The sequence below is a fragment of the Mus caroli genome, unplaced genomic scaffold, assembly GCF_978045245.1.
Source record: "Mus caroli unplaced genomic scaffold, Mus_caroli_1 scaffold_5, whole genome shotgun sequence".
NCBI classification, from domain to species: domain Eukaryota; kingdom Metazoa; phylum Chordata; class Mammalia; order Rodentia; family Muridae; genus Mus; species Mus caroli.
Window position 1 is genome coordinate 37,354,643 of NW_028227260.1, and position 64,263 is coordinate 37,418,905.

A 64,263-nucleotide genomic window follows, 5' to 3' on the forward strand; every position below is an offset into this window, starting at 1 on the left:
GTGCATGCATATGGCACTGCCTGTATGGAGGTCAGAGAACTACTTGTGAGATTTGGTTCTTTCTTTTCATAAGGAAGGTTTTGCGGTGGGGGTTGAGTTATGATTGTCAAGCTTTGCAGCAAGTGTCCTTATACACTGAGCTATCTCTCTAGGATTGTTTTGGAAATCATGTTGCACCTTTTTAGAACATGCTGAGGTGAGGTGGGTATGAATTTATTGAGCTTCAAATAGGAAAGATTTGGACAGGCTAGACTCTAAACACCCTTGTTTTTGTTTTTTTGTTTTGTTTTGTTCTGCTAAAAATGTGTGCCACAATTCAACAACTTGCCTGCAGCTTCCCAGTAGTCACTTGCACATCTAATTGAAATGTACTTTTTGTCAAGCTCTATTCTCACATATCTTTGGCAATACAGTAAGAATAGCTTCAACATTGTCAAAAGCTTAGGATGAAAAATAGTGAGATTACATTAATGTGATTTTTAGAGCTGTAGATATAATAGTTTAGTGTTAGAGTGCTTGAAACACACACACATACACACACACACACACACACACACACACACACATGGTATAGATGAAATGCACGGATGCTCATGCACACACATACAGACATTGGGGCCCGGGGGAGGGAGTGATATTGGCTGAGATTTTCTTTGTGAGCTCACTTTATCAGAAATGGAAAGGAAATGAGGCAAGTAGGGAATGTGACCTTGATTATGAACACAAAGCTTGTAACACTGAAGTAGAAACAGAGTAGGTTGTGTTATCCAACAGTCATAACACGCTATATTATCAGCAAGAAGAATTCTTTCCACTGGGTGAAATGATAACTGAAGCACTGTAAGACATCCACACTCTCTTACAAATGGACACCTTTCCTATGGCACTCTACAAGCTGTCAGAAAGCACTCTTCAGTGCACTCTCAGTAACAGCAGAAATGTTGTATAGTCCATGTTTTTCTGATTCTGGCTCATATAATGAGTCACTCCCTTTTAGGGAAGCAGTTTGCTAGTGATGCAACAGATTTCATTAAAAGGACCCCTGTGGTTGTGTTCTGAAGTATTGATAATGTCCTACTATACAGAATGCAGAGGGGAAGAATTAAGGAGCACTCTAAGGGGGTAGAGATGGTGGCAAAAGTTTTGAAAGGAAAGAGATGATGATGTAGTCCCAGAAACTTATATTTACTCCCCCCACGCCTGAGGCAGAGTCTCTTGCAGCTTAGACTGATCTCAAACTCACCATGCAGCTGAACTTAAACTTCTGATCCTCTTGCCTTTACTTCCTGAGTTCTGGAATTACTGGTTATGTGCCACCACTTTCAGTTTCCTAGGGACTTTTGTGTTAAGTAGTAAGTCTGGACCTAAAAGGTGACCTTGAAACTACATATTAAAAAGTTATATCATTAGAATAAATCATACCTCTTATACACTTTGGTTTCCATAATCTAACAGTATTATTTTGCAGATGAGAAACCAAAGCATGATAAAATAATTGCTATAGTCTTATTTTTACGATCACATGATTATTGAATGAACTCACATCTTTTGATTCCCAAACCATATATGATCTTATTGGCATGGAGGGTCCTCAAATGGAAATAGATCAAATGGAGATGAGTCTTATTGAATTGTGAAAAAAAAAAACCCAAAAGGTTGAAGGAACCTTTTGCTCATGCAAAAAAGCGCACTCAGAGTGCATGCCAATGTGTTTTTTGTTTTTTGGTTTTTTTTGTTTCCTATGCTGGGGATTAAACCCAGGTATTCATATATGTTAAGCAGTCACTCTATCCAGCCCCTGTTTCTTCTTGTCTTAAGTTTGTAAAGAATTGTAAGTATGAAGATACCTTTTGCTTTGAGAATTTCAATTTGGTGTACTCTAAAATTAAGTCAACCTAGCTTGGTGTAATAGACTCTGAACTTAAGCTCCTATTTCATCATTTAGCATTAATGTGCTCTGAACTTCTGTGAGTCGTAATTTTACAATGCTCATTTTCTGGAGCTCCTTTGAGTATTAAAAGATGATGCATGTAAAGTCCCTTATATCTGGCCTGGCTTATAGTTTCCTTATCTACTTGTGTAGAACTTGCTCTAGTGCTCTTAGTTTGAGCCAAGAATAGTGGCTCTAAAGTTTTCCATGAAATTAATTAAAGCCATTTGGGCTATTTTTAAATGGTCCATGTCTCTGTGAGTGTTTCCCCAAATATGGGTTTTTACATACATTCAAGTGCTCAATTTTGCTCATCCAGCAAAACCAAATGAAACCCCAGCCCACAAAAACTATCTTTATGACTCCCTTTTCCTCTTCTTCATTATCTTAAACTCCAGAAGACAGGACTGAATTTTACAGGCAGCTATAGAACTCAAAATAAGGAAAGCAAAGCTCAAAAGTGTACAGGAGTTATGTGATGTTTTGCTTGCCACCAGATAGGGTTTCTTAGCTTCAGTACTATGGATGTTTTGGGTTGGAAACTTCTTTGCTATGGTGGGTTATATAGAGCACCAACCCTGGTCTCTATCTGAGATACCAGTAGCAATTTTCCCATGAGTTGTGACAACCATAAATGTTTCTAGAAAACACAAGCTGCCCCTTGGTAATGGTGGCAGCATTATTCCTGGTTGAGAATTAGTCCCTTGAGAAACTTATCAGTGATTTCTTTGGCATACCAAACACAGGAAGACTAAAGTGAAGTTTTGGTAGTGATAGAAAATTCAAATAGAAAGCTGAGGTACTGGGTATGTAACTCGAAGGTACAGTGATTGCCTGGCATGAACAATGCCTTGAGTTCTTCCCCAGCAGCTGCACCACCACCACCACCACAATAAAATAGCCATCAGGAAAGAGTTTGAAATAAAGGTTACTGTAGGATAACAGGAGACCTGAGCATTGACAACCACTATGGAGGAATTCAGGGAAGGCTTTCCAGAGGATGTCACATCTGAGTTGAAGGAAGAGTAGGAATTAGCCTAGAGAAGAATTAATACTGGCAGATGACACTGAGAGAATTTTGTGTTTGGGAGGAAATGCAAATCATTTAGTTTGGCTGGAAGCCAAATGGTCAAGAACAAAGACTAGTAGAAGACATGCAAGATAGGCAGGGGCCATTCTAAGCCATGAAAAGTCTCAGTTCCAAGAGTTATGGAAACAAGGTAAGACTTTGAAGGCTGATGTAGTCTAGATGAGAGATGATTCCAGTCTGAGTTAATTTGTGACATTACAAATGAATTCAGGCTTCATGCAGATGTAAAACAAGATCTAGAGACTACTTAAGTGTGAGAACAATTTCTAGCTTATTCTACTGTGTAGATGATAATGCTGACCACTGGGCTGGAACATATTGGGGACACGGAGGAAGTTGGAATAAAGATGAAGCTCAAGCTTGGAATAGCTGAATTTTAAGTGGCTGGTTGTGATCAGTGAGGTGAGGATAGTAGTCACTAAATATATGTCTGAGGATTGCGACACAATCTAGTATACAGATACAAGGTTAGAGTTATCAGGGGGAATGAAGCTGTAGGAAATGATGCTACCTAAGGCATATATGATAAAAAGAGATCAGGTTGAAAGAAACTCTTATGGCTGTGGTTTTCAACCTTTCTAATGCCGCAACCCTTTAATACAGTTCCCCATGTTCTGGTGGAACAACCGTACAAATATTTCATTGCTATTTAATAACTGTATATTTCTACTCTTATGAATGGTAATATACATATAAATATCTGATATGCAAGATATCTGATATGTGAACCCTGTGAAAGTGTCTTTGAACCCTCAAATGGGTCGTGACCCCCAGGTTGAGAACTGCTGTTTTTATGGCTTCTCCATTTGTGTTAACTCTGCCTGGAATGCCTTAATTCCTTAATTCCTTGGTGATATTAAGAGGTGGTAAAACCTTTAAGAGGTGAGGCCTGGTGGAAGATAATAAGGTCATGGGGCATCCTGAGTTATTTCTTCTGGCAGAGTTTTGAAAGAGAGAGAGAGAGAGAGAGAGAGAGAGAGAGAGAGAGAGAGAGAGAGAGAACGAGAACCTGACTTTTCCCCTCATTCTGGATTCTTCTGTTTGAAAATTATTATTTTTTTATGTCTATGGGTGCTTTGCCTGCATGTCTGTCTGTCTGTCTGTCTGTCTGTCTCTCTCTCTCTCTCTTGCTCGCTCGATCGCTCTTGTTATTGTGATGTTCAACACATGAGCCTTCTGGGTGTGTGGTACTTCAAATCCAAGCCACAACAGTGAAAAACTCAACTGACTAGAGGTGGTATAACTAAATACCAAGGCACTTTGTGAGGTAAGCACCCCCAAATACTGCCCTTTTGGGTCAGGCTTTCAGAGTTGTTCAGAAAGCCCTTTTCCATTCCTTATCACCTTAGCAAACATCTTTGGCCTGTACCATTCTCTTATAGGAACAATGTATAAACTGACAGATTTCCCTTTCAGCTTTTAGCCAGCTATGCATAGAAATACAAACAAACAAACAAACAAACAACAACGACCAGAGAGCAACTGTCTGTCCATTGCAACTCTCCCGCCCTGTCCCCCCACTACTCTGAGTTCCTTCCACTAGGATTCTGCTCCAGGATTCGTCAGATAAAAGTCAAGTAGATAATTTTACTTTTTTCCAAACACCAGATGATACAGATAAGGTTCTTCCAGGAGCTCTCCCTGCTTCAGTAGTAATATAGGTGAGCCTAAAATTGATTTAGTACAGCAACCTTCCACCCTGCAATTGAGATGACACTTTCTGACACGTTCGTTTCTCCTTTGCAAGAATTAATTGTTTCCTCCCCTCCCCTCCCCTCCCCTCCCCTCCCCTCGCCTCCCCTCCCCTCCCCTCCCTTTCCCTTCCCTTGCCTTCCCTTCCCTCTGTTCTCTCTCTCTCTCTCTCTCTCTCTCTCTCTCTCTCTCTCTCTCTCTCTCTCTCTCTCTCTCTCTCTTTGGTTTTTCGAGACAGGGTTTCTCTGTGTAGCCCTGGCTGTCCTGGAACTCACTCTGTAGACCAGCCTGGCCTCGAACTCAGAGATCCACCTGCCTCTGCCTCCCAAGTGCTGGGATTAAAGGTGTGTGCCACCACACCTGGATCCCTCTGTTCTTTCTCTTTCTTTCTTTCTTTCTTTCTTTCTTTCTTTCTTTCTTTCTTTCTTTCTTTCTTTCTTTCTTTCTTTCTTTCTCTCTCTCTCTCTTCCTTCCCCCCTCTCAATCTCTCTATCTCTCTCCCTCTCCCCCTTGCCCCCCCACCTATCTCTCTCACACACAAGTATATACAAGCTGGAATTAAATGGTTGGGATTAATAATGAAGATGCCAGTTTGGCTACTTCTTAGTAACTTACATGAGAATCTACCCAGCATCTTTCTTTAGAATGGAGTGTTATTCTTTAGGTGTGTCCTCAAATCTTGAGGCCTTAGTCAAAACTTGTTCAAAGACAGAAAAAAGTACCACAATTGAACATCATTTTATTTGTATTTATAGCAGCAGACAAACACACACACACACACACACACACGTATTACTGTGCATGCCTATGTATATATCAATATATGACATATTCACTTATTACTGAACTGTAATGCAGATAACTAGTTAAGAACATGGAGTGTGAAGCTATATCTCACTTCTTACCCCGAGTTAACCTTTTTGATCCTCTATGCCTTAGTTCTCTTTATCTGTAAGGATAATAATAGTAGCTCGTCAGGATTTTTGAGTAGTAAGTGTAATGCATGGGTCTCTTAGATTAACACTTTGGAGCTGTGTTGAGAATAGTATTATTTGAACTTAGTATTACTGTTGCTTCTTTTTATTAAACTAACAATGTATGATCCACATGGGCAAGTCTTTGTTGTTTATTGCTAAGTTTCCAGCTCCCCCCCCACAATTGCATATAGCAGGCACCAGTAAATGCTAGTGTCTGCAGACTTCTTATGAATAAACTAATGTGACATTTATGCTTTTAATATTAAGGTAGGAGCAGAAAGAGCAGGTTCTGAGAATATTAAAAAGCACAAGCAGAAGAGATGCATGAACCTGTTGGCCATGGCATTGTTTCAAAAGCCATAGAAGAGAAGGCCTTGGTGAGAAATAATTGGGGAACAATGTCAAACATTGCTTGAGAATCAAAGGAAAATTAATGTAAAAAGAAGTCATTACATTTGATAACAGAGAACCTCTGTTTTCCTTTCATATCTGGGTACATGTTGCTTTTCTTTTCTTGAAAAATGCTTTTATTAAAATGAATGTCCACTCAGAACTAATCTTTGAAAACACATCTTAAAAGTCTTCATCCTAAATTACCAGCTGCCAGAGAACAAATCAATCTAGCACTTACCTAGTCTTGGCCAGAACCACAAAGAACTCATCCTCAATAAAATTTGGTACAGGTTTCTCTGACCCGGACACTCCTCTTGAATCAAACAACAAACCTGCGGTTTATGTCTTCATGTCACTCTCCCTCCTAAGAGTGTCTTTCTCCTTTCCTTCTACCTATTTTAAAAACTATAACTACACCACCCAAAAATACTTATAATTCAATAGCAAAAAGACAGTTCAATTAAAAGTGGAAAATGGTGTGAATGGACATTTTTTTCAAAGAGGAAAATGCTAATGGGTGCTAAACACATGAAAAGATATTCAACATCTTTAGTTTATAGGAAAATGCAAATCAAAGCCACAAAAGACCACTTCTCACTGGGATATCTGTAATAAAAAGACTGATACTAGCAGGTGCTATTAAATCTATCTATCTATCTATCTATCTATCTATCTATCTATCTATCTATCTCAATTAGAGACCTCATGCTTTGCCCTTGGGAAAGTAAAATGGGGAAGTGACTTTGAAAAGCAATCAGGATTCTTCAAAAGACTTAACTGAGTTTTAATAAGCACCAGAAATGCAATACATGGGTATATATACAAGTGCTTTAAAAATAAATATTCATTAAAACTTCATATATGCTTGTTTATGTGAGCATTATTCATAATGGCCAAAATTGGAAACGAATCCAATGGTATCATCTTCTGAATATATAAACAAAGTGCGTTTATCTGTTAAAAAAAAAAGAGTATTATTCATCTAGAAAAGGAGATGAAGACTAGTTAAACGATCAGTGCCACCAAAAGCCCAAAATCTTAAAAAAGCCTCTGAAGTTCTAACTCCTACCCATAGGTTGTGAGTTAAATTTTGTATCTTAAAATTCACGTTGAAATCCTAACCCCCAGCACCTTAGAACGTGTTCTAAATAGGATCATTGCAGATGTAATTAGGTAAGGTAAATTAATTAGGATGGACTCTAATCTATTATGATTGATGCCTTTATACATACAGAAGCTTCTTTTTGCAACAGATGGAGATTATTAGAGAGATACACAACAGGTCAAAATGCAGAGACTATGGGATAATGGAGTGCCTAACTCTAAACGATACATCTGCAATACAACCCATCCACCCAAGGCTTAGGAAAAAAAACATAGAAGAGGAAGCAGAAAGGTTATAAAAGCCAGAGGCCTAGGGCATCTGCTTTTAGATATTGTTCTCTATACGTGACAGAGGAAATGTATGCAACAATATGGTTGCCTGAATGCGACTTGCATGACAAAAGCAGTTGACATGTCAAGTTGAGTAAGGAAAATTCCATTTTGGCTCACTACTACATGAAGAGCTACAGGAGTTAATGTTTGCCTAAAGAGGGAGAATCAGTTTCCTACAGAGATGAACACATGCATAGGATATCCAATCCCAGTGGTCAGCCCTGAACACATGTACATATCAGCATCTTTCTCTCTATGATATACATATATTATATATGTGTTTGTAAAATATGTATATGAAAAGGTCAATAATTGGGCATGGGAAGAATTGGACAGGGAAGGAGTGCTGTAGATACAGTACAAAGTTCTCAAAACATATTTTAAAGGAAAATTGATTGGGGCACAGGTATACATAAAGAGAACACCACATGAAGATGAAGGTAGAGATAAAAGTGATCTTTCTACAAACTGGGAAATCACTAGCTGCTAAGGATGGAAGCAGTAAACATTTTTTCTCACACTACTGAGGAAGAGTAACTCTGTAGACAGCTTCTACTTTTTGGAATTATTAGACAAGTTCCTTTTGCCTAAGGCACTCAGTTTGTGGTACCTAGTTACAGCAGCACTCTGAACCAATATACCATTTTCCACTATTTTCTTTTCTTTTTTTTTTTTTTTTTTTTTTTTTTTTTTTTTTTTTTTTTTTTTTTTGGTTTTTCGAGACAGGGTTTCTCTGTATAGCCCTGGCTGTCCTGGAACTCACTTTGTAGACCAGGCTGGCCTCGAACTCAGAAATCCGCCTGCCTCTGCCTCCCAAGTGCTGGGATTAAAGGCGTGCGCCACCACCGCCCGGCTCCACTATTTTCTAATTATTTGTTTCATGTAATGTATTTTGATCATATTTTACTCTCCTCTGACTCCTTACAAATTATACCCACCTCCCTACTCACCCAACTTTATGTTCCTTCTCTTTCATTTAAAACAACACAACACAAAACAAAAAGTTAAAATGCAAATAAGATCAAAAATATCAAAATGAAATGAGACACACATGAGTGTACACACACACACAGACACAAATTCATGGAGTGCATTTTGTGTTGGGCACGGGGCTTGTGCTGGAGTGTGGTTGACATACAAAGTGACATTCCATTGGAGAAAATTGATTTTTTCCCTTTCCCAGAATGTTTCATTAGCAAATAGTACTTGGCTATTGGTGGATTTTGTGTCCACTTCATCTTCTCTATGGGATTTTGTCTTGTTCTAACCTGTGTAGGTCTTACGTGTGCTGTCATAGTTGCTGTGACTTCATACATGTATCAGTTCTATTGCCAACACACCATCTTTATAACCTCATTCAGCATCATTTTTTTCCTGGCACTTTATGCTGTAATGCTACCTTCCTCACAGTTCCACTGTATGTTACTTAGTGTTTATAGCCCTTTCACTTTGCTGTATGCTATTTTTTCTCCTGTAATACCTTTCAGTCATCTTGATCTAAATCCTACTTAAGCTTTAAGAGTCAAAGAACCTAGCTTTTCCCAGTGATACTGTATTAGTTGCTTTTCTATTGCTGTGATAAAACACCGTAACTAAGGCAACTTGTAAAGGAAAACATTTCATTTGGCTTGTGGTTTCAGAGGGTTCGAATCCATCATGGAGTAATGAAGCCATGGCAGCAGGAAGGGCTGAGAAAACTGACCCTCCTTCTCTCAGTAGTCATTAACTGCCTGTAGCTCTTGATCTAGGTGTGTGATGTGAGGTTTCCCAAATCCATGTTGAAAAGTCAGCTGGTGCTGTCATTGTGCAGATTATTGCTTGGTTGCTGCTCTCTGTTATATAGAGAAGACATTATTTCACAGAAGATGCCCTGGTCCTATGGTTGTTACACTCTGCCATGATGTTCTATGAGTCTTAGATATAGGAGCTGTGTTGCAGATGCCTCAATTATATATGGAATCCTCAGACTCACTTGTTCTCTGTATTTTGACCAGTTATAGGTTTCTGTGATGGTTTCTTCCTGTTACAAACAAAAAGCTTCTTTAACAAGTGATGAGAGATGACTTCTCTGTGGATATAAGAATAGGTATTTAGAATGCAGTTGGGATTATCGTAGTTTAAGAACTGACAATAAAAGTTCTCCTCTATAGAACCAGACATGAGTATTTCCTCTTGAACTGGCCTTAATTACATAGACAATCGTTGGTTACCTCCAATGTATAAGTGCTACTTTTGCACGCATGGGGCTATTTGGGGAGGTCAGTCGCTGTTGTCATTCCCTAGCTTTACAATTGGAAAGATCATTGACTGCTTTTCTCCCCTGGCACCTGGTACATAAATTCAGATACAATGAGAGCTAGTCCTTAGGGAGGGAAATCTCCAGATCAATTCCAGATCAATTCCTCCTAGTTCTGTGTCTGAAGGGTGTGGTATCTTTAGCAAACCTTCAAGTTCTGTGCTACAATCAAGGGCAACAGCAATAGCCTATGCTGTATTGGGAGTCTCTTTGACTCCCCTGACCAACAACCTGCAGGGAGGTTTCTCATGCCTACTACTAGAGTTTTTATTGGTACATGACTTTTGAGGAGCCTGTGATCACCCCAGGGACATAATTTTATTTAAAATATTTAGATTTGTAGTTATATATGCACATATATACTATATATGCATTTATAGTAAGTAAATACAAAATCATAGGTTTCTCTACGGGTTTTTCAGTCATCCTTAGTGTTCTGTATTTCTCTTTCTCCCCCACCCTAGTGCCCTCCCTTCACTCTCAAGTTAAAGCCTCCCCCACTACGTTTCCCCCATGTTTTCCTTCATAGCACTTGTGTCCTACAGCCCCTTTTTTGGAACTCTCCCATGATTATATGTTTTTATAGGTTGTTGTCTGAATTTGTTCGCATTGTTAGTTAGACTCTTCAAAATATTTAGTAGAATTTGAACACAGAAATATTGTAATAGTCAACTAGTGTCCAACCAAAGGTAACAGCAATTTGCAAAGCATAGACTATGTGTTTAAAAAAATGTTAAGAAAAAGTTACTGGCCAGTTTTGTTTTATCCATTGTTGATGTTTGACTTGGCGCATTGACTGCTACGTAGGTAAGACTGTCCTAGAGATAAAGAGTCACATCTTTGTGTCCTTTTAATGAGCTACCTCTTGGTGACTGAGAAATTGCACACTTGGAAGTAAAACCTTAAAGTGTTGCTGAGTCATAATAAAGTTGGAATGAATATTTTTAGGTCAATTCTGTTTGAAGCTATTTTCATCCCTACTAAGGATCATCTGCAAAAACCCACATTTCCAAAACCAGCTTTGCATGCATGTGCACGTGTGTAGCACGAGGTCCATAGACTCTCCCAATCCACCCTAGACCTTAGTTGTCAAAGTTTTACAAAGCAAGAAGACTTCAGTTTTGAAGGGGTTTCTTCACACTTTAGGGTAGATGAGTATATTAAAAAGGCATGTTTCAGAGCCTGGCATCTGGACTTTTAGTGTTTTGTCTACCAAAATTGAAATGATTCTTTTCCTATTACATTTTTTTAAAAAAAGATTTTGGTACTGGGGCTGGAGGGATGGCATGGCAGTGAAGAGCACTGGTTGCTCCTCTGGAGGACCTGAGTTCAATTGCCTGCACCTACATGACAGCTCACATCCATCTGTAACTCTGGTTTCAGTGGATCTGATGCTTCCTTCTGGCCTTTGCAGACATTGTATGCTTGTGGTGTGCACACACATATATGCAGGTAAAACATCTACACACATAAAATTTAAAACACGAAAAAGTAAGAAAAAATTGGTATTATCAAAGCCATATATACTTATAAGAAAGTTGAAAAATAGAGAAAACCGAGAGAACAAAAATTAATTCCATCAGTTTTGTTACAAGCATTCACTAATATTTTTGCATGTTTCCAAACATTTTATTCATATTCCTATAATTATATTTTCTATTAAATGTTGTGTCCTACTTTCAAATATTATATATTACACACAATATAATATATTCAAATAATATATATACACGATATTATACATAGTATAAGCATTTCCTTGTCATAATAAACTGTATATATCAGTTTAATTGACCATAATAATATTCCATTTGTAGGACTATATAATATTTTACTTAGCCATTGAACTATCTTTATCTGTTTCATTTTAGTCTAGTTTATAGTGGAACAGAAACTTTGTGTTCACCTCTATTTCCTTAGGATTCATTCATTAATTGGCCTGTCATGCAATTGTTACTCAGGGCTTACTATGTATCATATACTATTTTAGGTGCCAGGTGTCTGCCTCAATTGGCAGGTTGTCCTTTTACTTAGAATCTTTGTGTGTGGGGGGAAGGAACACATTTAAGAGAAAAGCTTCATGGATTTCAACTTTGGCTGTGTTGAGTTTGAGGTGCTTGCAGGATATCTGATTGGAGAAGCTAAGGAAACAGAGCTCAATATAGCCATCTGGGAAGAATTATAGAATTACAGATGTGGTCATATAGATGAAAGATACCATTTAGAGAGAGCACACTTATCTTCACTCTGAGATTGTCTGACATGACAGCAGAACGTGAACCCTATCAAGGAAATGGAAGAGAAGGCAAAATACTAGGAGGAAAAGCAAGACAGTGTCACAGATACCACAGAATTCATTTCAGGGGTAAAAAAATGGCCAATGGGGTTAAATGTAGGGAAGAGGTCAGGCAAGATAAGAACCAGTAATGCTTTATTTGTTGATTTATCAAGGGATTTATTGATGCAGAGATCATTGGTTTGGTAGCTCATTTAGCTTAGTCTTGGTTAGGGGAAGGAAACTAGATTTTTAATCGTTGAGAAATGGATGAGAGAGAAGAGAGTGAGAAATTGAAGACATGTCTCACCTGTAAAATAGTTTCAATAAATTGACTCCTAAAGGAGGTGTAGAGAGATCTTGCATATGGGTAGGATGCAGATTTTCTTTTAAGATGGTAGAAAGCTTAGTAGGTTTCATTGGTAGCAGTATATAAGAGGGATCTGTCTACTTTTCACCGCTGATGTGAAGCAAAGACAGAGAGGAAGGTGGAGATGTGGGTAAATATAAACATTTTTGTGTGTATTGAAGGACAATGAGCACATGCTTTCAAAAGAGAGTTCTTAAGCAGGATACATTCCTGTGAGAAGTGACAGACGAGCTGACCTGGCGATTCCTCAGCCTTTTACAACCCACTGTTGTTCTCAATTGCTGTCTAGTTTTTAATGAGGTGACTAATTTAACTAGTTGTGTCTTTGAGTGTGAATGCATGAAATTAATCTATATCCTCTCCCTAAAGACGACTTTTACTTGCCTCATAAAAACAAAGAGTCAATCTGAATGGTACATATGTTAATATTCCCCCAAATAAAATTCAGACCATTCCCTCTCCTGTTCCTCTACCACTCGCCCTGTCTTCCTTTCCCCACACCCCCATATAATCATCTGTCTATTCTTTTTAAAGTTTATTTAAGTTATTTATTTCGATGACCCAATCCGTTTCATCAGGGTTGCTTACAGGGTCCTGGGTGATTAATTACAGGCACACGGGCTCCTTACCAATACCTACATCAATGAAGAAGTTATCTTTTTCTCCCCCCCAGTGACTGACTCTTGTTTTCTTTTCTTTTTTTTTATTAGATATTTTCTTCATTTACATTTCAAAAGAAGTACTTGACTATTGGACAACTTTTGGCTCGCTGAACAAAAAGGCAAGTGAACTTTATTCCCATCCCCCCCTCTGACACCCATCATCTAAGAGAGTGAGCAAAGATAGACTAGACGGAAATGGCAGAGGAGGGGCATCCAGTAGGTCCACAAACTCTGCTAACTCAGGAGGAAATTCCTCCAGTGCCTTAAGGCTTTGGTTCCCAGAACTCTCTACTGTACTACTTGGCCCTCTGCTCAAATAGCCCTGAGCTCGGTGCGGTCCCTTTAAGAGTCCAGCTCCTCCCCGCTCCAGGGAAAGTTGCAGCTTTTTCCGCCTCCTGGGAGGGTTGAGTAGGGCCGGCCGCCCGGGTTGCTGGTCTAAGTCTTTTTGGAGCTAGAGACCCTTCCAACCATTTGGCACCTGGACCTTTGGTCACCTAGTAGCACCTGTTGCAGGTGACAGGTAGGTGGCAGCTAGTATCTGAGAGCACCCTCACCCTCTCTCTGTCTGGGACTTCTTGGACTCCCCCAGCCCCGTGTCTCACCCCCACTTCGGGGGCGTGTGTCCTGTTGTACCTTGTGTGAGGTCCCTGTCCTCCCTCCCCAGCTGCCACGCGGGCCCTTCTGCTGTGTCCGCGTCTAGGGACCGCACCCCCACGCGGTGCCTCCCGTCTGCTCCAGGCGGTCCCTCCCTGCCACTTTTCCTTCTCTAGGGCTGCTTCTGCCCCTGTTCCCTTGGACGGAGTTTGTGGGAGCTGCCTCTCCACAGGTATCCTTGGCTCCGCGCGCCCCAACTCCCTCCCCCTCCGCCCCCTCCGCTAGCCTTGGCCCCTCTAAAGAGCTGGCCCCTGGCGCAGGCTTGAACAGGCTTCTAGTGGAGCTGTATCCTCGGACTTGGAGGCTAGTCACCTTTTTGGTGACCTCGCTGGACTTGACTGTCCAGCTCCTTCTATGGCCCCTCGCTGTTTCTGAACTCCAGACTTCTGTTTTCCTAGCTTCACCTTGTCTCTTCACCACAGGTACGGACTTCAGGCAAGTTGACTCTTGAGTTCTACCTCAGTGGGTTGGTTCCCTTTGGGCATGGAGCTGGAGCCCCAGCTGTGTAGGTTAGAGCTCAACTCCTTTATCATGCCCCCTTCAAACAGGCTGGGGGGTTGCTCCTGGCAGAAGGACACCAGTGTTCCTCTAGCCTGGAGAGGATGATGAGCACTGAGAGGACACTGAAGGAGATGGATGGGCTCTAGGAGAAGTTGATGGTAAAATAATTTGGTTTAAAATTCTGATAGCTTGAAAAGTGATGTGTTTGCTTTAACCAACCCCCCCCCCCCCCCGCAATATGCTACAGTTTCAGGACCAAAGGATCTAACATTCTAGAGTATATATATATATATATATATATATATATATATATATATATGTATATCTTCTAGAAGGACTGACCCTAAGCCCTGTATATCTGTGGGAGAAATTAATCTCCTATACCCCTCGACCTCCCTACCCCACTTTCCCTTTCTGTTTTTGTTACTTTGAAACAGGGTCTCACTGTAGCTCAGGATGGTCTCGAATTCATTATGTAGACAAGGCTGGTCTCACACTGGCTGGCAATCCTCCTGCCTCTACCTCCCAAAGTGCTGCTGTTACAGGTCCGCAACATCACATCTGTTCTCTGCTTTTTTTTTTTTTTAAACTGGTTACTCTTCTGCTCTTTCTTAGCCGCACTCTTCATAAATATGTTGACATTAAGGAGTTAATGAACTAAGGTGCAAATTTGCCATGAAGAACTAAAAACAATAATTAGCTCAGAGAGGTCTGGCAATTTTTTTTCTTGGTGTGTGTGTGTGTATGTGTGTGTGTGCTGGAAATCCTAGTAGGAAAAGCCCCCACAAAACTGGTTTGTGAATCTCCCTTTGGGTAGCAGATGGTCGTGATTTCAAAGGCTACACCCTAGGTCAGAGTGGTGAACTTGAACTTGGAGGCTGGTTCTGGGATTATTAGTCTGTGAGTATATGAAGCATTCTGGTTGGTGTTCTCTGAGCACTTTCCCTTCAAGGTTGGAACTATTAAAGTGATGGCATAATGAACGAATGAAGTCAGGTGGCGATGTGATCAGTTCCCATCCTATCTCAGATAAGCCTCACACTAATACTATGCAATTGGTGATACAGTTACAGCCATGATACAACACAGAGGAGGCTGAAAGGTTTAAGTGTGATGCTCTAAATTACACTCTGACGATGGAACAAGCTTGTATGAAGCTAACTTCTGGTCCTTGGTTCCATCTTAGATGCACTGTGGGGAAGTTGAATTACCACATTCATGTCTTAACTGAGTTAACTTCAAACATGAGACCAGTTGCATGTTGCTGTTGTTAAGTACACACCCTGGATGACTGAAACCTCTGAGGCTCTCAGCTCCGTGGTAATTGTCTTGAAGTTAGGAGAACAAATTCCTGGGTTTTAGAGGTGTGTTCCTGAATTCTCTGGATGGGTACCTGATTTAACTTCTTCCTTTCCAGATGGCCAGGGGAGAAAAAATGGCGTAGCAGCTGACAGGTATTTGACAGAAATATGTGTATGTGACAAAGCCACACCAGGCAGACAGAGTGATAGCACACCCTTTTTTATTTGTAGCTTCAGCAGAGACACTCAGGAGAGTATATCTTCCTCAAGCCCACCTCTGGAACTTTGCTTAAACTATTGGTTGTTCCCCTCCCCTCTGGCCAACTTGGTACTCATATCCCCAACCTCTTGTCATTAATTCTTATTGATCTCTCAAGATTTCTCCTAACATCATTGCCTTTGAGGCAAGCTCACTGAATGCATACTTCTTTCTCCCAAGGAGAATGACTACTTATAGTGTCTTGAAGGACTTTATTTAGACTTCAATAAAGGCCTGAATACCATTCAGTTTTTCCATCTGGAAGGTTGTAATCTCGGTAAAGGCAGTAACTGGATCTTGAAGCACAAAAATTTGTGCTAGGGGTTGGGGATGCACTGATGGTGAGATTGGAATAAGAAACAATCTTGAGCTATTTGTTACACAGAATAGGGACAAGCATTGTGCCTCTGTTTCAAGGCTGACACTTGACCAACCCACTGAAAATTGCAACCATGTCCCTAAACATTCTTTTTCTTTTAAAAAAAAGTTTAATTTTATGTGCATTGATGTTTTGCCTGCATGTATGTCTGAATGAGGGTGTTGAAATCCATGGAACAGACACTTGTGAGCTGTCATGTAAGTACTGGGAATTGAACCTGATCCTCTGGAAGAGCAGCCAGTGCTCTGAATGGCTGAGCCATCTCTCCAGCTCCTTAAACACTCTTTCCACCTCTTTCCTACATTTGTTTTGCTATTCATTGATTCACTTCTACCCCATAACACAAATGGATAGGAATTGCTGTCTTTTGTATTCACTGATGGTCAAAGGAACCAGAGTTCTGAGCACATGATAGGCGTCAGACTGATGCTGGTGAGTGAATGAATGAATGGCCTTGCTGTTCTAGGAATTGGAACTCGTATACTTTTCTGAGCCTGAAACTATGCCTTCAGTTTGCCCCCAGCCCAGTACTCATACAGCTTTCCTTCTGTTGAGGTTTTTTGTTTGGCTGTTTGTTATTGTTGTTGTTGTTGTTTTGCTTTGAGACTCTATTTCTGATAACAACTTTGACCTAATTATAAATATTTCCTCTTTGTTTAATTTCTAAGTTGTTGGAGCTAAGAGTCCCAGAATGTATCCTAGGCTAGCCTAGACTTCACTGTGTATCCTGTCTGGCTTCATACTCATGGCTATTTTACTGCCTCAGCTTTCTGAGTGCCAGGATTGAAAATGTGAACCAATATGCTTGACCAGAACCTTCACTTTATGTTTAAGTACAAATCGTGTGGGTGGAGAAAGAAAGAAACCTTTTTCTTTGGTTCATCTTCTTAACAGTGGCAGCACTGGGAAGGGAGGTGCGAATTATCAGCGGTCCCGAGGACATTCAGGTATTTGTCAAGGTCAGTGAGAGAAGGCAACTGTGCAACAGGGAAAAGCCCCAACAAATAAGAGATGCCACAAAAATTAGGTTTTTATTCTCATCACCCTTAATCTTATATGTGAGGTGGTTACGAGTTATGGGCTGTATGGAGAAGGTCCAACTGAGTACTTTTACAACAATTGCCTAGTTGTAGACTAGTTTTGTAGTCTAGCAGCAGCTGTGTAGCAAAATCAAAGTGCTAGTTTGTTAAAATGCAGTTTGAAATATCCAGTCAGAAAAAAAGTCCAGAATCCATTTGATAACAGTAGACTTAGAAGGACCTATGCCCTGGAAAAAACAGTAACTATATACTTCTCACCATTTATTGTCTGTTAACTTCTTTGTAATGTAAGTTTGCATAAATAAACTGCTCAGGCACTTTAAATCTCATCTTCCCAAACACTGAGCAGTGGACTGTCTTAGGACTCAGCCTACAGACTTTTCTCTACCCAAAACTTGCTCAGAAGTTCTTGCTGTGACATCTAGACAGCCACCATTCATGTTTCTGTTCTGGGCCTTTCTTCTGTGCTGAAGCCTCAGGTTCTTAGTGGCCTATTTGACATTTCTACCTGGCATCTGATAGATGCCTCAAGGGTAACATGGCCAAGTATGGATTATTGATTGCCCTAATACCTAATCCTTCCCTTTGCCTTCCCATGACTAAGAAAAGGGTACCATTATATAGTTAGTTAGTTGAACCAAGAATATTGGGTTACCCAGGATTTCTGTCATCTTAGGCCACCACATAACAGTGTTTGAACTCTTGTTGATCTCACTTTCAAACTGTATGGTGAACTCTTCCATGTGTCTCCATTTTCTCTGCCTGCTACCTACCTTTGTCCCAGCCACCATGAAGGTTCACTGAACATTCTTGAACAATGGTAAAATATATACAACTATTTCTGTGGAGCAGCTCTGTATTGGTGTGTGGGATGGTAAACCATGTCAGGAAGCTTGAGGGATAGAGAGGGTTGAGACCCCAGAAACTCACACCTGAGATGGTAGGCGTCCCCTGCTCCCTGACAGATACCTGGCCAATTTGTAGGCACATCCCTGCTCCCTGCCAGATTTCTGGCCTGGAACATGTGCCACATGGGTGTGGGATGTATATGTGTGTACACACATGTGCTTGTAGTCGTGTACACGGAGCAGGGCTTTAGGTGTTTGGCTCTATCACTGTTGCCTTATTCCCTTGAAACAGAATCTCTCACTGAATCTGGAACACACCCTATGCTTGCAGCCAGTGAGCCCCAGCAATCTCTCTATAACAGGCTTTTTTCAAGGGTTCTAGAGATCGAACTCAGGTCATCGTTAGAAGTCTTACCCATTGAATCATCTTCCTAGTGCTGGGAAAAATCATTGTAGTAAGTGACCTTCTGAGTGAGGGGGTATTAATCAATGGATACATAGTTTCCCTTCAACTGGGGAGATAATGCATTCTGATGATAACGCATCATATATTCTTACATTGTTAAAAGAATAAACTGAATCTTTCTATAATATAAACATATATCAAAATTGATTCTCTCCTATAAATACACACAATTAATGTCAATGAAAGATAAACACACATACATACATATATTAAAAATTGAGTAGGCAAGACCCAATTAGCATCTCAGAGAATTTACATATTTACTATCAAGAGCATCTTTTGCTTATGCCCTTCTTAAGGGTGGATGATCTTTTAAAAATATCTTTCTTTTTTCTATGGTGGAGATCAAACCCTTCATCTCATGCATAGTAGGCAAGTAACCTACCAGTCAGTTGCACCCCCCTGTTTGGGACAATGTGGTATTTACATTGAAGAAGCTTGGCTATAATGGGAAGGAGACAAGGCTCTCAGGGGAGTCAGGGTACTAATTTTGTGTTACTTTAAATACAGGATTGAGAGAAAGCTATTTATGAGGCAACCACATAGAATTAGATGATAAAGGGTCCCTGAGGAAGCTGGGGGCTAGTGATTGAACAGAATGAATGTGGAGACTAATACTATACTTAGAGAAAGGCAACTAGCTCTTTGGTTGAGATAACAGAGAAAGGGCAAAACTAGTGATGCTCCCAAGGACAGAGATGTGGAGGGCTGGTCTTCTGAGGGTGGTCCTCTTGACAAGAGTGGTGAAGGGCTCAAGTGGCATTTGAGAAAGATGAAAAGAAGGGTGCTCCATCAAGATACATGTTTCACAGCCTCATATTTACTGCAAATGTATCCATCTTTTGTTAATTTTATCTCCATAAAGCTGCAAAAAATAAAATGGGTTTCGACTATTGTGCTTTGTTTCTTCCTCAAGTCACAGAGGCTGGTTTCAATTCTTTCTGGTCTCACTCACCAGCCAAGATCTTGAAGCACTGTGAACAATGTAGTTTGAGAGATTTGTCCAAATGGCTGGGACAGAAATGAACAAGGTCAGAGATTAGACGGTACCAGCAAATGAGGAGTTGAATTGACAGATCACTCAATTTCATGGCCATGACTATTTAGAACTACCTTGAATCCAAGGTATTTTGAAGATAGGGAAATCTCCTGTGGTATCTGCACTATTTCATGTTTGTAGGTTTTTCAGTTTAGGTCCTAGGAGTGCCTTAGTGTCTGTGCCTTCAAATTATTGCCAGTGATATACCAGAAAGCATGGTTATATCTGCTGAGGGCCCACTATGTGTTGGCTATGAGGTCGTGAAATGTGATAGGCACCTTCATCGGGTCTGGCCATCCAAACATTTGACATCTATTGGAGACAGACACTGCTCTCTTTTTCTGTTAAACATGGATTAAACAATGGATCAGAAAATTTGTTGCTACTGGGAAAAGTTCTATAAAGTTCAACTTTTGAAAAATCAGTTATTCTAACAGATTTTTTTTCTTTCCAGTTTACATTCATCAAGAAAGTATGAAGAATCCCTTTTATATTTCTCTTTTAGAAAGCTGAGCATTGGGGCTAGAGAGATGGCTCAGTAGTTAAGAGAGCTTGCTGCTCTTCCAGAAGTCCTGATGCTGGTTATCAGCACCCAGCACCAGCTTCAGGGACAGGACCCATGTGGCAAATACCCACAAACATGCATAAATAAAAATCAATCTTAAAAAGATCAACAATGTCTGTCTGTAAGAATTGACACCCAAATATTTAAAAAAATATTATTTCCAATATGGGTGGACCATTTTCTTTAGATTTCTCTTGACCATTTGATTGTCCTCCCTTAAGACTTATCTGATTGTATTCTCTTGTCTATTGAGTGTTTTTCTCTCTTCTATGATGCCACTAACCACTCGCTTGTCTTTTCTTCCTCCTCAAGATTTGGAGAGTCCACCCCATCTTTTCTCTGTATTTATAATTATTTCTTCCTATTTCCTTTCAACCTCTTCCTTATATAGCTTGGTGTGCCCAGAGATATGAAGATATTTTTATTACTTGACCCAGTAAGAGTTAAAATATAATTTTATTGCCTCTGCTTATCTTAATTCCCAGAGGGAAATTTTTTTGTTTGCCTTTTTTTCCAGACATTATTTGTATGCCTATATGAGATATTCCAATCTATTCATTCATCCTTCCTATCTCTCTATATTGAGAAATACAAATGGGAGGGTATCTAGAACTAGGTGGAGGTTCACCATGAGCAGGCATAGATGAGCTTAACTATAGCTTTGGCATCAGTAAGTGATCTGATGGCATGTATATTTCTCTATGATAAGAGGTAAGACCAGCCTCTTGGACAGGAGTTAAAGTAGACAGGGTTTGGATTGAATATTAGAGTCACTTGAGCAATAGGTATTGTGGAGAACAGGAAGGCTAGCCAGACCCAGAGAAGCATATTTGTGGTGCCCAGCAGTGTTGAGGTGAGCTTGGTGATGAAGAATTTGTGTGGGTAATAATCTACCAGGCCCATCTTCTTCTTTCACTGTATCCCAGGAGCTCTCAGGAAGGCATAAAAGACACATGAGCTCAGATGGGTTTTAAAAAAAGGAGATATTTGTAATGAAATTAGGAGTTAATGAGGACACTGACAAGAGTGTATTTGAGATAATAGAATCCAAACTGTCTAGGAAAGGAAGTAAAGACAGAAAGGGGCTGACCAGATGAAAGAGGGTTTGTAGAAGACTGTTCAGTGAGGTCTTGGAGTAGGAATGACATGGGAGAGATCACTGAGTGAAAAAGTTGGAAGGATGGGCTGTTAAATTCAGAGAGGAGTATTGAATCAATGATGAAAAAGGTGGAGAAGTTCTGTGAATAAACTCTTGGGTGTGGTTGAATGATAAGTGGTATTTTTGATGCCAGCTAATTCACTCTACAAATATTGATTGAGTGTATTTGTTGGCCAAGCAGCACTCTAGACACTGACGGTACAGAGATGAACAAAATTAAGCTCCATTTCCTTTCCCCTCCAATAATATATTTCGTTCATACAGTTTACAATCCTGTAGTGTATACACACACACACAATTTTCACATTTGTAAAATAAGAGGATAGTTTGCTGAGCAGATTTCTCTCTGTATAATTTTATTTAGAATACTAATAATTACAATACTAAGAGCAAATATTTGTATGTGTGGCAAAGAAAGTCCGTCTAGGTATTTTGAGTGATTTCCTTTTTTAAATTCTACTTATTTCATTATGAGAATTTATATCTTTTTCTCCTGAGAACTTGTAAAGGTACTTTCATGTATCTTGTCAGTTCTGAAAATATAGAAATGTACGAACCTACTTTGAACATTTCAGTGTTTGTAGCTTCTAATTTTTGTTTTTGAACTGTTAGAACAGTGCTTCTGCAGTCCACCAGATGTTGGTAATGCATGTACTAATCTTGTGCTAGGGATTTGAAGTAATGTGTCAAGTAATTATGGTTAAACAGTTTAGGAGGCAAGGAACACTTGCAGTTAGTTTGTATATTACATTTATTTCGTAGTTTGTAATTTCTCTTACCTTTTGTGTAAACATTCGCACATATTTATTAGCATTTTACTTGAATGAAATTTACACTTTAAAATGGTCTGCCACACATGCAGCTCAGTTAAAGTTCAAATGCAGGTTATTTGGTTGTGCTTAAGGTTTCTATGGCCATAGCTAGATCACAGCATCCCTAAAATTAAAAAGAAGTCAAATGCATGAAATTGCAGCTAGGTGTGAACATGGGCTGGATTAGTCATGAGCCGTCATGACTTCTCATTTAAGAGGACGGTGTGGGTGCTTTGTAGGTGACGTGGCCTGAGAGAAACAGATGCCATTTGGAGTTTAGTTTAGAAATCACCACCATCTGTGACCCTGGCAAAAGAACAGGGTCTTCCCTGTGGGGTTTCTGCTTTATCAAAGCTTATAGAACAGGGTATGATAATTGAGTTACAAGGTGATAAGCTTTATTGAAAAATTACAGCCTTATCACACTTAAAATTGATTATAAGTGAATAAGATTTTATAATATTTCTTTATTTGGGGGGAGTAGGTTTAGGGGTGGGTCAGATGGATCAAACCAAACTCAGGGCTTTGTGACTGCTAGTCAATGCTGTCCCACTGAAACTGGCTCTTGAATTTTTGCCACCAGATCTCTTTATATAGACCAGGCTGACTTTAAATCACAGTCCTATTGCCTTGGCCTCCTGTTTGCTGGGATTCCAGGTATGCACCACTATGCTGGGTGGTTTTGATTTTGAAGACTCTTAGACTCTTTAGTATACAAACCTTAAAGTTCTTAAGGTCTTCGATATAGAAGGTAGTGAACTGTTTGGTCTTTTACCATCAACTGTATAGGGCCTTATGGAGTTGCCTGGCTTACACGAGAGGAAGGTTTTCTAGTGCAGACTTTGAAAGTTAGAGATTTAAGTAGGGTTGTCTTAATAGCTATTTCTCCTGTTGCCAAATGGGACATTTGGACCCATGATCTCATTTTTGACCAACACTCTCATTTTTATGATAGTTAATACTTCTGTGAGCCATCTGTATGAAGACTTGCCTCTAGGATTTGTGGTGGGTTTAAGTCTTGAGGAGTAGGTTTTTATGACTATGAAATCATGAAAATAAAGCCACATTCACATGCTTTTGCATGCTGCTCTGTAAGGGCAATGTGTAGAGTTTCATACCTAGCGTCCCCTTAGGACTTCCTGTAGAGATGTATATAGTATATGAAGTGGAAATTTCCTCAAACCACACAGGATCAGTATTTGATGATTTTGAAATGTAACTATGTAGATAGCATGTGGTGAAAGCTGTCCCCACACAGGATTTTAAGAGCTAAGTGAGGACATTCCATCTTGGTTCCTTTGGCTCCCTTCGGTGTGCTCCCACTGTCCATTAGAAGAAATGCCCTAGATAGGGAGAGTGGCTCTTTCCCCGTCTGCAGATGAGAGGTCTGGGCAGACTGAGGGCCTCTCAAACTTCCATCCATTACTACATAATGACTTTAAATATCTACCTCAAGTTCCTAGGCATAAAATGTCCCCTTTTCCAAATGTCACCATGCAGAACACTATTTCTAGAATGTAAAGAGATGGTACAACCAAATGGCTAAGACCTTGGACTCTGGAACCAGACTGCCTAGTCAGAAAATTAGACTGTCTCTTTCAGGGGTGTGTAACCTTGAGCAAGTTATTTGCTCAGTCTGTGTCTCACTTTCTTCCTTTGTGAAATGTACACAATATTTAGTACCTGCCTCATGGCATGATTCTAAGGGCTAAATGACTCCAGGTGTAGAAAAGTGACTGATATATACATAATCCATGCTATAGACGTGTTAGCTGCTCTCACCTTCCACACAGTCCTCATCCTAGTTGGTGTATATCTTAAAAGGAGCTAAAAGTGCCGAGCACCGCAGCACATACAAACCCCTTTCATAGAACCCATTTAGAGAAAAAAAAAAAAACTATTTGAGACCGTAAAGCTTCAGGTAGAACTGTGAGCTAGCTGCAAATTTCTCGCTATCAAGGAAAGAAGAGAAAACCCCCTTGCTGCTCTAAAACTGTTGATGGCAGGCTCAGAGAGGTCAAAGCCTGGGGCATGTGTGACAGGAGGCTGTGCTCTGCAGATGACCCAGCCAGGGGCCGCCAGACTGCAGGTGAATCCAGGTACTTGACCATGAAGCCTCACTTGCTCTTTGATGTAAGAGCCTTGGCTTTGAATCTTTTTCTTTCTCCCCATTCCTGTTTTCCTTTCTTCCCCCCTTCTCTTTTTGATCCTATTTTAAAAATGTATGATATTTTTCTATGTTTTATGTATCTTTATAAGTCACTTTAAATCCTGTCTGGAACAGTGTATAAATAATTATCTTTAAAAGCGATCATATCTAATTACTAACATTTGCTTAATATTTATACTTACCAGTCTACATCCATGCAGAGAGGTACGGGCAAGTTTCCATCTGGGCAAGAATACTGATTAGATTTCTCAAATTTCATAGAAAGATGTCAAAACAGCCATATGCTCATATATTTTCCAAAGCATATGGTTAATAATAATTAAAACTAAGCAGCTAACAATATTGGTTTTTTATTCGAGGCCAGACACTATGCTATGCCTTTTACTCACAATGCCTATTTGACTCCCCAGAACCCCTGGCAGTTCTTGTTTTTGCCTTTCTTTCTAGTGGGAAAACTGAGACTTAGTGAGCTCAAATAACTTTTGCAAACTTCATAGAAATAAAATGCCGTGAACGGGCAGCCTGGCTTCAGCTCCAGTTCTTATAAGTACTCTTTTTCTTTCTTTTTTTTTTTTATTGTGTAAAAGTAAATTTTATTCACCAGATATAATTGTCTTGGAGAATTACTGCTGAGTAAACTCACACTTTCTAGTTCTTTAAGAGCTCTGGCTGCTTGGTTCACCTTAGCTGTTCTGCCTCAAGCCCTTCTCTGAGCCAAATCATTCAAATTGGCTTCTCTTTTGCTTCTGACTGAATTGTTTTGCTTGACCTCAATCTAACTCTGGCATTTTTTTCTTATCCTCTGGATTCTACACATTTTCTGACTTTTTCTGTCTTCACCTGCTACCACCCAGGTAAAACTAACACACAGTCTCTCTCTCTCTCTCTCTCTCTCTCTCTCTCTCTCTCTCTCTCTCTCTCTCTCTCTCTCTCTCTCTCCTGTGTGTGTATGTGTACCACTCTCTCTTTTTTTAAAAAATATTTTTTATTAGGTATTTTCCTTTCTTATGCTATATTGTCCTTAGTTAGGAATCTAGTGCATCAGAACTCCAAGTCCTCATAACAGAAGCTCTTTCTGTGTTATACAACATTTGCAGACTTTACCTCTGTGTTACCTTTGTGAGTTTTCTCCTTTCCCTCTCTACTACTTCTGTGCTCTGACCTCGTTTCTTGTCATTTTTCTCTCAGCATTTATGTCACACACACACACACTCCAAACAGTGATCTTCACAAGTGTGTGAGTGCTCTAAAGTGTCCTTGCCTTACCTGAAACACTTCAGTGTGCCCTGTGTCAAAAGCTGACTAGCTAAGCATCTGTGCATAATGTGCCAAGCTCCCAGAGACCTCCTGCGCCTTTATCACCCTCCCTTTATGCTTTGTCAGTCATTATCACCACAGTGCTTGCTATAGCATGTTGCTTTATGCCCTCATGCTTTTACCTCTTGATGGAAAACCCTTGTTCTACTGGTAAACCAGCTGCCACCCATTAAACTTACATTCAGTTCATGTGTTCCTGCTGACAATTCTCTTTTTGGTCTCCTTTCCACCCAGATGGGTTAGATGCTCTAACTTGGTATTCTCATGCTATCCTATGTGTGTGTGTGTGTGTGTGTGTGTGCACACATACACATGGTCATTTTTTACATTTTAGAGACTATTTAATTTTAAAATTGTTCAGATTTTTATATGTGTATACAATGTGTTGTGATGATATTTACCTCATTACTTCTGTTGTCCCTCTCACACTCCTGCTAACCCCTCCTCTTCCTACACTAGTTTCCCTCTTTTTCTTTTATTCTTATTTTTCTGTGCATATCTTATAACAGTACCTGCAGCTGCTGTGTGTGAACGATGGCAATGATTATATCCTATCCAGAAGGTACTTTTTTTTTAAAAAAGATTTATTTATTTATTTATTTATTTATTTATTTTTATGAGTATTCAGTAGCTATCTTCAGACACACCAGAAGAGCGCATCAGATCCCATTACAGATGGTCGTGAGCCACCATGTGATTGCTTGGGAATTGAACTCAGAAACTCTGGAAGAGTAGTCGGTGCTCTTAACCTGGTCAACAATTCATGGGAAGCTATCCTGCATTTGGTCTTAGGGTTTCATTTAAAAATATATGGATTTTTTTTTCTTTTTCTTTTTCTTTTCTTTTTCGGTTTTTCGAGACAGGGTTTCTCTGTATAGCCCTGGCTGTCCTGGAACTCACTTTGTAGACCAGGCTAACCTCGAACTCAGGAATCCGCCTGCCTCTGCCTCCCGAGTGCTGGGATTAAAGGCGTGTGCCACCACTGCCCGGCTTTAAAAATACATGGATTCTAAGAATAGCATTATGTACCTATGATGCATATATTTCTTTGCGCAATTTTTAAATGATTATCCAAGAGTCTGCTTCTTGGGTTGTGTGCTTTTTGTGGTCATGTGCTATGCTTTATTCCTTTATTCTTAGTTAGCTTGCACAGTACTTAGAACATAGTTGGTCCACCTAGTCAGTGACCATTTTGTACACAGTGCAAAAATTCAGAGCCCTAAGCCTGGGAAGAAACCATACAAATATTCAGAGGTAACTACTAGGACAGTAGAGGGTGGTCTCATGGGAAAACCTGTGGGGCTAGATAAATTTATACTTACAAGTCCAGAAGGAAAAAAGGGGGCAAATATTCCTAGACATTAATTGTGATAGTGTTTTTGGTTAATCTCCTTCAGATATTGTCATTGCCCTAGTGACAGTTAATTTGGTGCAATGAATGCACCAAAAAGAACTTTTAAACTTTGGAGACACCAACTCTAACAGCTTTGCTATTTGAATTTATGCTAAATTTCAGTCGTCTAGACTAGATAGTTAAGACATATTTATTTCCATGATTATGTTTATTAAACACTTCACCCTAAAATGGAGAGGAACAGTTGATACAACAACCAATACAGTATTCCAATGTGGACATTGTGTTGTATCTAGTGCCTTGGTGTATAGCAGAATCCAGATGGGATTTCTGGAAGCACTGATTCCCTATAAGTTAGCTTGCTTGTTTCACCCTGTATATTGTTGTTGCTGATGATGATGATAATGATGATGATGATGATGATGTTTGTTTGATTGGAGTATGTGCTCATGAGTGTGGGTGATTGGTCATGCCAAAGGCATTAGATATCCTGGAGCTTGGATTCCACTCAATTGTGATCAACTGACATGAATGGTAGAAAGTAAAATCCAGTCCTCTGTAAGAACAGGAGCCTCTCGTTAACAATCAAGCCGTCCTTCAAGTTCCTCACCTGTTTTCGAGTAATATTACTTGTGATGTATATGTTTAAATAGATTGTATTTTTAAATTTTTAATATTTTTATTATGTATTTTCCTCAATTACATTTCCAATGCTATCCCAAAAGTCCCCCCATACCCTCCCCCCCACTTCCTTACCCACCCATTCCCACTTTTTGGCCCTGGCGTTCCCCTGTACTGGGGCATATAAAGTTTGCAAGTCCAATGGGCCTCTCTTTCCAGTGATGGCCGACTAGGCCATCTTTTGATACATATGCAGCTAGAGACAAGAGCTCTGGGGTACTGGTTAGTTCATAATGTTGTTCCACCTATAGGGTTGCAGATCCCTTTAGCTCCTTGGGTATTTTCTCTAGCTCCTCCATTGGGGGCCCTGTGATCCATCCAATAGCTGACTGTGAGCATCCACTTCTGTGTTTGCTAGGCCCCGGCATAGTCTCACAAGAGACAGCTATATCTGGGTCCTTTCAGCAAAATCTTGCTAGTGTATGCAATGGTGTCAGCGTTTGGAAGCTGATTATGGGGTGGATCCCTGGAATAGATTGTAGTTTTTCTTTTTAATATTTTAGAGATATGTTCTGCTTTTGTTTACATTTGTTTATAATAATTAATGTGCTTTCATCATAATTTCTATGTATCAGTGTGCAATGTACTTCTGTCCCTTAAACTCTACCTTTTATTATTATTTCTGGTTTTAAGTTACTTGACAATGGCGTACTTTCCTTATATATTATGACCATAACTTTCCTTATATGTTATTCTTAAGGTTCAGTGTACTTCTTGTATCTGTGATCTCATAGTACTTTTCAAATTTAGTTCATTAGTCTTCTGAAAACATTTTAGTGTTCCAAATGTCATTGATTACTCTAGAATATTTCCATGTGTACTAGATGACAGAGTTGTTGGGCAACCCATTATATTTCTTTCATAGTTTTTCTTGCTGTGCATCATTTTGTAGATTGTGTCTTCATTGCTAATTGTCTTTTAACTACAATGTCTAATCTGTTGTTAATGTCGTGTTCTGTATGTTTGATCTCCATCACTATAGTTTTATATAAAAGACTTCAGTCTTTTATTTTTACAGCTTCCAAATCCCTACTTAACTTTTCAAACACATGGAAAGTAGCCATAGAAACTATTTTTAGTGGCCTTGTTAAATCCAATATTGGAATTTGTGGAATATTTTTAATTATCTTGTTCCATATTATTAGCAGAATTGTCCTGATTTTTGGCACGCCTGTAACTTTTAATGGGCACTAGAAATGATGCATTTTACCTGATTAGTTGTATATTTTTGTATCATAAACATTCTTGAGCTCTGCTTTGGGATTCACTTAAGCAATTTGGAAGCACTTAAGTTACTTGAAAGTAGACGGCTCCTTTCAAGTTTTTTTCTGGTTAGATTCGGTAGGCAGGATAAGAACAACTCATAACGTAGGCCTAATTGTTTCCCACTACTAAAATATATGACAGTACGTTTAGCCAGTGGTCTATGAATCATGAGGTTTTACAGTCTGGCTGTGAAAGAGGCACTCCTGGTTTTATTTGAATGCTAGGCACAGTGCTTTTGAATCCTTTCAGGTGGGTCTTTCCCTAGTCTGGAGTAATTTCATCACAGGGATGCCTTGCACTGGACAGTCCTTTGCTAAATACTTGAGAGAGGCTATATGTTGGTGCTTGAGGGGTTCTCTTTTTGCTGTTCTAGCGCATATTCTGTCTCGAGAGCTCCAGTCCCCGAAGGTTTGCTAAGGTTCTCACTCTGGGAGGCTTAGCAGGCTTTCCCTGGTTTCCTCCTCTATACTTTGGCTTAAAAATGCTCAAGGCGATGAGTTCTAAAAATGAGAAATCTCACCCTGCTTATCCCCATCCATAGAGATTGTAGCCTTGCACTGCCTCGTTTACAGTGTCTTGAACACCTCATGTTTTCACGGATTTTGCCAATTTATTGTATGAGTAGATCTACATTGTCTACTACTTCATCTTGAACATCAGTAGGTGTGATGTTTGGCACATCTCAGTGATTATGACCAAGCTCAGTTTCAGTTGTCATCCTCCAAACATGTAGGCAGCATGACATTACTTGTTTGACATAACTAAATCAACCCCTAAATAACTATATTTAAATGCATTCAGAATCTGGTGTCCGGTATTATAAATCTCACATAACAAATGAGTGTCTATGTATACTATACAAACATTGGCTTAACAAGAATTGTTTAATTCAGACCTTCATGGATAAACTAACATCCTTTGAACAAATCCAATTCCCTATGCTTAGTAAGATATTAATTTTTACCAAAATTGTTCATTATTCTTTGGTGGGAAATGACAGTTAATCCATTAGAGATGACATATTAAAACCATCATATGATTAGCATTTGTAAGTAGAAAAAATATTTACTATCACTTCAACCTTTTATCCCTTGAGCATGAGTCAGGACTTCAGAAAACCTTCTGTCAGTGTAATTTCTTATTTAAAAGCTGCTAAAAGAAGCGCATGCTGTCTGGCTAGAGTTTAACTAATGATAAACTCAGATTCTTTAAAAGAAAATGAACAGTTTGCCAAGATGTAGTAGAATCTGAAAGGATGAATTCCCATGTATAAAGTGATGACCTATGGGCTGGGGTTGCTCAGTGGTACACAGTAGTTACCTATGAGTGAGGCTGTGCATAGCATCTCTGTGTTCACATAACTTGGAGCATTTTGTGTGTTTAAAACTCATTTGCCATTTACAAAATAAGTTCAGTTACAGATGTATAAATTCATTTTACAAATAAAGAAGGCCTTGATGAGGGGTAGCAACTTACCCAGAGTCACACAGTACATGGTAAAGTTGAGATTCAAATTCAGTCTGGCTCCAAAGCCCTTGTGTTTAATCCTGGTATCCATACTTTATCAGAAAAACAACTGTTTTTTCTTCTTTCAACTCCATTACCACTACTCAGTTTTTGTGGATCTAAACCTAAACACATAAATACCAATCTCTCTCAGTGATAACGCTCACTAATCATTCATTAAAATCATACTGTGTATCAGGGATTGGTCCAAATTTCTGGGTGTCTATATCATACTGTATATCAGGGATTGGTCTAAATTTCCGGGTGTCTATATCCAACAATTTCTTCTAAGGAGGTCCTATCTGGCAGACATTTTGAGTTTGAACACAAATATTATCATCTTCACATTAATAAGTAGCCTTCACGTTTGAGAGACAGAGCAGGTATTCATGTGTTCAACAAATATAACACAGAGCCAAATCTGTTACATAGTCTTCCTACTACAAGAACTGTTTTTTTTTTTTTAAATTGACATCACTTTTCATTATTAGAACACTAGTAGCGATTTTTAATCTGTAGGCTATTCAGGAGATGCATCTATCTGAATGGCTTTCTAGGGTAGTTCCAAATGTTATATAGCTGATATATAGAGTCAGAGTTCACATCCAACTCTGTCTACATCACTATTTCCATTATTTTGTGTTTTCTTTTTTATTTGAAATTTTTTTCTTTAGAATTTAAGATACTTTAAGGTAGCTCCTTCATATGAGGGTTTGTATCTAGTCTCAAGCTGATATCTCTGGGAGGCCTGCTCTTTTCTGAAGGGAAATGGAGAAGTAGTAGATCTAGAGGAGAGGGGAGGTGGGGGAGGGGACCTGGGAGGAGAGGTGAGAGGGGAAACTGTGGTTGGTATGTAATATATGAGAGAAGAATTAACAACAACAACAAAAAAGATAGCTTCTTCCTTCCCTTCTTAAAACCTAGTTTTGTTGGAGTTAGCATTAATTCTCCTACATTATTATTTCTTAATCTATAGGATCAGGGTATAGATTCTAAATATGCCCACTAAATCAAAATTATTGTTCAACTTGCCTATATACTTTTTTCCTTTTTCTGCTAGAACTATTACTAATTAGGACATATGCCAACTTTCTGTCCCGATGGAGCCATTTACAGTTCCCTTGCTTTGCTATTCACTTGGAATATTATCCTCATTTTTAGCAATAAATGCATGCAATTCCTTACTAAAAATGTTGCCTTTTCTAGACTACTGTTCTGGGTCTAGGCCATACCAAAATGTTATATCAATGAAAACTGACACTATGTGACTACATAGAACAAACGAGCTCCAGTTTTGACAAGTGATCTTAGCAGTGACTTGGCCCTTTTGACATTTACGTCTGGATGGGAGTGAAGGACTATAGTAAGTCCTTTTAGACTTTGATGTCTCCATTAGGAAGTTCTCCTATCCATAACTTGAGAGTATATGAGTGGCCACAAATTTTTAGAGGACGTTGTCTTTCTGTGTTTATGCCTCTATTGTTTTTCTTTATTCTGTTTTTCAAAATATGATGTTATCATTTGCCCTAAACTGTTATTGCTTAATGCATTGCATAGGAAAGCATTACTTTTCATTCCATATAGTCCCTTTTGAATCCCTAGGGAATATTTTATCTTGTAATATGCAAACAGCCATGGTGGCAGAGGTGAAGCAAAAGGCATGTTTATTTGCTAAGATATTAAAGACATGGTTAGTCTATTATGAGGTCTTCTTTGACCTATGAGTTAATTAGTAGTGTCTGGCAAATTTTCAGACAGTATTGAGATTAGAATTAACCTTTAAAATTAACTTCTTATTTAATGTCCTTGAACTCAAATACAATTTTTAATTTGTTAAAACGTAGGCCTTTTAATTTATTGAGGCTTTTCTAGTACATGATTAGTTCTTGTGTGTGTGTGTGTGTGTGTGTATGCAATATTCCAAGTGTGCTTAAGAAAAATACTTTCAGCTCAATATATAGTTTTTATATGCCATTTAAATCAAGATTCTTTTCATGCTCAACTTGTTTATACATTTACTAATTAATTTGGTTTTAATTTTTTGAGACAGGCTGTCATGTAAACTAGGTTGACCTTAAACCTGCTGTGTAGCAAATAATGCCCTGAATTGTGATCTTCCTGTCTGTGCCTCCAGAGTGCTGGGGGTGGGGTTTACAGGTGTGAGCCAGCACACTTTGCTGTTAAGCTGCTGGGATTGAACCCAGGGCTTCAGACACCAACCCATCTTTCCCTTCATTCTCCTTTATCAACAAATGTACTCAGGGTTAGAGAGATGCTGCTGAATAAGAATGCCTATTACTCTCCCAGAGGACTCTAGTTATGTTCTCGGCACCCATGGGATTGGCTTACAACTGCCCATAACTCCAGCTCAGTGAGATCTGGTGCCCTCTTTTGGTATCATACACCTTGTATCTGCATTGCACGTGATACACACACACACACACACACACACACACACACACTTACTTTAAAAAAACACTCATTTCAGTAAGGCAGAAATCCATATCCTCTATGAAAATCCTCACATGTAAATAGCATTCTCTTTCTTTGTCTCTTTCTCTCCTCCCTCCCCTGTCTATGTACGACAGAATTGGATACTTCTGTAAGTTTCCATAGATCTAATTTAAAATTTCTTGATAGCACTTGCACAAAGTACTGTGTTCACGTCTGTAAGTTTCTGGAACTCGGGCGACTGTGGTTTATTCATCTCGGTGTCCCCAGTGCTTTGCAAAATACTTCACAGAGTGGTGCTCAACAAATGCTAATGAAATGGGAGAAGCTGTTCTCAAGTGCAGAGGTAGTGCATGTTATTTGGGAGGTAGCGGGGGTGGTAGAATCTTTCGAAGCATTGTTAGGAAGATGACTAAATTCCAGGAACACATGAACAAGTCAGGGATGGAGAATTCAGCTTAAACTGGCAGCCCCCTTAAATCCAGAGACCACCTACCTGACTATCTGAGTTAATAGAATTGAGAGTTGAGAACACTTACAATAATAAAAGTTGGATGATGATGAGGGCGGCCTTCTTGGAGGGAGAGTTTGACTCAGCTGCCTTATAATCCTTCCTGACTAAGATGCTTATTCTGAATGACCCAGCCACTTTCCAGAGTCATGAGTAATTTTTTGAAAAAAATAAAAATCATTCTAGGCCAGGGGTTCAAATGTGAAAGTAGAAATAATGAATCGCAAACTTTTTTTTCTACTTTGTCTCTTTAGCTTTAACTCAAGAAGAAGGTAGCCTGGGGGGAAAAATGTTCTAGGGCTGGGCAGTGATTCTGCAGTTAATAATCTTCATGACATTAACTGCTTTTTTATTTTAGACACATCTGGTCACTCTTCTTGCCCAGGTTGCTTTGAAGGAAGAGGAGGAGCCTAAAGCCACCATGTCGGAGATACTAGACCTCTCTTTTCTGTCCGAGATGGAAAGGGATTTGATCCTTGGTGTTCTGCAGAGAGATGAAGAACTCAGAAAAGCAGATGAGAAAAGGATTCGGTAAGGGTCCCAGAAATACTAAGCCCTTGCAGGCTTTCAACCAAGGAGACTCAAGCTTTTCAGTTGTTTCTTCATTCATTGTCGGCATTGAGTAAATGATTTAAAGCTGCGTAGGACTAGCTGGGCTCTGCATTTGTTGCTTGTACAGAACACAGTAGTCTTACTGTCATCCTCTCCACTTCTGTACATCCTGAACCCACTTGTGCTTCTCTTTCCTGTCTTGGCAGGCGACTGAAGAATGAGCTCCTGGAGATCAAAAGAAAAGGGGCCAAAAGGGGCAGCCAACACTATAGTGATCGAACCTGTGCCAGGTGCCAGGAGAGCCTGGGCCGCTTAATTCCCAAAAGCAGCACTTGTGTGGGCTGCAATCATTTAGTGTGCCGAGAATGCCGAGTTCTGGAAAGCAATGGCTCTTGGAGGTGCAAGGTGTGCTCGAAGGAGATGTGAGTATCACTTCATGGCAGCATAAAGAGGGGGACATATGTCAGGCTGCCCTGAGACTTTCTCTCATCAATTTTGTTAGATGAGTGACAAGAGTCATTGTTTCTACAGGTCTTTACTTAAGGTTTCTATTGCTGTGACAAAATACCATGACCAAAAAGCAAATTTGGGAGAAAAGGAGTTTATTTGGCTTACAATTCCAGGTTGCTGTTCATTATTGAAGGAAGTTGGGACAGGAACTCTCCAACAGGGAGGGAACCTGGAGACAGGTGCTGAAGCAGAGGCCATGCAGGGGTGCTGCTTACTGGCCTGCTTTCCTGTAGAACCCAGGGTCACCTACCCAGGGATAGCACTATCCACAATAGCCTGGGTCCTCCCTCAGTGAGCACTAATTGAGAAAATGCCTTACAGCTGGATCTCATGGAGGCATTTCCTCAACTGAGGCTCCTTTCTCACAACTCCAGCTTGTGTCAAGTTCACATACAAAACCAGCCAGTACAACACATCTGACATTTTCTTTTATTTTCTCCCCCCAGAGAGCTGAAGAAAGCAACTGGAGATTGGTTTTATGACCAGAAAGTAAATCGCTTTGATTACCGAACAGGCAGCGAGATAATCAGGATGTCCCTGCGCCAGAAGCCTGCAGGTATTGTTCAGGGCTAGAGGCTGTTTGAAGGACCTAGCCTTGAAGATAGAAGGCTTGTGTGGAATCCAGCTGTATTCTGGCTAGTGGTGACTTAACTCCAGGTGCTCAGCCAGTCTGTGTGAATAGAAAAGGCTGTATCTGTCCTATCTGCAAGTGTGTGTTTTGGGGAAGCTGCTTTGAAAGCTGTTTCCTTCCTTTATCTCATTATTACTACCCTGCCATCCTGCCATGCTTTTGTTTTGAAGTGAATAAAAGAGAGACAGCGGGGCAGTCCCTCCTTCAGCAGACACAGATGGGTGATATCTGGCCAGGAAGAAGGATCATTCAAGAACAACAACAGAGGGAACAAAGGTGAGAGCCAAGGAATTAGTATTATTTAGTTCTTCTATTACTATTACTTCGTTTTCTAAAGTAATGGGTATTATTAGAGGGAAGTTGGAAAATGCAGATAAAATTGAAGGAGGAGAAGGAGGAGGAGGAGGAGGAGGAGGAGGAGGAGGGAAAAGAATCAATCCTGATCCCACTAGCCCCAGGCAAATATTAACATTTAGGCAAATATATTTTGTTCTTAGGCTACACTCCCCTGTGAAAAAGAAATCTATTATTTCTTTACAAGGATTTATTTATTTAGTGTCTGTTTGCAGGTATGTGTACTTGTGGGTAGTTGTCTGCAGAGGCCAGAGGGTGTTAGATCCCCTGGAGTTGGGCTCATAGGCAGTTGTGAACCCCATGACATGGGTGCTGGGAGCCGAACTTGAGTCCCTCTGCCAGAGCAACACACATCATTAACTGATTCCCCAGTCTCATATTAGCTTTCTTCCACACCTTCCTAATCTTTTCTTTTATTCTCACTGTTCATTACTAAAATTTATTTAACTTTTCAGGCTTTGTGATATTTTCTTTCTGTTATGCAATCATAAATCAACAGACTTTAAAAACCGGTTTAGTTTTAGTTTCGCATTTATGCATATTGTTTGCTTACACTTAGGCCTGGAACCGTGACTTCTCTACTCCTGAATTCTTTACTTTGGCTTTATTTCTTGGTTGTCTAGATTTTGTCATTGGGGAGTGCTGTCAAGAAGGGTTTGTGATGTTTATTGCATTCTTTCATGTTCAGAATGCCTGCCAACTACCTTGGCAGTTGCATATTACAGACTTGAGTCATGTTTTCTTTCTCTCAGACTATTGTAGATGTTGCTCCATTGTCTTCTGCCATTGAATCTAACTATGAAAAAGGCCAGGTTGACATTTTTACCCTTGTAGGTAACTTTTTGTGTGTATATACACACATGCACACAAGAATATAAATCAACAAAGATTACTCTGTCCTTTGTTTTTGAGATATGATATACTCTTCATGATCCTTTTCTTTATAGTTGGAATTTTTCTGGACCACCTCCTTGAACATTTTTCCTGTTTTTTTAATTTAGGGCCCCACCTTGGGAATATTGGATTCCACGATCCTCTATTTCTGTAATGTTTTCAAAAGTGTATGATGTAAAAGCAAAAGAGAAATATCCAAGCACTTAACCATAGAGACTCCAATGTCTTCGTTCCCTTCATGCTATTTGGGTTTGCGCCATTCCTTTCCTTTCTCTGTTTTTTCTGTTCCTTCTTTTCCATTTGCTGACTTTAATGGTTTGAGGGAATTATCTTGTTTAGATTTGGTTTTTATTTTCTTCAATTGTTTGTATCATTTTGTTGTTTTATCATCTTGTATTTGAGCTCATGCACTTTAGAAAGTCTACATTATGCTTGTGCAAACAGAATAAATATATATTATGCAAACTAAGATGGCTGTGACATTGTTATGGGATGCAAATTTCTGGACCCACCACCATTCAACCATTCATATATATATATATATATATATATATATATATATATATATATATATGATATATGTGTGTGTGTATGTATCCATCCTCTTTGAGTAACTACCACATAGCTGAGTTTTTTAAATTAGTTTTATTTTTTTAAAAAGATGCAAAATTTTATTTTGGAACTAAGGACCACACCCAGAGCCTGTGCCGCTAGTCAAGTGCTGTACCACTAAGCTAAATTTTCAACCCAAGATTTAAAAAATTTTAACTGATTCTTTAAAAATTGTGTTATATTTATAACATGTAGTATTTCAATAAATGTGTGTAATAAATTAATGTAATGCTTAAATCAAGGTGAGCAGAGCTGCTTTTCATATCACCTCTTATGGTGAAAACTTTCAAAACTGTTTATTTTTTAAAAGACATGGTACACGTTATCTTGTGTAGTCCTATAAATGCAGAGTTGCATACTAAAACTTCTTACAGTGATCTAACTATAACTTAGTACCATCCCATTCTCCCTTGTTTGGACAAGCACTGTTTTGCTCGTATATGCATGGATGTTTTGCCTGCTTGTATGTCTGTGTAGCACATTTGGACTTTGTGCCTACAAAGGCCAGAAGAGGATACTGGATCATCTGGGGTTGGAGTTACAGATGACTGTGAGCTACCATGTGGGTGTTGGGAATTGAGCCAGGACCCTCATGAAGTGTAGGTGGTGTTCTTAATCACTAAGCCATTTCTCTGGCCCCTGTTGGACTTACTTCTCTGTAACCCTAGAAAAGAGGTGGAAGGTGGGTTGTCGTCTCAATGTTTGTCTCCTGAATTTTTATAATCTTTTGTTTTATATTTTTTGTGTCCATATGGTGTGCATGTGCACATGTTTATGTGCATACGTGCATGCATGTTTGTGCGTGCATGCACGTGCACATGAGGAAGGCAGAGAAAATCGTCAGGTGTCTGCCCCTAAATATCCTCCACCTTCTTCCCTTGGAATAGGGTCTTCCACTGAGCCTGGAGACTAGGCTGGAGGCCATGTCTCAGTGGTGTACTTCCTCTGCTTCCACATAAAGACCTGGGTTCAGGCACATGGCAATACTTGGATTCTAGGGATTTAAACATGCTTTCCCCTGCCTGCAAAGCAGGCATTCTTATTTACTGACCCATCTCTTCAGCATATTCTGAGCTTCCAAACCCTTTGTTTTCTTAACTTATTTTTTTCTTTTTAACTTTGTCTTATGGGCATATACTTTACCCCATTCATTTGTTGCTGGTGAATTTTAGGCATATGTATTGTGAAGACTTCTTCTTTAATTTTACCTCAGCCAAAGAGAAAAGATTTTATTACATCTTTTATTGATCATAAAAGAAAAATGAGTGTAGAGCTGGTGGCACATGGCTGAATATGCAGGTATTTTCGAGGCTGCAGTAGGAAGGGCACAGCTTAAGGGCACTTTGGGCTATCTAGTAAAAGCAAAGATTACAAAGAAGTCTACAAGAACATGGAGGTTAAATCCTCTAATAGTTTTCTTTGTCCGATCACTGTTAGTAGTCATTGATAATTTTGGCATGTGAATTACCAAGATCTCTACACACACCCATGTGAGTTAAACACCTGAATTTTAATTGTTTTTAATAGATTATATTAGGGACATGTTAAGTTTAAAAATAAATAAGAACTTTCAAAACAATAGTGCAAACAATGCCATAGAAAAGGAGAAAAAGATCTGAAGGGATATTTCACTAATGAAAATATGCAGATGTCAAATAACAAAGTTCAACATTATCAATCACTAGAACACAAATAAAATAACAATGAGATGCTCCGTGTCCACTAGAATGGCTATCATTTTCAAAAGATCGGTTATACCATGTGCTGGATACAGAACAACTGGCACTCCTATTCATTTCTGTGGATAAATGTACCATGCTCAGCTGCTCTTCTAGTTTTTTTAAAAGTTCACTGTGCATTTACTATGTGATTCAGATGTTTCAAAGATATGTAACTCAAGAGAATTCAAGGCATATGTCCATCAGAAACTTGTATATATATATATATATATATATATATATATATATATATATGTATGTATACATATATATTCATAGAAGTTTCATTTATTTTTAAGACAGTAAGAAATTATTTTACTGAAATTTTATTTTTGCCAGTGCTAGTAATTGAACTTAGGGCCTCATATATGTTAGGCAAGTGTTCTTTTATTGAATTATATTCCCAGACCTGGAATTAAAAATGTTTTAATGTATGGGCCTAGAGAGACAGCTCAGTTGGAAAAGTGCTTGCTGCCCCACTAGAGTTTTGGTCTCCCAAACCCACTTAACAGTTGCTTTGGTGTGGGAGATGGGGAGGTTTTGACAAAGCATCCCATAGCAAAATAATGGTTCACCCTGCCTCAGTATATGAGGAGAAGAATCAAGGAGAACACGCAGTGCCAATCTTGAATGGACACACACACGGACACACAGACACATGCACACACACTTTGCCTACAAATATATAAACACATATTTCTGCACCCATGCAATTCAGACATATATATTAAGTATATTTCATCACAGAACTAATTAGAATTAGTTTGCACTTATAAAACCTCAGAAAACCAAAATTATAGTAAATTTAGTCACTATATATAGTCTATAAAAACATTAGATGGCATACTAATAGTAGTGATATAAAATTGATGTGCTCCATGATTCTTCTCTGTTTGTCTTGTCTTTTCCTTTCTTTTCTTTTCTTTATCTCTCTCTCTCTTGTCTGTCTGTCTGTCTTTTGGTCTTTCTTGCAGACTTTATCTTGTGCAGATAATCATAAGTGGTGAGTTTTCTGACTGTACTGTAGCCATGTCATGTCCTCAACACTGCCTTTAGCTTTTCCATTCTTTTCACCCTTCTGTGATGTTCCCTGAGCCTTGGCAGGGGATGGGAGGACAGTTGATCTCAATGTTCTATTTAGGGCTAAGCACTCAACAGGCAATTATTTTCAGGACTCTGATGGGTTCTATCTCTCTGTAATAACTGCTGACCATTGCAGAGAGAAACTTATTTTGCCAAGGTTCAGGCAACATCAATTTATAAATGTAAAGTATAAATACTTAGAAAGCAATTTGACAACATGTCATTTACCAAAACAACAGTAGTAGGCTTTTCTCTAGAGCACTGGTTCTCAACCTTCCCAGAGTTGCAACCCTTTAATACAGTTCCTCACGTGGTGCTGACCCCCACAACCATACAATTACTTATGTTGCTACTTCATAACTGTAATTTTGCTATGTTAGGAATTGTGATGTAAATATCTAATATTCAGGATGGTCTTAGATGACGCCCGTGAAAGGGCCCACAGGTTGAGAACCACTGATTTTGGTCTCAACCTGTGGCCCTGGTTTTATAATACCAGGCCTTAGTCTTTTTGTGGAATAACTGGTTATCCTTGTAAACATTATGCTACTTCTGCACCAGTGGGTGCATCTTGCCTAGCAGGTCAGTATCATAGCATGTAGGATTGGCTTCAGCAATACCACTGGTTTTTGTTTTGTTTTTCCTCATAGTAACCTACAGAGCTCCTTCTAGTACCATGAAAGCTTATAGGCAGAAATGAAATAGTTGTATGGCCTTGTCCTAGATTCTAGTTTATTGGTCTACAAATTTGTTTTTGTGATAGCACTATGTGTTTTTATCACTGTGGCTTTGTAGTTTAACTTGAAATTTGGTATGGTAATGCCTCCAGAAATATTCTTTTGCCTCATGTTGGACTCCTGGGATCTCTTGTGCTTTTGTGTGAGTTTTAAGATTGTTTTTTCTTCTATTTCTATGAAGAATGTCACTGGAAATTTGATAGGGATTACTTGAATCTGTAAATTGCTTTTAGGAAAATAGTCATTTTCACAATGTTGATTTTTTTTTCCAATTCATAAACCTGGGCCGTCTTCCCATGTTCTAGCAGCTCCCTCAGTTTCTTCAGTGTGCTAGGGTTTTTATTGTAGAAGACTTTCACATCCTTGCTTAGGTTTATCCCAGGGTACCTTTAGGCTATAATGAAACTGTTTTTGTTTTCAGTTTGTTTGAAATTGATATATAGAAAGTCTGGTGACTTTTGTGTATTAATTTTATATCTTGCTATTCTGCTGATTATGCTTAAAAGATTTCTGGTGGTGTCTTTATGATCTGTTATGTATACAACAGCTTCATTCATGATAGCTAAAACCTGGAAACAATTGAAGTGCCCACCAACAGGTGAATGGATAAACTGGTTTGTTTATGCCACAGAATACTGATTTATTAAGGAACAATCTATTGATAACGTAGTATTATGAATGTATCTCAAAATACATATGTTGAGTGAAAAGCACTAAACAAGAAAGTACTCATGTTCTGAATGAGGAAGTGCAAACCTCTAGTCCCAGCAGTTTGGCGATGCAGAGTTAGAGACAGAGGCCAGAGGCAGAAGGCAGAGGCAGGTGGATCTCTGTGAGTTTAAGGCTACCCTTGTCTACATAGCAAATTCCTGGCCAGCTAGAACTAAATAATGAGACCGTGTTTAAAAAAATAAAATAAAATAAAAACCCTCAACAAACCAAACAACAAAACAGAACAAAGCAAATAAGAGTACCTGGTCTAGGAGTCTATATGATTCTGGTATACACATTTCCAGAAAATACAAACTAATTTTCAGTGGCCAAAGTAGATGGACATTTGCCTGGGACCAGGAGCTAGAAGGGAAAGAAGGGATTGCCAACAGGCATGAAGACACTTCAGGAGAGTGATTAATGTGTTCGCTAACTAAACAGTAGCACTAGCCTTTGAAGTGCCTATCTATTGCCAGAAATCATTAGCGTGCGTAATTAAGCACGTACAGCTTGTTTGTACCAATTAGTTAAAACCAGCAGAAAACTGCAACACAGACACTTTTCCAACGCCAGAGCACTTGATTCGTTTTTATGTTTGTGTGCTGCTCGACTGTATATATGGACTGTGATTTTATCAGATAGCCTTGGGTGCATGAGTCATCTGTTCCAGGTGATGAGCCCCCCCCCCCTATTCCTTTGTAGTTAAGGTTAAAAATGGCTTTTATTTGCTGAACTTGATTAACGCATCTGACATCACTGGTCAGAATGTAATTTCTGAAATCTACTGCTTCTGGCTGTCTGCGACCTCTTGTCTCATTGGATTGAGGAGCCTCTTATTTGTTATAAACATGAAAACTGATTGAGTGCGCATAAGTGATTTTTACATAAAAATTATGGAGCCTCAGAGATAATTTAATCAACCCTTTTATTTTTATAGAAAAGAAAGCAGGATAAATGATTTACCTGAGATCACACAGATAAAGACCAGGACTCCTATCTCTGAGTTTATTTTTACTGCACAGATGTCAAATAATTGCTTTTTTGCCTTACAGTTGTTTACATCAGCTCAGGATCAGAACATTTTCATCTTTAGGGGAAAAAAAAGAAAAAGAAATACAAGCACCAAACACTCCATGGACCATTGTTGAACAATGTCTCTAGAGGAATGATTCCGTTTGAAATTCTTTTTCTCTTTGCATTGAAGGGGACAAAAAGGATGATTTTAAAGTAAAGAAAACCAAGCAAGCACCTTGCTGTGTCTTGTATGATAAAGCTGGTACATTTGTCAAAAATGACCTCTGTCCCACCGCCTGCATACGCTAAAGTTTCAACTCAGCTCCTTCTGTTTGTTTGCACAGCCCTATCTCAAACATCACCTGACAAGCTGGAAAGTTTATTCTCTACTGGCTGAGACACAGAGACATTAGAGATTTGGTTACTTGTTCATTTGTTAAATATATGTGGAAGCTTACTATGTGACAGATAATGTTTTATGCACTGGGATACTATTATGGATACAGAAAGGTCCCTTGTTTGTAGATTGTAGATTTGGGGCTAGGAAGCACATAAAACAAATCAAAAGCAAATAATCAAATAAGTAGTCTGCCAGATGTTGGAGAGTGTGATGGAGACAATGACCTCGAGTGAACAGATATGGAGTGTATGTATGTGTGTGTGTGTGTGTGTGTGTGTGTGTGTGTGTGTGCTCTGTTTTCCTTAGATAGTTAAGACAGACCTGAATTGTAAGGTGACATTTGAAAAAACTGCAGAGGCAAACATTGAGAGTATTTGGAGGGGAGGAGCATTGTAGACAGAAATCTCAGCAGGTATAAAGAACTCAGAGAGAGTCTGACACAAGTGTAGTCTGGAGTTGAGTTGGGGGTGCTTGTGCAAGGAAATAAGCACAGAAATGGCGGGAAGCTAGTTGCATAAGACTTTGTTGACCTCTCTAGACTCTAAATTATTTTGAAAGAGAGGGGAAGATGTCAAAACCAATCTTATGATTATTGTCTCTTTTTTGTTGTTGTTGTTGTTTAAAAACCGAGGTAAAATTCACATAGCATTAAATCATTTTGTAATTTTGTAAAGTTCAATGTAACGAGTGTTCAAACTTTTAGGACGTAAGACAACCATCACAATTACTGATTGTCAGAGTATTCCTATCACCCCCAAAAGAAACCACGTCCATGAATTAGCCACTGCTATTTCTTTCAGGCTGGAATCTCCATTCTGCCTTTCTGGATTTGCATACCCTGCATTTGCCATCTGAATTGAGTCGTACCCACCATGGACATTTAGATTGGTTTCTTTCAGTTAGCATAAAGTTTTCAGTATTCATCCATGTTGCTGTAGACATTCGAGCTTTGATACTCGTTTGTGGATGAACACTAAATAGAGCTATACAGTATTTTGGCTCTCCTGTTCCCTGTAAATGAGCAATTGGATTCTTTCTACCTTTTGGGTTATAAGAATAATGCTACGAGAGGCTCAGCTGTTAAAAGCATGTGTCCCTCTTGCAGAGGACATGGATTTGCTTTCCAGCACCCACATGGTGATTTATAACAATCAGTAACTCCAGTTCCAGTGACTCCTGCACCCTCTTACTAACCTCCATGGGCACCAGGCATTCACATGCCACACAGGCAAAACATTACTATGTATTAGATAAATAAATGAACAAAATGCTTTAAAAATGGGGGTTTTAGGGTAGGAGGTTACTGCCAGGCATGGCGTTGCAGGCCTGTAATCCTAGCATTCCAGAGTAAGTTTGAGGCTAGCCTGGTCTATATAAAAAGAAGTAAAGGCTTGGGACATTTAGAAAGTAGGAGATCGTAGTCTTCTGGGATGTAGGGTGCAGCCCTAGGTATGATTCCCACTGTTGTAAAATGAACTCACATTTATGTTTTAAAGAAAAAATTGCTCAGGTTACTACTGTGAGTCAGTTGGAGAGATATCTATCCAGAGGCAGGAGAGTTCCCCTCTTGTAAAACAGTGGATCTTGGTTTTTATTCTAGTGTGCTGTTTGAAGTGCCAAAGACCAGAAGTGGAAAGAGTGCACTGGAGGCTGAGAGTGAGAGTCTGGATAGCTACACTGCTGACTCAGACAGCACCTCCAGGTGGAGTTTCCCTGTTTGGTCACCTGTCCATTCTGAGCTCTCATTTTGTTCTCTAGCATCAGGATGCACGTTTCTTCTGCCTTCCTGCTTTCTGTCCTTGGGCTGTTGGATGAATCTTTCTTCTGACCTCACCGGAAGTCTCTCTTTAGTACCTCTGTTGCTTGGCTCTGAGCACTGCTTCCTGGAGTGAGCTAACTTCCCCTGGATGCTGCACTGTGGAGGATTCTGCTTCTGTCTCTTGGGAGAGGACGTGTGAGCATTTGTGTGTGTGTGTGTGCAGAGTTGTTTGCCCCATCTTCTGCACTGCCCTGGATGGATGTGAAATGGGCCTTCTCAATTTTGTTGCTATAGTGATGGCAATGCCTTGCCTTCCTTGTTAGTGCTTTGGGGCCTGGCTAGAAGAGGAAGGGGAAGGCACAGTTTGGTTCTAACTTCTGATACTTCTAGGAGAGATTCTCTGGATAAATCTGGACTCTTCCCAGAATGGAAGAAGATGTCCGCTCCCAAATCTCAAGTCGAAAAGGTAAACTGCAGGCTGTTGGCTTTACTTCCCCTCCCTCCCTCCCTCCCTCCCTCCCTCCCTCCCTCCCTCCCTCCCTCCCTCCCTCCCTCCCTCCCTCTCTTCTTCTACTCTTCCTCTTTCCTTCTTCCCTCCTTCCCTTGCCTCTTCTTCTACCCTGTCTTCATATCTCAAGTCAGGAATTCAACTAAAATTTTACCCCGGCTTCATTTGGAAACATTTCACAGGTCTTGGCTGAAATGTGTGAACATGAGTTTTATATTAATCTCTCCTTTAACTTTGTCATAGTTGGATTAAAATCTGACCCATAATCTGTTCCTTTGGTCTACTTGCTAGTCTTCCCCCACACCCCCATGTCCTTGAACTTATTCCCTTCTAGGAAATTCCACCAGGGAACCAAAATGCAGTCTGTGGTGATGAGGGTGACATGGTATTCAAGAAGAACACCAGAAAAGTCCTGAGGCCTTCAGGTAGCATCTCTGTCACTGCAATCTGTGGCTTGTGTTCTAAGTGCTTTGGCTGGGCTCTTGGTATGGAGTACAGCAGGTTCCTTTTGACTTAAATTTTTGGTCTTTCATGCAGAATACACTAAGTCTGTGATAGACCTTCGCCCAGAAGATGTGGCCCAAGAAAGTGGCATCTTGGGAGACAGAAGCAAATCTGTACCAGGCCTCAGTGTAGATATGGTGAATACTCTTACATTTCACTTCAGTACTATATTAAAATTTTAAACTTTAGAATTGGCTTTAGTACTCAATTCTATCATCCTAATTGCTTAATTATTTGGAAATGTGAAATGACTTATAATCTCCCCAATTTCTGAAGTATACCAGCACCTTCATTTGCTTAAAGTATTGTCTTTGGTATCGCTTAACACTATCACCTTGTTGGATATATGGTTGGCCACGCAAACAAATACTTATTTTAACTAAAATATAAAGAGAGGGGTGGTGAGATGACTGATGGGGCAGCAGCACTTGCTGCAACAGCCTGACAACCTCAGTTTGACCCCTGGAGTCCACATTAAGGTGGAAGGTGAGAACTGACTTCCTAAAGATGTCTTTGGGTCTCCACATGCATGCCATTGCACAAGCATGGTTGAATACAGACACGATGATGATGATGATGATAATGATGATGATGATAGAATATACAAACAGCAACAATAATTTTAGTAAAAATTTATACAAAGAGATGGCTATGCTGGGGTATTCAAATGGGAGAGTTATAAAACTCCCATGAAAATACTAAATACTTGTTTTCTTTTGAGACATGAAGATATATTTTTAAAGGGAACACACACACACACACAAACATGAAAGCTCAGAAGTTTTGCAGCCAATTTTGGTCCTCACTGAAGGAAAGAACTTGATTCTTTTTGAACCTTGCTTTTATTAACTCTCAAGTTTATATCGTCCCAGGAAGAAGAGGAGGAGGAGGAAGAGGACATTGACCACCTGGTGAAGTTGCACCGCCAGAAACTGGCCAGAGGCAGCATGCAGAGTGGCTCCTCCATGGTCTGTTCTATGTGTTTGTGCTTTTAGACACACTGGGGCACCAGGAAGGGAAGAAGAGCCATCTGTCATTAGAGCAAACTGGGAAAATGCATGCATTTGTTTCTTACTAATGTCACTGTAGAGCTTAGGTGCTTAGTGTGGCTTCTAGGTGACTGCCAGAACCTCTGATCTGGAGAGTCTCCAAGAGGTAGCCAAGGATCTGGCCATTCTTTCCTCCCAGCTTTGGGAAAAGCAGCTGGAACTCCTCTCAGGAGAACCAGGCTGTGAAGTAAACAAGACCATACTTCTAGACTTCTTAAGCCGCTCCCTACTCTTACACCAAAGGCAAGCAGATGGCGTGAGAAGGACCTTTGCCAGATTGACATTGAGGTTGTTGATTGGGATTGAAGGCAAAACAGCCTCATGGACATTAGCTAAGCAGGCTTATATCTATCATAAGTATAAAGATTGTTCTTTTGGGTGAACAGAGTTCAGAAGGAGACTAATTAGATTTTCACACTTACACTGGAAGAAACTGTAGACCTCAACCTCATATTTTTCACTGCTACTGTTATATTTGCAGCGGTGGCTCTCCAGCTACTCTCAGTTCTGGCCCAGTCTCTTTCCTCTGTAGATACTGCTCAATAGATGGTAAATAAGGAAGGCCCCATTTTAAACCAGCGACCAGCATCTTCTAGCCTGTGTTGCAACATACATAACACACAGCACAGATGGACTTAGCTGTACCTTACCTCCCTACTCCTTGTCATCATTCTAAAGATGGGGACATTGATCAATAGATTGTGTAAAATGAGGTGGCAAGAGACATCAAGAGTCTGGGTGAGCCAGGAGGTGAACTCAAGCAATTGTGCATCTGTTACTTTCATGACTTACCCTCTGGGTAAAGGGCTACTGGCAGTCCTGGCTCCATGCAGGCCTTTTTGAGACATTTGGCTTCATCACAATGGAAGATGGGAGCAGTTGGGGGTTGTAGTATGTTTTTTTAGTATGTTTTTTCCCCCTGAGCCATTTGTAATTGCTTTCCCCTCAGAGTACCCTTGGCAGCATTATGAGTATCTATAGTGAAGCTGGTGATTTTGGGAACATCTCTGTGACCGGCAAGATTGCCTTTTCACTGAAGTTTGAGCAGAAAACACAGACTTTGGTCATCCATGTCAAGGAGTGCCACCAGCTGGCCTATGCTGATGAAGCCAAGAAGCGTTCTAACCCGTGAGTGCTTCGGGGACCTGAATCATACTCTGACAGGAGATGTAGACCTCAGAATCTATTGGGTTACTCTTGACCAAAAATTATCACTTCTTTGGTGACAGAATAGTAAGATGTCATTTAATAAAGGGCTTAGGACTTGGAAAAAGCAAAAATGATTTTTTTGACCTAGTATTTCATCGTGTGCCAAGCAGGAAACTAAAGATGGGGTTCGAGAAAGGCTAGGAAATAATTTAGTGTTGTTCTTGGTTTCTAGATACGTGAAGACTTATCTTCTGCCTGACAAGTCCCGCCAAGGAAAAAGAAAAACCAGCATCAAGCGGGACACCATCAATCCACTATATGATGAGACCTTTCGGGTATACATTTGAACTTAGAGGGGAGAAGGTTTTGTTTTTGTTTTGGGTCTTTGTGGTATAGCTTTGCCTCTACAGCATAGCTAGAAGATCATTCCTGTGCCTGAGGAATCACTGTGAGATTCCTATCCCCACCTCTTCATATCCAGGTGAATTCCCAGTACCCACATGATGGCTCAACAGCTGTTTGTAACTCCAGTGTCAGCGATCCAATGTCATATTCTGGCCTTGGTGGACATCTACATACATGTGTTGCACATAAACATATGCAGGCACACATTCACATAAAATAGAAGAGAAGTTATTTGAGATCCAGTGAGGTGCCCCGCATGGTAGAAAGTGATAACTGACTCCTGTAAGTTTTCTCTAACCCCCACACTCATGCCATGACATACTTGTGTCCACACATACATACATGACATTCATGCACTCACATGCATACTAGCACAATTAAGCAAAATATCATTAAAAAAGTTAAAAGCAGTATGACATAAAGAGTCCTTGGCAGTTGTTTGTGGATATTCTCAGGTCCTTTCAGCCACTCAAGGAAAACTTATTCTCTGGCTTCCTATGGACAGTGTTAGGGCTAGGGAAAGAGGAGCAGTTGAAGCTTTGAGTAGAGCAATTCAAAGTGCTTTGGAACTAAAACCATTTGACACACCGAACTAGAGAGCAAGGGGGACAGGTTGTTTAGGTTTTGGAAGAATTCATTTTTGAGGAATCACTCCTAACTGGCCACCCTGGGATGTTTCTTTCCCCTTATAGTATGAGATTTCGGAATCTCTTCTGGCTCAGAGGACTTTGCAGTTTTCCGTTTGGCATCATGGTCGTTTTGGCAGAAACACTTTCCTTGGAGAGGCGGAGGTGCACATGGACTCTTGGAAGCTGGATAAGAAGCTGGATCACTGCCTCCCTTTACATGGAAAGGTAGTCTGCTTTAAAGGTCTTTCACAGCTTGCTTCCCAGGTGAATTGTCTGTAGTGGCCTCTGCTGGTCTGTGTTGGAAGGAGCTTTGCATGGAGCTGTCTGTAGAATTCTACTGCACCCTGCTGGCCTTTCTAAGTTTAGCAGGAGCGATTTCTTCTGTATAAATCAGGCAAAGCGGAACACCACAGCTCACATCACTGTCCAGAGCCTGCATGTATTCGGACATCCTGACTTGCACTTCCTCTCAAATATAACCTTGCATATCCTAATCTGCACCCCCTTCTGTGCCAAACTTCCTGCTTTAGAAGTGAAAGGCACAACAGTTTGCAATGGCTGCCCTCTTGGTTCTGTATGCAGGCCAGGGAAACTGGACTTTAGACATAGCATCTCAGATGGCAGTGTAATAAGGTGGCACCATAGTGATGGGTAAACTCAGTACAGCTCATGACTAGAGTCCTGCTTCTGTGACTTACTAGAAACCTAGTGAATTTACCTACTTCTGGGAGCCTCAGTTTTGTCTTCAACAAAATGATATAGCAGTGCTACTCCCTGGTGTAGCTGGGACTCAATGCAGGGTATGCTTTAGTGTGTAGCACACAATGGCCAGTTCATAGCATATTGCCATTCTGATTAAGATGAAACAGTGACATCAGCAAACTTTAGGCAGCAAACTCTTTATTATCACCATGAATCCAATACAAACCCCTTTAAAAGTTGTAATAACATTTTGAATATTTCAAACAATTCACAGCACATAGACCTTTGCAAAGATGGTCTAGAAACTCAGAACAGGAGCTGCCTCTTGGAACTGGAAGAGAGATATACTTCATTATTTATTTATTTATTTATTTATTTATTTATTTATTTTTACACTCTAGATTTTATTTCTCCACCTCGTCCACCCTCCAACTGTTCCACATCCCACACCTCTTCCCCGAATCCCTGTCTCCACGCCGATGTCTCCATCCCTACCTCCCACCCCATCTGACCTCTCCACTTCCTGGGGCCTCCAGGCTCTTGAGGGTTAGATGCATCATCTCTGAATGAACCCAGACCCGGCAGTCCTCTGCTGTATATGTGTTGGGGGCTTCATATCAGCTGGTGTATGCTGCCTGGCTGGTGGTCCAGTGTTTGAGAGATCTTGGGGGTCCAGAGAGAGATACTTTCATCTTTCCATCTTATTATTGTCTTTTAGTTTTCTTTGTTTTAAACTTTCAAACTTTTGCCCTGTTAAAACTATTAAGTACAAAAAGATCTATATATACATGGTTCCAAATTAAAACAACAGAAAATATGTAAAAAGAAAGTCAGTTTCATTACTTAGATATAGCTACTCTTAGCAAATATTTAAGCATTGCTCTAGAATTTTTGTATTAGGTATTAATCTACCACCTACCTATCATCTATACATACACATACATAGTGTATTATTTTTGACTAAAGTGAATTGAATAAGCCTTGTTCACATGTATAGATACATACATTATATATGTATATATAAACAATGTATTACAGGCATCACTCTATGCCATTTCTTACCAATTAATCTCATTTTACTTGCTATATAATATTCTCTTACATTTTTTGTATTATAAATTTATTTACCTGATCCATACTAGTGGCTACTTCAGTTGTTATATTTGGAAACTGCTGTCATATATCTTTCCCTCTGTGTTCAGTACTGGTGATCCAATCCAGAGCTTCATATATGCTAAACAAGTGCTATCCTGCTGAGCCATACCCTGCCTCCTATCTTGGCTTCCTTTGGGGAAAGCAATTGTCAGAGAAAGCCCTCGTGGCAAAAGAGTTGAGTCACACACAGGAGAGTATATCTAGAAAACTTCAGTGACATTACATTTTTCTACTTTAAAGAGCCATAGAAACAGGAAAGCAATTGCTATCAGAGTAAAACATGCTATAAGAGTCCTAAAATTTCTGAAAAATTTGGCATGAAAATCATTCTCCCTGTAGCTTGGAGTTTATATAATTGTAGTGAAAATGTCACCTGAAAGCACCATGAATTGCCACCAAAACATGTCTTTCATTAAAATGGAGGTGTTTGCTCTTTGGAAATATTTTTTTGGCAGAATGAAAATGTGCTACAGAAAGAAGTCCATACTACTAAACTCTGAATTTCAAGAGTTCACTAAAGTAAACAGTCTAGGAATTAACAAATCATGTAGCTTATGAAATAAAATACTATCTTATCTTCCTCTTTAAAATTTTTAATAACTTGAAGTTTTCCCCTTATATCTTATATTTAAAACTTTATCAAATAATTTAATATGTAAACTTAATATGTAACTCTATTTCCCAGACTTAAGGTTTTTTAAAACTAAATTTTAATTAAAAATTTAAAAATCATACATTTTTTCTTAACTTAAAATAATCTACAGTTAAGGTTTCTGGGATTTTTTTGACACCCTACCCCCCAACAGTCCACATGTTACCATTTTCTTTTCTCTTGCTGACAATCCTTCCCCACAGACTAAACTTGTGTATTCTGGATATGCAGTATGTCTATTGAAATATAGATTATGCCTACCAGTATTAGCATGCTCATTGGTGAGGACGTAGCTTAGCTCAGCCTCAAGAAATGTGAGGGCGCCTCTAACTTGTGCAGGGGAAACTGGAGCATAAGGAAAATGACAGCCAGAGAGCTAACAGAGGGAAGCAGTCCCCTCCTAGAGCTACCTGCTCTATGTCCTGGACTCCTGTTCTTTCACTGTTACATCCATTCAGTCAACATGGGGTACCCATGTAAAGTTGGTACCATGCTAAGTGTTGGCCTTTCTGGGATGGACAGAAGTAAGCTTGACTCCTATCCTTTGGGGCACACAGATTCTAATGATAGAGGGTTGTTAGCTAAAAACTTGTTTAAGACAGGCTGATATAATGTAGAGGTAGAGTATATGCTTAGCAGGTCTGAGGCCCTGGGCTTGATACCTGGCACTGAAGCAAAGAAGCAAACTGTCAAATATTAAAAAACTGTGTAGCAGACTTTTACCTTTCCCTAAAACCTGTACAGGCTCCCTCTCGTTTTTAAAGTACTTTTTACTTTTAAGAAGCAGATGTGGCTCTTTTTCACAAGGAGGCCACTATTGACAATGATATAAAGTAGCAAAAAGTCTCTTTGCTTTTCCCAGTATGTTCTCCTAGTGTTAGATTCTTCTGTCAGAAAGTATAAATTCAGTATGATTGTATTTTTAAGATATAAATGAAAGCATAGATGTAGCTTTATTTTACTCAACAAGTGTAAGGTAGATTTTTATGGGTATATAACTAACTATGTGTTCTATTCAACCGAGATTTGAAATAAAAACACTTCAAGGAGCAATTGACACATAGGCTGGAATCATCTAGGTTCTATTTTAACTAGCTGGATTGCAAGGGGAAGGCCATGTATAAGCTATGACTGAGGAGGGGAAAGCTGAATGGTTTCTTTTCTGCAGTGACTTTCTTTGCTTTGCACTTCAGCTATCAGAGATAGCCCGTGTTCCTTCTGATAACCTCATGCCACATGTCACATGAAGGCATTAAAGTCACTCTTAACCTGGCCTGTGTTCACTGACACTTCAATTACTTTCACTTCTTGGCTCTTACTAACAATGCGGGTAGCAAGATTCCTAATCAAATACCATTGAGTCCTTGGTGAGTTTGTGTGGCCATCTTGTTGGCATACCTTTGGGAACATTTGGAATCTGGTAATCATCCTCAGAATACACAGTAGTGCACCCCGGTTCTTCTGGATCTCCTCCTGAAGAGACTGCCAAAGGAAACTGTAGCTGCTGTGGCATTTCGCCATAAAAGATGGATCATCTTGTGCCATGAACCTGTTCTTGGGGTAATTGTATCTATTTTCTTCCTTTATTTTTGTAATAGGGTCTGGCTCTGTATTTGAGGCTGGCCTCTAACTCATGGTCCTTTTTCTCCAGTCTTCCCAGTGCTGGGATTGCAGCGATGTACCACCATACCCACCTATGGGGACAACGTTATAATCCTCAGGGCGAGGTCCCAGTGCTTCCTGGGAGCCCTGATTTCACTTGTTGGGTTTCCCTATGTTTCAGATCAGTACTGAGTCCTCGCCTGGTTTGCCAGCACACAAAGGCGAGTTGGTGGTTTCATTGAAATACATCCCAGCCTCCAAACTCCCTGTTGGAGGTGACCGGAAAAAGAGTGAGTTTTCTTTGGGGGCCCTGGATTCAGCTCTTAGGCTTCTACACAGGGTCTAGGAGAGATTGGTGCTGGCACTATTGGCTAGGGAAGAAGGGGATGTTTCCTGCATCTTCTGGGTTAGTGTCTTCCTAAGGAATTCTTTTTGTCTCAGCTGGAAGGAAGTGCCATAGTGCTGGCATTCCTTTGAGATGATTTCTAGGCTGTTAATGTGATTTGGTCTTGTTCCATCTGTGTCAAGCTCCTAGGAAGGCAGAAGAAAACAGGAGCTTTGTGGCTGAGAAGGATACTTGGAAGGAGTAGTGAGGCATGAGGAGTAGGAAGTGCAAGGCTGAGTCACTCCACATGGCCAGCATGGTGCTACTAACTGTTGATATGTAGATAAGAGAAATATAGCACTTGTCCTCTGAGGACAACTTTTAAAGAATGCTCATCATGTGCCCAGGCCACCCACCTACAAGGGTTATGGAGCGAGCTTTGCTGAGGAAGTAATATTGAAACTGGGCCTTGCCAGGCATTAAATGAGGGAAGGTGAAAGGGAGGAACAGTGTTTGGGAGAAGGGACAGTGCAAGCACAGGTTCTTAAAGAGATTGGTAGTTGGCCAAGGTGGTGACTGCCTGGAATCCCAGTACTTAGGCTGAGGCGGGAGGATTCCTATGATTTTTCATGCGGGATAGGTTATGTACTGGGTTACAGGTCAGACTTGGCTATAGAGTGAGACCCCCATCTCAAAATACATTGACTAGCTAAAACAAAAAGGAAAACAAAATAATTATTTAAAATGTAGGTGGAGAATGCAGCTCAGTTCTTAGAGTACTTGCATAGCGGGCATAAAGGTCTCTGTTGTATGCAAAGAGCACTTCAGAAACTGGCACTTGGGTGGTGGAGCTATGAAGATCAGGAGGTGAAGGGGATCATAGCTACATAGAGAATTTGAGGCTAACCTGGGTTACATGAGACCTTGTTTTTCTTTTTAAAAAACAGGCTCAATCTATAGGCCTGGTAAATGTGGGGCTGTAGGTCAGTGATCAGGAATATGTTATCTGTCATAGTGGAGCTGGAGTTATGATATGAGTGTGTATGTATATGAGTAAAGCTGGGATTGGAGATGAGTCTGGAGCCAAATAAAAAAGAAAAGGGCCTTTAATGAAGAGCTTAACTTGATCTGCTGGCAACGGGAAGCCCAAATTAGTGTGTGTGTCACAAATATATCTTATATCATATACAGACACACACACACATAATATATATTCAGGAAAGCACACTGTAGGTTTGAGGAATCAGTAGGCTCAAGGACAGTGTGCAGAATGACTAGATAAGAAGCAAAGACAGAACTTTTGGGAACAGCAACATTTAGAAAGGATGAAGAGATGGAGAATGTTAAAGAGGGAGAGGGTCATCGGGACACAGAAAGGCCGGGAGAAAGTTTGAAGAAGAGGTGAGCAGGAGCTGTCAGCACTCTCCAAACACTCTAAGCAGTCAGGCCAGATGAGGTCTGAGAAGATGCAGCTACAATTAGGTTGGAAGGCACTAATGGAAGGTGATTTCACAAGGAACTAGGCTCGGTGGATGAGGCAGAGAAGCAGAGGTGATGAGAGCGGTCAGTTCTTTGCCAGGGTAATTAGTGATCATGAAAGGAAAGAAAGGTACAGAGAACAGCTTTGAAAGATCAGACTGAAGGAAGGGAAGTTTTCTTTGAAATAGATTTTAAAAAAAAAAAGAAGAAAAAAAAAAAACAGATCAGTAAGTGTTCAGACTGAGGGCAAAGGATCAGTTGGGGAAAAGCATATTCACAATGGTAGGTGAGAGTGGAGGTGGCAATTGACGGTGTTCTGGTGAGTCCTGTGCAGTAAGGGGTGAGGTGGGAAACTCAGCAGCAGATTGCCTGCCTGCTTTAATTGCCTAGGAAATGACAGGCAACTGCTGCTTTTTGGTTCAGATGACTCATGTATGAAATAAGGACAATAATAGTGCATATCTCATAGGAGGACTATTTGGAGAATAAATGCCTAAGGTGGTGGTTGGTTCATAGCAAGCTTTTAATGAACGTTTATTGCTATTGGTATTATTAGTTGAGTTCCTACTGCTTATCCTGGGCACCGAGCTAGGAACAAAAGATGCAGGTACAATTCAGTTAAGGACCCCAAAAGCAAGGAGAAAACGTAGTATATAGCTAAAGTTCAGGATACAGCTGGTGGCATGGGGGTTCACTTGCAATGGCCGACATCCCTTACAGGTAAAGGTGGGGAAGGGGGAGAACTCCAGGTGTGGATCAAAGAAGCCAAGAACCTGACGGCTGCCAAATCAGGAGGGACTTCAGACAGCTTTGTCAAGGGGTGAGTCCCTGGGCCAGCATCAAACTAAGCAGTTATAAGACAAGCAAGTTCGTGGGGAACCCAGTTTAATTTTTCTCTATAGATCCTGCCCTCCTCCCGCCACCCTCAGCAGCTTGGTTTCTGAAATTAGGTAATGGCAAGGTCTCCACCACTACCTTTGCACTGGTCTGAGATCAGTTTGGCTTCCACTTGTGCTCCCTTTCACAGGGGAGGGTGATAGACAGTTTGGCTCTGACTGTCTCATACTAGTCCTCTGCCATAGGCCTAGGATGAAAATCCATGTCCCATAACTGTCTAGATTCAGGGTGCAAGGCTGTGTGCTTCATAATTTTTATTATGGACTATAAGCTTCCTCTACATTAGAGATCATTTACTGACTTCAGCTCCCTAGGAAGTCATGTTTAACTAAACAGACATCTGAGTGATGGCTTCATTTATCTCGTGAGAGAAAAGTGGAACCACATATTTAAACTCAGCCTTGGTGGAGTCTAGGCCACAGCATGACTAATGTCTTCATTTTTCTCTTTAGGTTAAAGGAAGTAGATGATCTAGTGGAAGTAGTGGGAAGTCTGCCCCAGCAGATTCAAAAGAGGGTTGTGTGTACTTGGCCCTGGGTGCTGCCTTACCATCCTGGGCTAGGCTTGTGCTAGGGCTAAGGTGATCATGTTGCCAGTTTGAGTAGGTGTTCATGACTCCCCGCCCTCTGCCAGATACCTCCTTCCCATGAGGAACAAGGCCAGTAAGCGTAAAACTCCTGTGATGAAGAAGACTCTGAATCCCCACTACAACCATACATTTGTCTACAATGGTGTGAGGCTGGAAGATCTACAACACATGTGCCTGGAACTGACTGTATGGGACCGGGAGCCCCTGGCCAGCAATGACTTCCTGGGAGGGGTCAGACTGGGTGTTGGCACTGGTGAGACTCTCTCCTCCATCCAATCATCACTTGTCTTAAGGCTTCTTGTCTCTCTTACTCCTCACAGCTCTCAGCCACAGCTATGTACAAAGAACTTTTCTGACAGAAATTTCCTTCCTTTATGTAAACATCCAACAAGCACTTATTGAGTGCCTGCTACCTGCTAGGCCTAAGGGAAGGTAGACCTCATACAGTGTTCTATGTATAGAAAGGTGACCCTGAAGGCCAGGAACTTCATCCTCCTCCTATAAAGAATGCCGAAAACCACCATAACAGCTGACTTGTGATTTCTATTTCCTGTCTTATTATAATGAGAAGGGTCCTTGCCAGAAAATTCTTGTTCTCCTAGGATTTTTAGATTACCTCCCACTTCTCAATGGTTTTTCTTCTGTAATTTCTGTCTGTTCTGTATGACCAGTTTCATTTGATTTGACTACTGAAGGGGAAGGCTCTGGTGACACCAATCTTTCTGTTCATTTCTTCCTTTGTTTTGAGATGGAGTCTCATTAGCCCAGATTAGCCTGGGACTCCTGATCCTCTTACTTCTACCTCCCAAGTGCTCAGATCTAGGCAAGGGCCAATGTGCTCAGGCCTAATTTGATTAAATAAAGAGCACATTTTCCATTGACCACATGTCCCCCTCACTCTAAAAACAATGACCTCTATTTCCTGGCATTTCTTTCTGTTCTTGGTCCACTGTGTTATGGTGTCTACCACTCTTAAGAGTGATTGCTCATGCAAAGTGAGGTTATTATCTCACTGGAATTCCCAAGCACTACGCAATAGAGCAGCCTGCTTCCTTTGTCCTGAAATACCTGCCACTAATTGCTTTCTTTTACTCCCTTTGACTCCATTCTATATCACTTCACAACTTCCTTCATGGGTTCTTCATTTTGTACTCAAACTTTAAATGATGGTGCTCTCTGGCTTGGTCTTGGATGCTCCTTTTCTCTCTCTCTCTCTCTCTCTCTCTCTCTCTCTCTCTCTTTTTATAGTCTTGTTCAAGCCCATCCAATCTTTTGACATCGTGTCATCATGACATCTTCAAATATAGTGCAATTGAGTTATCAATAATCACCAAAAAGTTAAAAAAGTCATTGCTTTAATTAGTTATGATTTTGTGCTGGACTATATTCATAGTTATCCTTAGCTCCATGAAGTTCTGGTTGGAGTTGTTTGTTAGATTCTTTTTTTATATATGTCATAAATATATAAGACTTATTTATTACTTTTTTCTTTTTTCTTGGATATTTTCTTTATTTACATTTCAAATGTCTACTGGATTCTTACCTTAAATACTACTTGTATATGAATACCTTACAAAGCATCTACAATATTTTTACACGTGTAAGCAACTTTATGTCTGTCCCCTGTTTAAAACTCTTCAGTGTCTTTCTTCCACATTTAGAAATTCTTACCAAGTCCACAGACCACACATAATCTTGACTCTTCCATTTTTATCTGTTCTGTATCATTTCCCTGTATTATTGTGTTACAACCACCAAAGCTTTTACTCTGCTCTCCAAATATACCAAATCACTTCCTACTTTGGGTTTTTATAATGATCGTGTTTTCTATTCTCATGTAAGCTGCCTAGGGCAGGGGCATTCTTTGTGTGCTCATCAAAGTATCTCCAAACAGGCATCCAGTAGCAATCAGGAAATGTCCACTGAATGAATGAATTATTGTACAATAGAATAGGAGTAGGAACACATAATGCTAACGGTAGGCCTAGAATTTACAGCTATAGAAAAAGTATTTAGAAGCTGTACATGCCCATTATCTAAGTACTTGGCAGGCAGAGGCAGGGAGATTGCCACAACTTCAAGGCCAGCCAAGATTTCTGTGTGAAATCCTGTCTCAGTAATAACAAAAAGGAGGAGGTGTTCAATTTTTTAAAAAAGGTTAAGTCAAGGACCCATGTATAGACTAGTACTTCAGTTACTAACCAGTCCACTGCCTTCTTACAATATATGCAATAAACTGTATTTTTGAAAATCAAGTCAAGTTACCAATGACAGACAGGTAGCAGTTTTGGAATGGGGTACCAGACACCAGAGCTCTGAAAAGGTCACTAAGCAACAAGCCTCTATTGACATTATGTCATTTCAAGTCCCATTTCATCAACCTGCACTCTCCCCATTGTCTCCGAAGCACATGTATTTGTAGACTCAGCTTGCCAGCTTGCTGTCCCCAATGTCTTTTCTGGGTTGGATTTTTTTTTTTTTGCCTTATAACCAATCCTCCCTGATTGGCTCAGTGGTGGGACTCTGTTCAGTCTCCTCTGGTGTTTTCCCTCAGGGATCAGTAATGGCGAAGTGGTGGACTGGATGGATTCGACTGGTGAAGAAGTAAGCCTGTGGCAGAAGATGCGACAGTACCCAGGGTCTTGGGCAGAAGGAACTCTGCAGCTCCGTTCTTCAATGGTCAAGCAGAAGCTGGGTGTATGAGTTCCCATCCTCATCTGCAGGTGCAGCCCTGGTCAGTCCAAGTCAAAAGAAAGCAAAGCAACCACAAGCAAAGATTTCTAATTTAATGTGTGTGTGCGCATGTGTGTGTGTATGTGTGTGTGTAAACATGTATTTCTACAGATCTTAGTTTGCTAGCAAGTGTGGCACAGGCTTTTTCCTTCTTTTAAAGCAGCCCGAGAATAAGGGCCCTTTCAAATGGTTTTTATTTATATAAAATCTAGTATACTTTTTGAGTACATAGTTGGCTCTTTCTGTGGTTTAATTACGTTTAAAAACCATATTACAATAACTCTCTACCTTCTATCTTGCTATCTTTGCTCACACTTTCGCTGGAAGTGTGGCTGCTTTTGGCACTAGTTCTAGTTTGTGGGTCTAAGTGTGCCTGATCAAAGGCCAAAGCTCTTGGAAGCAAGGTTTGGTTGTTCAAGATATTATTAGACTATGGGAGAAGGGTGAACGACCAGTCCTTCCTCTCTAATTTGTATTTTATCTCATCATCTACCTTGATACCCTTCTAGAACTTGCCTTTTAACTTTTCCTGTTTTAAGCAGTTTCTACCTTGCTTGAGTATAGTGTTTTTCTTTGAAATGCAATGAAAATTCCCCAGCTCCTTCTGAGACCTTTGGGGAGCCCTTATAATGGAGTCACTGTAGAAAAATCACTTTAATTAGATAATGGCCTTTTCACTGAGACATTAACATGTCCCATGAGACCTACTAGCTGATCCCACAAGGTCCAAGTGACTCTGAATAGTTTTTCAAAGCCTGTGCTGAATTCTCTGTTTTAAACTGTTACAGCACTTGTTAGACAGAGATTTCCTTATTTCCCTCATGGAAGATGAGGCATGTTCACTCTCATGTATTATCGCTTTCTCTAAGTTTGTGTCTGGGGTGTGCTGCTACATAGAACATAGTCTGTATACCTCTGTTTCATCTGCAAGGACCAAAGACTGTCTTTGGTTGGGTACTATTACCACCCCATGAAAATGTGGATGGAATTCCCCAGCTATTCTAACTTTTCACCCAATATACTTTCAGTTCCTGTCTTTGGTTGTTTCCTAAACTTGACCTGGGTGTAACATGGGAGTAGTGTGCGTTGAGACTTAAAAGAGGTTCTAGTGGGCTTTCATTTCCTGCTACTCATTCTTCGGAACTGGACTTTTCATTCATAGCAGTCTGTCTATAGAAAGGTGTATGCGGAAGGTGTCTGGAGCAGAGAAGAAATGCCTGTCAATGACACCCAGCTGCAAGTTGACATTCCTGTAAGGTCACTGGATTGCAGGCAGCTAAAGTGGTTAAGATCATAGGTGTAAACTGCATTGAATGTTTTTCAAAGATTCCCTTCAATATGGATTGATCCTGTAATGGAAACATACCTGAGAGCCCAGGCTCAGACTTGTTCTTTGATATTCTACTTTATTATGCATGTGTGTTTCAATAAAGCTTTCTCACCTGAGTGTTTACATTTGAGAGTTCTGCAGATGCTTTTTTTCTCTGATGTCCTGACTTGGTGTCATCACTGTCACTCACAGCTTGAAGATCAGAAGTAGAGAAACGAATGCACCTCACTATACAGGAAGAAAATCTGCCTTTTCCCACACTGCTGCCTGATACTTCCACTGAGCCCAGATTCCTTGTCTTACATTATTGGAATCTCAAAGTAGCACTGCTCTTTTCCCCCTTGGGTACCAATAGAAGAAACTGGCCTTTGGCTTTGTAGACTGTTCTTCGCTGGAGGGAGAAGACAGAGATACAGGTGTGGATGGATACGCTCCATGTCACCAGCACTTCTTTCTAGGTTATTCAGTTTCTCTGGGAGGTTGAGATTTTTCCTAGACAACTCGTATTTGAGATAAGGCCTCCAGTTTCTAGCTCAAGTGATGCTTGGCCTCTGTGCAAAAGCATATCTGCAAACGCAAAATGTGTCTTGTACACAAGGTTTGCTATAATATTGCCTGACTCTTTCCAACACCTTATGAAGTAGGAAACCTTCTCTTCTTGCAGCTGAAGAGACATGAGCTCCTTGTCATGTGACAGTATTGGATTTTGAATTCAGGTCTATCTCCTGCAAGAAGGATGTATGTTAAGGGCAAAGCATTAAGGAAAAGGGTGGCTCATGTCTTCAAAATACAATGGTGAAATGGAATTGATTTACAAAGGAGCCCAAAAAGAATGCTTTTGATATCGCCAAGCCAGCACAGTGACAACACAGCTTGTGTTTCTGTGTGTATTTGAGAGAGAGAGAGTAGAAGAGAGGGAGGAGGAAAGAGGGGAGTGGCAAAAGGAAACGAAACAAACCAAAAATGGGAGAGAGGTACAGAGAAGAGAACAGGAGGAGGGAAGAAGGGGAGCTTCGGACTGGCTGTGGCCCTGACTCTACTCTTGTCTCTTTCCCCAACTTGGATTTCTTAAATCATAATCTCTAAAGGACTACCAAGGAGGTTAAGGTATGGCCCACCTAAGGAAGTCAAGAAGGATTTGGTTATTCAAAATGAAGCATAACAACCCCCCTCAAAGTTGTTCTAAGGTTTATTTGCTTGGAACATTTCCATGCAAGGGTCAGGCCCAGCTGGGCACTTTCTGTAGGAGGCAGTTGAGCCCAGTGTTATCTTCTGGGCCTTTGATCTGCTAGCATGTCCTTGTGGGGTAATGGGCTACAGACGGCCTGGTCTCCAGTCGAGCTGAGGTCATGAACCCCGGTGATAATTTACATGCAACGGAAGGCGTCTTGTCTCCTGGACCCCTGGCTCCTGTCGGTTACCACCCCCACAGCCCCCACAGGAGAAGCATGGCTAGAAGTCACGTACACAATGTCCCAAGCTTCTGACCTTCAGGCTACATTCCTCCCAGTTACCTAGCAACAACAAGATAACATCCCACCATAAGAGGGGCTTCTTAGCCCTACCTCACTCTCTCCTCATCCTCTCCTCTCACTCTTTTACTCCCGCTTACTCTCTCTTTCTTACTCTAGCCTTTCTTTTCTCTCTCTCTCTTTTTCCCACTTCTCTCTTCTTGACCATGGCCAATCTCTCTTTCTACCTTTTCTCTTACCCCTGCCTTTCTACAATAAAGCTCTAAAACAATAGACTAAACCATGTTACAACAACTCTCTACCTTCTATCTTGCTATCTTTGCTCACACTTTCGCTGGAAGTGTGGCTGCTTCATCATGGCCCAGACTAAAGACTCTGCCTGCATGGGAACCTCTCTCCCTCTGCCCTCTTCCCATATCCGGGTCTCCCCAAGTGTCTCCCTGAGGCCCCTATTCTGATTTCAACTCCTCTGTCATATCCAGCGTGGGATGCCAGAGACTGAGAACCTGGTACCGGGGGCTGCCCCTTGTCCACCCCCTGCCATGTGGGGTCAATGACTTCACACAGCCAGATGCCCACCAGCGCGTGGAAAGCGTCCGGCAGTCCTCCTGTGTCTGCCTGCCCAGAGCACAGGAACTCTAGCCAGACGTAGGCTCTCTTCTTCCCACCTCTTCCCCTACACCCACAGCCCCGCATGTCCTCCTGGCTTGCCAGTTGAAGCACTAGTGTAAGGACAGGGAGGTTTACCTTTCCCATGGCTCCATCTTTGCCTTTGGAATCACAGACCTTGTCTGAGCAGAAATTTTCTATGTGAACTCACTGTATTTCCCCTTCTGCCTATGATTTGCCTTTAGCCTTTCAAAGGTCCAGTGTTTCTCTTAAGAGACAATGGAGGAGGGCATTCCCTACTTGTTCCTGGTTTGACCATTTGTTCCATGTTCTACTCTGCTGGGCAACTGGCTGACTCCTTGCCTTGCCTCTTAAAATTGAGACTTCCACTAAAACCCCAGTTAAAATTGCGTCTCTTTGATTCACTACTGCCTCTGTGTGTAAAGTGTGGGCTTATGATTTATGTCTCACCACTCTGCTTTAAGGAGGATTTTTCCTGGGCTGAGAGCCTTTCAGTTTGCCCCTTCCCCCTCAGATGGCATAGTGGAGCTTGACTGCTGTTGTTTATACCTGACTGCCACTTACTAGTTGTTTGGGTCTTAGCACATTGCTTAGCCTCTCTGGGATTCAATTCCTTCACCAGTAAATAGGAGCTAATAGCAGCACCCACCTCCTAGAGCTCTTGTGAAGACTTCTGACTTAATAGTTTTTCCTTGTTTACAATGTTTTCACAATGACAACTGACACATAGTAGGTGCTAGAGTATTGCTATCTCAGCCTCCCCAGCCAGCCTGTTTGCTGTCTCTAATTGCTCAAGGATGCCCAGGAGAAAGCTGAAGGACTGGGTTGTCTGAGCCTTGACCACGTGGCTCCCACTGCTGTATAAAAGACTGTTCTCAGAAGCAAGGGAAAAAGGTTTTGTTTCAAACACTAATGAAACACTGTGTGACACCAGAAGTGCTCCCAGCAGCAGTGTTTGGCATTCAGAAGATCCTGGCTTTAATGGCTAGCATACAAGGGCAGGAAGTGTGTGTGTGGGGGGGCGGGGGACAAAGGGTGCATGGCAAAGAAAGAAAGAGAAAGAAAGAAAGAAAGAAAGAAAGAAAGAAAGAAAGAAAGAAAGAGAAGGAAGGAAGGAAGGAAGGAAGGAAGGAAGGAAGGAAGGAAGGAAGGAAGGAAGAGCAGGGATATGTGTGTTGCTCCATTTCCCAAAAGGCCAACCTCCCAGTTTCATTTCAGGCCTTGTTCCTCATTTTGACCTACTGTAGCAACCTGCCCTGTGCTCTTTTCCTAAAAGTAGGTATCAGAGGAAGTTAATGCATGACGTTATCTATTTTGTTTTCCTGCTATGTTTGGTGATGTGGTGGTGGTGGTGGTGGTGGTGGTGGTTGGTTGGTATCAAAAGACCAGTTTTACAAATCAGCTCCAAACTCAGGAATGTCACACATAGGTGGCACCTGTTGCCATGACAACCTCATACTTCCCCAGAGTCTGCTTCCCACACATACTTACAAACGGGTTACCTCACAGCCTAAATAAAAGACAGACCCTTCCCACCTTCAACCCCCTTCCCCCTTTGTCTTTCTTTCCTCTCTTTGTCTCTAATAAACCTCTTCCACGTGGAACGGCTTTGGCCAGGTGTGGTATGTCCAGACACTAGCCGCTACTTTAATATATCAGCAGCGGTGGTGGTTGTGTGTGTGTACATGCGCATTCACATATGTGTACCTGTGTGTAGAGATCATAGGTCAGTTTTGGGGTTTGTTTTTTTATGCCATTTACCATGTTTTTTGAGATAGTGTTTCTTACATGACCTGGTACTCACCATTAGACTTGGCTTGCTGAGCAGTGATCCCCACAGATCTGTTTATGTCTACCTTTCCGCTGGGATTCCAAGTGCACACCACCATATCTGGCTATTTTACATGGGTTCTGGGAATCACTCGGGTCTCAGTGCTTGATAGCACTTAGAGGTAATATTGTTCAAGGACTGCAGAATCCTCTAAGGAAGAGCCGTCACCAGGGTACTAAACACCTCAGTAATCAGAAGTTCTTGCCTACAAGCTAGTTGGAGCGTCTAGGGAGGGAACACCCAGCT

At 40.4% G+C, this 64,263-nt stretch overlaps 1 protein-coding gene across 3 annotated transcripts; it reads left to right on the forward strand.

Annotated features, from left to right (window-relative positions):
* Nucleotides 1-13,527: 13,527 nt before the first annotated feature.
* Nucleotides 13,528-60,200, forward strand: Sytl4 (synaptotagmin like 4). Of its 3 annotated transcripts, none has more exons than XM_021153156.3 (17): nucleotides 13,528-13,642; nucleotides 33,760-33,932; nucleotides 34,160-34,375; nucleotides 34,910-35,019; nucleotides 35,265-35,370; nucleotides 44,218-44,319; nucleotides 44,767-44,842; nucleotides 45,219-45,309; nucleotides 45,422-45,525; nucleotides 46,261-46,356; nucleotides 47,387-47,565; nucleotides 47,819-47,921; nucleotides 48,684-48,845; nucleotides 52,913-53,021; nucleotides 55,256-55,355; nucleotides 56,066-56,274; nucleotides 58,576-60,200. In XM_021153156.3, exons 2-17 carry the CDS (start codon nucleotides 33,823-33,825, stop codon nucleotides 58,722-58,724), a joined length of 2,022 nt encoding a protein of 673 aa, XP_021008815.1. In that variant the 5' UTR covers nucleotides 13,528-13,642; nucleotides 33,760-33,822; the 3' UTR covers nucleotides 58,725-60,200. The 3 variants fall into 3 exon arrangements, with proteins under 3 accessions (XP_021008815.1, XP_029328775.1, XP_029328773.1); XM_029472913.2 differs by having other exon boundaries at nucleotides 13,537-13,642; nucleotides 33,787-33,932; XM_029472915.2 differs by lacking the exons at nucleotides 52,913-53,021; nucleotides 55,256-55,355; nucleotides 56,066-56,274.
* The last annotated feature ends 4,063 nt before the right edge of the window (nucleotides 60,201-64,263 follow it).

Excerpts from the sequence above, each read along its gene's own strand:
- Sytl4 (XM_021153156.3), top strand. The coding sequence starts at position 33,823 with ATGTCGGAGATACTAGACCTCTCTTTTCTGTCCGAGATGGAAAGGGAT. Across the intron at positions 45,310-45,421 it reads AAAAGTCCTGAGGCCTTCAG|AATACACTAAGTCTGTGATA; the intron begins GTAGCATCTCTG and ends TCTTTCATGCAG. Across the intron at positions 56,275-58,575 it reads CAGACTGGGTGTTGGCACTG|GGATCAGTAATGGCGAAGTG; the intron begins GTGAGACTCTCT and ends GTTTTCCCTCAG.